At 38.7% G+C, this 72,089-nt stretch overlaps 2 long non-coding RNA genes and 1 pseudogene across 2 annotated transcripts in view; all 3 read right to left on the bottom strand.

Moving 5' to 3' along the window:
* LOC132615807 (uncharacterized) overlaps window positions 1-1,337 on the bottom strand; it is a 1,513-nt gene extending 176 nt beyond the window's left edge. Inside the window, exons 1-2 of the long non-coding RNA XR_009572850.1 lie at window positions 1,138-1,337; window positions 631-683 (exon numbers count right to left, since the gene is read on the bottom strand). This is a non-coding gene — a long non-coding RNA (uncharacterized LOC132615807). The remainder of the gene's footprint in view (window positions 1-630; window positions 684-1,137) is intronic.
* A 4,448-nt stretch (window positions 1,338-5,785) lies between these two features.
* On the bottom strand, window positions 5,786-7,301 carry LOC132616007 (uncharacterized). Its single transcript, XR_009572936.1, has 3 exons — window positions 7,099-7,301; window positions 6,592-6,644; window positions 5,786-5,939 (listed from the first exon to the last, which is right to left on the bottom strand). It is a non-coding gene; the product is annotated as an uncharacterized LOC132616007 (long non-coding RNA).
* A 42,895-nt stretch (window positions 7,302-50,196) lies between these two features.
* Window positions 50,197-71,150, bottom strand: LOC132613187 (uncharacterized; annotated as a pseudogene).
* Window positions 71,151-72,089: the final 939 nt, after the last annotated feature.

Genomic DNA, 72,089 nt, shown 5'->3' with positions numbered 1-72,089 from the left:
TACATATACATACATAATATACGTAGCATGCATGAGGGCTCAAGGAAAGTTATGTTCCTGCCGGAGTGACGTAGGGTCGAACACCTCCGATTATATTATGGATTAATCATGATCGTCATGTCTCGCCTTGAAGGGACAATCATCATAAGGCGAGAATATCAACGAAAGCTAATATAAAGAGAATAGAGGGTAGGGTCATAATTTCGTAAGAAGTCATTCTATATACTTTTGGAAATCTTAAAGGAAATATAGTAGTCATCCATGAATAAAATTGAGAAGTCAAGAAATAACTCAATATTCTTACATCGTCATTGAAATCATAACTTGGAACCTTTAAACATGAAATCGTCTCATCGTAGTCATCATAGGAAAATATTCTCATCTTTGGCATCATTGTAATCATGATAAAAAAATATGTCCATTATTGCCCTCATAAGAGCTTACAAACTCGTAAACCTTCGTTTTGGAACGATGTAGGCATTTGGAAAATATTTACGGGTTATCAAGGAAGGAATCATGCTTTGGAATCATAAACTGCTAACTTTTGAAATTAAGGAAGTCATGGAAGCATTTATGAATTCACAACTTAGGAATCATGCCTTTGAAAGAAGGGGACAAGCCTTAACATACCTTTGTCGTTTAAGCAATCTAGCGTTCGCTTATTCTTCTTCACTGTCACGCCTCTACATTCAAAAGAGGATTCATACTAACATTAGTCAACCAACCATAAGAACGCACTACTAATTCTAGAGAAAATTGGGCAGCACTTCCTTTGTTTGTACCACTTTTCCCGTATTTTATATCAACTCCCAACATCTACAATACACTCACAACATCGCAATCAACAATCATCATCTATGTGCATTTAGCAAAATCCACCATTTCTCTCCAATTTCATCACATTTATGGTTATAGGTTCGATATCGTATTTTCCCACGTATCACATTTATCTCAGGGTTTACAAGTCATTTATAACCTATTCATACTCACAACACCCTATAATCCATGATTCAATTCCACTACTAACCAAACATGACACTATTCACTCTTGAATGACCCATTTGTTATGCTTCTCTACAAGTCGAGTACCTTAACCTTCCAATATCTTAAACAACATGTAATAGTCATGAAACTTACCTTGGATGATGGTTGGACAAGCCTTGAGTGGAGTTTTCCCTTCTAGCACCAAAACCCTACTTTCCCTCTTTGGATTTCCTTGAGGAAGATGAACCTTACTTGGGTTTCATACACTTTGATTCATGGATTTGATGTTGTTAATCTTGGTTTCCCTTGATTTTTCTTGTGGATGAAAGTTTGGAGAGGGTTCCAGAGGTTTTAGGACTAAAATGGTGGAAAAACAAATGAGTTAGAAACGAAATTGGGTCTATATATAATTGTCCAGAAGATTCTGGACTGGCACAACATGCGACACCATGTGCGAGTCGCATGTTGTGTCGCAGGTCTTGCCAGTCGATCGGTTCTCACTGGCACAACATGCGACACCAAGTGCGAGTCGCATGTCGAACATGCGAGTCACATGCCGAACATGCGACACCAAGTGCGAGTCGCATGTCGAACATGCGAGTCGCATGCCGAACATGCGACACCAAGTGCGAGTCGCATGTCATGCCAGAACGTGATGAACCGTCTGTCGTAAAATGGCCATAACTTTTGATCCCGATATGATGTAAGGGCTCACGACCTATGGTTGGAAAGATCTTTCAATTATCTACAACTGTCATAATGTGGTGTTTTTCCCAAATTCCGACTTAAAAATGGAGTTTTGACCCCTACAAACCAGATCCTCCGAAGGTGTTTCCTTAATTCGCCCTTTTTGGATGGCTTATGCCCATATTTGGCTTATGGGTCCTTCTTGAAACTTACTTGGCACTTCATTACCAACATAAGGGGAATTATAATTCTTCTCCTAAATATCATTAAGACATCACTAGTTCGATACTCGAAATTGTCCTTCGCCAGTCGATCCACTGTGCGCGAACGAAAATTTTCCGGGGTGTAACATTCTCCCCCCTTTGGGAACATTCGTCCTCGAATGTTAAACACTCGGGAATTCTACGAAAATTTCGCCAGAGTTTCCCATGTAATATGGAACTACCATCCTGTCACAACAACCCATAATACATAAATGCCTCACAGGGCCATAACAATGACAACAATAAGGGCCACACACGGCCGCATCATCATAAAGATAAAGCATCACATACCTCAAAATGTTGATATCTCATGTTGAATCTCTCCCGGGGATTAAAATAAAAGCGGGTACATGGATTTCACTTTCTCCTCTTCTTCCCAGGTCATTCATTCCCAGTGGTTGCCTCGCTACAAGATCTTGACTGAGGCTGCTTCCTTATTGCATTCGTAGGTTGTCATATCCCAGGCTAATATAGTAAGCGTATGGCATGCACTTATGTCATATTCGAAGTAATTATCCTATTTATCCCTAACACTAATCCCAACCCCACAAGTTATAACTACGATAGTTCGTGTGGGAGGTCTTAACATACTCACCTTGCAGCTTCGTAATCGAGTGATGCAATTGGCATAACAATCCGAACAATAATGTATCTTACTTAGCTCCTTCGGTAGTTATCACTCAATGTCTAAATTCGCTCCAATTACAAATTTCGTCCCATAGGGGTGCTCACAACAGTAGTAAGTCTAGTCATCCACACTATCCATATAATATCACTTGCCCTCTTTTTCAGTGGTCATAGTTCGCTTGCAACATCATCTTTGTTCTCGAGGGTCTAAGTCTCATGCGTAACTAATACCCCACATGCCTTATGCTCTTTTACTCTTGATTATACCAATCGCAACTACTACGACTTTGCCATATCATTTTTCTCTAGTTTTTTTTTTTTTTTTTTTTTTTTTTTTTTTTTTTTTTTTTTGTCATTGCAGAACCTCTATGCTAGACTTTCCTTTAACAAGGTTTTATAATCTTCCTCATCTACTACCCCATGGATCGCCTGTTGGATTCATACTTGCATTTACCCCTTGTTCATATGGAGCATGTCATGTCTTTGGTCGTTTTCTTGCTATACTTTACTTACTGTGTATCCCAGTTATCGCTATGTCCTCATTATATCCTGATCATAATCAACTCTATAGAGTGACACTTCTTGGTATCATTTGCAAATCTTGCTCATAAAATAGATTAAACCTTGCGAAGTGAGCACACTTAAGCTATTACTCTTTCTGATTATCCCTATTTCACTTATCACATAAGTCACTTCACCAACGTATTTACATTTATTATAGCCCTTCATATCCATATCTCTGTCTCCGTGATGCCGTTACCTTATTTTCCTAATAAACTTATCGTATCTTCCTCGTGCTTATCCCTCCAATCAATACTTCAGTATCACCCTCTATTGGAGTTACCCTTTTTCTCCTATGACATGGTTTAGTACTACCTTATAACTACTGTTACTATCCATCCAATAGTATTTAACTTGCCTCGTGCAGTTGTTAATGATACTCCTAACTTAATCTCGTCCTGCCATTACCTTGTTGAGCAACATCTCTTCTCGCTAGAATATGTCACAAGCTTATATCTTATCTCCTTTAGATTCTAGGAAAATTTCGGCAGAGTTTCTCTTGTAGACACAACAATCCCGAACCTGCACATGGCCCAGAAAACACGTCCGATGTCTCAATGGGACATATATCGGAACACACATAATACATAAACAAACAACATAAGATCACTTACCATTAAAGGGAATAAATAATAGTGCCTGTCTTACAAGTTGTGCCTACACACTCGGTCTAGGATTCCAATATCCATATACATACACATATTATTTATATTCACTCGCTGTCAATCAACTTACTCGTAAATCACAATTTTGGCTATCACTGGTTCACTAACAAATATAGACATCTCATTTTACTTGATTGGCCCAGCCTTTTACTCTAACACAGTCAATAACATCTGAAGTAATATATGACGGCATAAGGCCCAAATCAATCGATGCATACATATCGTAAAAGGATACTGACAATATACCTGGAGCGATATCAGGGGAAAACTCAAGATCTTGTCGCTCAGTTAATGCATGGACATGACGCCAGGATTTACTCGGACTAGGCGTCCCTCCTTGGTCTCTACCAGCACCTACTAACACCTGTGGCCCTGGCCTTGCAGGGCGTACCGATGACGAAGAGTCAACTACCACTCTCGTAGTCCGAACCTTATATTTACCACGTAGCGATGGGCAGTCGCGCTTTAAGTGGCCTGGCCGAGCACAGGCATAACAAACATCCGAGCCAAAACGACAGGGTCCCCTATGTAACCTGCGACACTGAGTACACCGTGGTACCGAGAATCTCGTCTGACTAGAACCACTTCGAATTCTAGAATTGGAAACTCTGAGACTCTGGGGTGACCTAGAATAAGTAGATCCATCAAATCTGGGTCTCGAAAACTGCGGAGGAGCACCACTTGTCGAACGAACTGAGTGCCTAGAGAATTGTTGCCTCGAATCACCCCTAAACTCATGATCAACCACTGAATAATTATCTCCTTTTCTCCAACCCTTGTTACCGTGGCCCATATCCTGCCGCTGAGCTTGAGCGGCAACTAATTGAGTCAGTAAAAGAATAGCTTGTCTCATCTCTTGGCCCGAGGCATCTGGGGGAGGAACGGGGAATGCTGGAGCTAAAGTTGAGGCTCCCCTTTGATCCTCTAAAGTGGGTGAAGTATGGGAAAACCGAGGTGGGGCCTTACTCTGGGGTTCTCCCTCCTCCATATATATAGAAGGCTCTCGATCGGGCCCTTCTTCAACCACCATCTTGCCCTTCTGGGCTGCTGTAGCTTTCCCCTTCATTAGCTTCGATGAAATTACAACGCACCGTTAGGGAGGGGATAATCTTATAATACAGCTCTATCGCACGATTTCTTATGATGAAAGATGGTCATTTTTCCTAAATGCCCTGTAGCCTCCTGTTTATTAATGTGGCGCGCAACACACCATAAACAAGACTCTACTAGACACGACTCGTAGACACTTCCTAAGACCGAACTGCTCTGATACCACTTTTGTCACGACCCGACTAGGGGCCGCGACGGGTACCCGGGGCTAACTACCGAGCACCAATCGTTCTATGTCTCATCATACTCATTTAATGCTCTTTTATCACTTTTATAGTCAAATCGTAGGAAAATTATATTCCATATAAAACATAAATACTTATATATATGCCTTTTGGCCATTAAAATAACATTTATACTAAATAGCATCTCGTGAGACCATCTAACCCACACTGTACATCTACGAGCCTCTACTGGAGTGGTAGACATATGGACGGGACAAGACCCCGTCATGCCCAAAATACATATACATATATATATATATAGACAAAAGTATAACCCGATTAGCACCTCCGGAATAATGGAGTGCTCCTGAAAATCTGCTGATAGCTCCTATAGGTCTGCGTCGTCTCCCTGTCTACCTGTGGGCATGAACACAACGTCCAAAGAAAACGGACGTCAGTACGAATATTGTACTGAGTATGTAAGGCATAACAATGAAAATACGTCAATGAGATAAAGGAAGCATCAATAAGGAGCAACTGTATATGACTGTCACTTATAAAAGGAATAGCACATGCTGACTTACTTCATATCCATCATCATATCATATATTGCTGCGGAACGTGCAGCCCGGTCCATACATCATTATATATATAAATATATTGCCGCGGAACGAACGGCCTGATCCATATATCATCATATATAAATATATTGTCGTGGAACGTACGGCCCGATCCATATATCATCATATATAAATATATTGCCGTGGAACGTACGGCCCGATCCATCACCCATATATCCCGCGTCCGGGATGGAATCATGATATGCCAGCTGTACAGGTGGCTATGCGTCTATAGCGCCTCACCTTTCCCCACTTCCCCTGAAAACATTTTCATATCATATACATATACATACATAATATACGTAGCATGCATGAGGGCTCAAGGAAAGTTATGTTCCTGCCGGAGTGACGTAGGGTCGAACACCTCCGATTATATTATGGATTAATCATGATCGTCATGTATCGCCTTGAAGGGACAATCATCATAAGGCGAGAATATCAACGAAAGCTAATATAAAGAGAATAGAGGGTAGGGTCATAATTTCGTAAGAAGTCATTCTATATACTTTTGGAAATCTTAAAGGAAATATAGTAGTCATCCATGAATAAAATTGAGAAGTCAAGAAATAACTCAATATTCTTACATCGTCATTGAAATCATAACTTGGAACCTTTAAACATGAAATCGTCTCATCGTAGTCATCATAGGAAAATATTCTCATCTTTGGCATCATTGTAATCATGATAAAAAAATATGTCCATTATTGCCCTCATAAGAGCTTACAAACTCGTAAACCTTCGTTTTGGAACGATGTAGGCATTTGGAAAATATTTACGGGTTATCAAGGAAGGAATCATGCTTTGGAATCATAAACTGCTAACTTTTGAAATTAAGGAAGTCATGGAAGCATTTATGAATTCACAACTTAGGAATCATGCCTTTGAAAGAAGGGGACAAGCCTTAACATACCTTTGTCGTTTAAGCAATCTAGCGTTCGCTTATTCTTCTTCACTGTCACGCCTCTACATTCAAAAGAGGATTCATACTAACATTAGTCAACCAACCATAAGAACGCACTACTAATTCTAGAGAAAATTGGGCAGCACTTCCTTTGTTTGTACCACTTTTCCCGTATTTTATATCAACTCCCAACATCTACAATACACTCACAACATCGCAATCAACAATCATCATCTATGTGCATTTAGCAAAATCCACCATTTCTCTCCAATTTCATCACATTTATGGTTATAGGTTCGATATCGTATTTTCCCACGTATCACATTTATCTCAGGGTTTACAAGTCATTTATAACCTATTCATACTCACAACACCCTATAATCCATGATTCAATTCCACTACTAACCAAACATGACACTATTCACTCTTGAATGACCCATTTGTTATGCTTCTCTACAAGTCGAGTACCTTAACCTTCCAATATCTTAAACAACATGTAATAGTCATGAAACTTACCTTGGATGATGGTTGGACAAGCCTTGAGTGGAGTTTTCCCTTCTAGCACCAAAACCCTACTTTCCCTCTTTGGATTTCCTTGAGGAAGATGAACCTTACTTGGGTTTCATACACTTTGATTCATGGATTTGATGTTGTTAATCTTGGTTTCCCTTGATTTTTCTTGTGGATGAAAGTTTGGAGAGGGTTCCAGAGGTTTTAGGACTAAAATGGTGGAAAAAAAAATGAGTTAGAAACGAAATTGGGTCTATATATAATTGTCCAGAAGATTCTGGACTGGCACAACATGCGACACCATGTGCGAGTCGCATGTTGTGTCGCAGGTCTTGCCAGTCGATCGGTTCTCACTGGCACAACATGCGACACCAAGTGCGAGTCGCATGTCGAACATGCGAGTCGCATGCCGAACATGCGACACCAAGTGCGAGTCGCATGTCGAACATGCGAGTCGCATGCCGAACATGCGACACCAAGTGCGAGTCGCATGTCATGCCAGAACGTGATGAACTGTCTGTCGTAAAATGGCCATAACTTTTGATCCCGATATGATGTAAGGGCTCACGACCTATGGTTGGAAAGATCTTTCAATTATCTACAACTGTCATACTGTGGTGTTTTTCCCAAATTCCGACTTAAAAATGGAGTTTTGACCCCTACAAACCAGATCCTCCGAAGGTGTTTCCTTAACTCGCCCTTTTTGGATGGCTTATGCCCATATTTGGCTTATGGGTCCTTCTTGAAACTTACTTGGCACTTCATTACCAACATAAGGGGAATTATAATTCTTCTCCTAAATATCATTAAGACATCACTAGTTCGATACTCGAAATTGTCCTTCGCCAGTCGATCCACTGTGCGCGAACGAAAATTTTCCGGGGTGTAACATTAGGAAAGATTAATTAACAAGGATTTGGGGCTTTAAACCTCATCTAATAAATTGAGATAGGAATATAAAAGTGACTTGAGGTTATATTGATTTTACAAGATATCACACTACAAGATATCACACTCCAAGGCTTGGGAAAGCTTCGAGTGAAATTCGTTGATTCTATCGGAAGACTTTCAATGAGATTTTAGAAATCATTATCTAATTAACGTAAACACGCTCTTAGTTGTAAAATCGTGAAGTACATTGGATCGTTACTTGAGCGTAATTCCCACTGTTTCCATGCTTGTGGTCATTGATCATTTTACTTGCTTTCTAGATTAGTTTATATTTTCGCATTAGTTATAATTTCTCAAAACCAAAATATTATCAAGTGTTTGGCTTAGCGTAGAAACCGATAATTCCTTACTTGTTTAAATCTCCTAGTATATTGTTCTTTGTGGGATTGATCCTGACTCATAGTTGGGTAAATTATATTGCGACGATCGTGTATATTTTCTCACTTGAGGAGTGGATTTGGACGTTATCAATAAACAAACGTACACAAAGGCTAATGAAGGAAGAAGATATGGAGGGGAAGGGGTAAAACTAGGTTTGGTTAGTGAGGTGGCATGCCACATGACGTGTAACTCATTTAAATATCAGTGCTATGTGGGATAGGCTCCACCTTGTACAACTTTAACAATTGAGGGGTATATTTGAGACAATTGTATAACCGGGTTATATTTGTACGGAAGGTATAAAGGAGGTTAACGTGATCATTTTTTCATAGCAGAGGGACAAACTTGACCCTTTTGCCTTTAAACTAAGCTTGTCAAATGGGCCGGGCCAGCCCGAACCTGGCCCGGTAAACCCAGCCTACCACTGGCCCGGCCCAGACCCACTAAGAGGTGTAAGGGGATGGGCTAGGTGGGATTTATTAGGGGGCTGGGCCGGACAAGGTGGACAGCCCACCAGCTCGGGTGATGGCCCACCGGGCCGGCCCAGCCCATCCCACTTCAAATAAAAAAAAAGAGATAAGTACTACATTTATTACTAATAATAAGTATTTAAAAACATTTTATCCCAATAAATTAGGAGTCTCTTTTTACGGAGCACTTTAATTTTCTTTAAAATTGTATTTTAAAGCTAAACAATCTTGTTTTCTCAACAAATATACCTTTGATACATTTTCCGTATATAGTATATATTAGATTGCGATAGTTTTATATAAAAGTAAAATTTCATTAGCATGTCATATATACTGTGAATACGTAGATTATATCAAATATAATACTCCCTCCGTTTCAATTTACGTGAACCTATTTCTTTATTAGTCTGTGATAAAAAGAATGACCCCTTTTTATATTTGGAAACAATTTACCTTTACGCAATGATTTATAGCTACACAAAATATATGTGACTCATTGAACACCACAAGTTTGAAAGTCTTATCTTCTTTCTTAAACTTTGTGTCCAGTCAAATAGACATATCAACATCTACATAAATAATTTAAAATAAAACTTAAAACTTAAATTGATAACATTACAAATTCAAAACATACAAACTTGAACAGCGAAATATTGCAAATCAAAAGTTCAAAACATACAAATTAAACGGCTAACATCGATGGACAAATTTAAAGTAGAGATAAACTTCAAAGTTCAATTTCGTGCCTTTTCACAAGTGTATACACAACACACCGGTACCCCCTCCACCCTCACCCCCTAATAGGCTAATACTCAACGCTCCGGACTTGTGGTATATATATGTCACCACAATGTTGACATTTAACATGTTCCTCATTTACTCGCTCAAAATGCATCCACACCGCACTTGAAGTTGATCTTCGAACTCGAGGAGAAGGTGGAGGTGAAGTAATGCACACTAGTTGAATAGCAAATTTAGATAAAGAGAAAATTGTGGAAGAATTGTGTGAAAATGAAGAAGAATGGAGGGGTATTTATAGTTTGAAAATATGACCAAAGTGCAGTTATTTATAAATTTAGGGGTTCAAATAAAATTAGCAACGACTAGTTTTTTAAATTTACAACATCTAGCTTTTTGAATTTGACGACGACTAAACTTTTTTTTAATTTAGCAATTTTATCATTAGTTGTAAATGTTAATTTTATTATTAGTAGTAAATGTAAATTTCTATTTTTGTATTAGAACTTAAAAAAAAAAAAGAGGCTCGACCCACTAACTATAACCCGGCCCGGCCCGGTTAGCTCGAGGTGTAGCCCCTATCCGGGTAGGGCAGGGCCGGACACCCTTTTCTCTCTCCCAGCCCGGCCCATTAACTTACGGCCCGACCCGGCCCCGACCCAGCCCCTTGTGGCCCACGTTTAAATGGCCCGACCCGGCCTCGACCTGGCCCACTTGATAGCCTTACTTTAAACAGACAAATTCTAGTTGGTTTTAATAACTATCTTTTTCTCTCTCTTTCTTCTACCCCCAGCTATACCAATATCTTTTCTCTTGAAGTATTTTTATCACACTCTAATTTACTGAAAATAGAAAATCAGTTAAAAGTTGGTTTCTCTAGTCTGTTTTATTGTGTTATCAGCATATATATTTTGTACAAAATTTTATATGTAAAATGCCTAACTTGGTTATCTTCTCCTATTTTTGAATTGTTTTACCACATCCATTTTTTTTAATTTAAATTCTTCAAAATGCTATTGTTATTCTTCTACCATGAACTCTAGTAGACGTCTTGGTGTTGTCTAATATGGTCAAACGCTAATTAAATTCTTAGCTCCTTTTAGGATGCTATGCATTCAAGAAAACCTGATACAAAATCTAATGTCTTGCGTAATCTAATTATTTGGATCTTTATATCAAACAAAATCTGATCACTTAACACATATGGCTATTTATGAGAAACTACACAAAGTAAACCTCTAGTCGAGTGACCTACCTAGGATATTATGTCAGCTAAGGGCCCATGTGGCCATGATTTCAAATCATGATTTAGCAGGCATTTGGTCATAGGATTTGAAGCTCAAATTAGAAATTAAAATTTAAAATCAGTGTATGTTTATGAAATGTGAACAAAACTTCAACTTCATTTCAAATTATGATTTGAAATCTCAAATTTTCCAAAAAGTAGGATTTCAAATTTCAAGTTGTGATTTCAATTTTTCTTTAAATTTAAAACTTGATTCATAAGTTTATATTTTGCAAATAAAGACTCATCATTTTATTGGAAAAATATTATTTTTTTTATCTCAAAAAGAATTATTATGTCTGCTATTACAATTGTAAGACAATTGATTCCGCTCCTTGAATAGCCACTGATTGGCTCCTCAATATCACTCTTTTAATATCCTTGATCGACCATTTCTTCTACATTTGATAAGGCTTAATGGCCTTCGTTACGAACAAAAATTGATTTGTTAAAACCGTTATTTTTTTTGGCAATTAAAATTGATTCTTCAATGCCATTTAATCATTAGTCTCTTTACTGCCATACTATCGGATGTTTACCCGTAAAACGATTCAGTTGAATTTATAGACGTGGTCAGGGACACGTAGATCAGAGTGACCATTAAGATTAGACTATTTGTATAGAAATAATGTAAATATGCGTAAATAAGCAAGAAATAAGGAAAAAGCCTGTGCCGTAAGCGATTGTCCCGGACGTAGTTTCCTTCGTTCCGATCTAGTCGTGGCACCGGAGCTTGATATGAACGCAATAAAGTTAAAAAGCTATGCAAAGAATTTGTATTGGAACTGAGTATATTATCTGGTATTTCGTGTCCTTACAATGGGAATGATCACCTCTATTTATACTAAGAGCTAGGGGTGCATATTCCATGTATTATGCCCCAGCCCATAATGAGCATTGAATACAGGGTAATGATGAATAATGTAGAGGGCCATAAAGTCTCATTGCACCGAATCTATAACGTCTGGCTTGACTTATAACAGAAGACCGTTGGAGTCTCTTCTGGAGCTATTATACTTCACCACCGGGCATGGTACTTCTCCGGTACCACGGTGCTACCACAGGTGGTAACAATGCTTACTCGCCTTATGACTTGTCCTCTATGCCACATGTACTACCCGTATTGGTACAACTGTATACTCTGCATTTGGCCCAATACAGATAGTCCCCCCACTTCTCGGGATTCGAACAGATTTTCTCGGGATATGGAAGAGATTTCAAATTTATTCAAGACCCGCCAGATCCTGAAACATCCTAGGACCTCAATCGTCATGCCAATCAACCGAAGCACCAAGAGGCAATGAAGGCGACTATTGACGTTTTGCCATCTCTGATGAATCCTCGACTCTTGGGATTTCAGAAATTTACTTCCTTATATAAACCTCAAATCTTTTTGTAACGACCCTTTCGGTCGTTATGGGAAATCAGGACTCCGTTGGGAATTCCGAGGTCGCGGTTGGATTTGTAGGGCGTCTTTTTGTATATGTGTATGTTTGTTTTGTGGTTTTGAGGCCTTGGATGAAATGTGGGGTGATTGGGGGAAAACTGGACAAAAGTCGAGCTCATTGCCCAAAATGGACCGCTGCAGCGGGGGGTGTACCGCTACGGCGGTACCGCTATATCGGCGGCTTGACCGCTGCCAGCGGCCATCCATGTCCTTGGTGGCCGCTGTGGCGGACGGTGGACCGCTATAGCGGTGGGGAGACCGCCATAGCGTTAAAGCAGTTTCCTTTGGGACCGCTATAGCGGGACCGCTGTAGCAGCGTTTTGACAGGCGCAGCGGTCAACGGAAAACAGTGGCCCGGGATTTTTATACTTAGTCTCATATTCTCTATTCACAAAACACCAACACACTTCCCAACAAGCACCTAGAGAGAATTTTCAAGCTAGGGCAAAATAACCTTGAGAGGTAAGTTCCATTGCTTTTCATTCTCTCATACCCTCCCCCTTCATTATTGTAATTATCTTCATGGGTCTCTAATGGTGAAAGTGAAGTAGAAACCCTAGAATGTCAATACACCTTCTAAACTTGATGGGCTATGTTTATTATCGCTAGTTATCATTTAAATGTGTTGGTTAGTTGCTATGTGTCATAAATTGAACATTTAGAATCATAAACTAAGTGATTTGAGACCTAGGGTTCTATAAAAATGGTGTCTTTGCCATAGAAAATTGTTTGTAACGGGAATATTTGATAAAATGTTGTATAAACTGATGGTAAATGAATACTAGGGGCCTTGATAGGTTGTTTATCACCTAGAAAATCATCTACCCTTAGAATGGGGGAAGGGAACGGTATTCTTGCTTTGGTGTTTGTGAATTGAGAAATATGACTCATTGAGCTTTCTATTTTTAGATTGTGAACGTATTGAGGCTTTGAGGAAAGTAAAGGCTGTGGCAGAGTAACCTGCGTGTTCCACCTCTACTTTGAGGTAGGTTATAGTTTACTTAAGTTAGGCTTTAGTTAGTTGATTGTATGTTTTGTGATATCCTTAGGAGAAAGCATGTTTAGTTTTCATGCATGGTATTGTGTGGCTAAATTCATACGTGAATGTGATTGAGTGATTGTGTAGGCTCCGTGCCATTATTCCTGTGTGATTGAATCTACAGTGGATGCGTTGTGATGAGAAGCTAATATAATCTTCTCAAGGGTATTGTGACATGAAATGACGAGTTGATTGTTGATATTGGAAAGGTAAGAAACACTGTTCTATCAGAGGTATGGAAAGACACTCATGTGACTTAGATTACGAGCTCGTGGTCCGAGGATCGTTCCGAAAACGAGAGGTACTTTGATATGTCCCGCAGTTGAGGTTCGTTCCGGGGTGGAGGTTTGTGCTCGGGTCCGAGGAGTGGATCCGAAACGGGTGGTACGTGGATACCATGGGTCCCCTGCAGGTCATGGCTACTGAGCTAAGACATCAGCTAGCATGTATGTACGACGAGTAAGGTTATTACGGTAAATTTATATTCTGTGTGACTTACGTGATTGCAATGCTTGACAGCTTGGTGATTTGATTGTGATTGTTCTTGTTTGACTTGCTGTGATTTATTGATATTCATGACTGCTGACTGGCTTGTTTTATTCTATTGATTTTACGAAATATGCATGATACTAATCTTAGTCGGCCTATGATATCTACCGGTACATAGGTTTTGTACTGATACTACCTTGTTGCATTCTTTGAGTGCAGATCGTGATATAGAGACCGTTGCTCGTCCTCACATCTAGCATGGAGGATATTTGTTGACAGATTTTGGATGAGCTTCTTCCCATGCCAGGACGCCCGAAGATCTTCTTGCTATGATGTCTTTTCGTACTCTGGACATTATGGATTACTTCCTTGTTAGACTTCAGATTCTTAGACATGTTTTTAGCTTAGAGTCCTGTACGATGACTTTCAGATTTTAGGGATTGTAATAGTTAGAACTTCCGCACTTATTTCAGTATTTATGGCATGACTTATTTTGTTCCTTGATGTTTGAATGAGTAATACTATTTAGCTTGGTTAATATAAAATCGAATTGAACAAATAAGTGTCTTGTGTGTTGTTTCGCCCACTAGGTTGTAGATGGGTGCCAGTCATGGCGGGTTGGGTCGTGACACTTTTCCCAATCTTTCCATTCAAATAAGGTATTTTTTTCCTTGCATGAAGTTTAGATTTTCTCTACATAGACTCAAACCTTCTTTTCCAGAATACTAACTTCAATTTCTACTATGGCCTTGTTTGCCTAAAACCCTGCAAATTCAGCCCCTTCTTCCTCTCGTTCTTCTGATAATTCCCCGACTTCGGGGCAGGAGAACAGCCTTGAAACAACCATGACCAGAGGAATTTGACTTGGCATCAATAGAAATTTTGCCCCTTGATTGTGTGTTTAGGGGGGATTTCCGTATAGACACCCACCATGAATATGTAGGCGAGATTAACTCCCTGATAACCGATGAGGATCTACCCCAAGTTTATGCTGACTGCAACTGGGGTTCGGAGGTCGTGGACTTCGTCATCGGTTTTGAGGGCAGAATGACTAACCATGTAGAGGGGTATTCCAGGGTTCATACTTACCCCTTCGCTATCGGGTTCACCTTACCGATCCCATGTTTGATCGAACCTTCTGCCATAGGTACCGAGTTGGCTTACGCAACTCGCCCTTCAGCTATGGAGGACCGTGTACTGCATTCAGGATCTTACTGACTGCGCCAGACTTGCCTTCTCTATTGATCACCTGATGCAACTTTACTCTCTGCGCTTGTTCCGGGGGGTGGGGGAGGAATGGTCCATTTGTTCCCTCGCGGCTTCCACGAAGTAATTACCAGTGATGAAGATGACTTTGACTGGGGCTGATACAACCGGTTTGTGATGATTCAAACAGATCTTCTCCACCATGCCCCCTCAGAGCCCTTTCCAGAGACGTGGAACAACACTCATAAATTCTAGAACTTTCCATTCATCGATTCGAATTTACCTTTATCACCGTAAAACTTTCTCTAAACCTGCAGCTGCCCCTGTGGCCCCGACTTTCGTATCGGGAATTTTTGATTAGGTACTGGACCTGCTGAGAGCCAGTGCAGTGGTAACCAGGACTTGGAAGAGTTTGACCGCGGAGTGGTGGATATAAAATGTTATACCCCGTATTTTTGTACGTTGGATTATTCGTAAGCTTATTGACATGAATTCAAGGACAAGATTACCTTGGATATAAGACAGGGTTTTAATTCTCGATTTTTAATAAGTGCACGATTGCTTGTAAAATTCAAATGGTGTAGAAATATTAGTGGAGATTCGGGGTTAATTAACCACGATTAGATTATTAAGTGGGGATTTGTAATTAATTAAGATTAATTAAGTGTATTAAATGGACCCCACTATGACGTGGCCAAATCTGATTGGTCCACGCCATAATGGGACATGTGTCAACATGGTGGGACACATTTCATTGTGAGGGACACGTGTCCATCATTGGGGCATCATATAAAAGGCCCAAAATGACTCACAAAACACATTTTCATCTTCATAATTTGACAAGCAAAATTCACCACAAGACATGGCAACTCACGGCCATGGCTTTCCTTGACCGAGCTTAAGGTTTTGTTGTTAGAAAAAATAAATTTCCAAGAGGTTCTAGATATTCAACTGGTTAGCAACATGAATTAATCCATTGGGGGTAGCGAGAACGTTTGTTATTTGAAGCTACAAATTTCAGCAACGTTAAGGAGCCAAGCTTGTTAAGGTAAGATTTAATTCTCTCTTGCATGTTTTAGAAGTGGTTTGAACTTTGTATAAATTGGTAGATGTGGAATTGGATGTAAGAAATGGTATGTTGATGTTGAGGTTTTGTTTGGGCCGTGGGGGGGCTGTTTTAATTTAGAAATGATGGGTTAATTTTAATTAGTGTTGTTGTTATTGTTGTCATTGATTATATAATGAAAATGGAAGAATTTGATATTTTAAGTGGAAGTTGTATTTGTTTTAAGGGTTGTTTAGGACGTGTTGTTGTTGGGGTTGAATTGGAGGATTAAGTGTAATTAAGATTATGTGTTGGGTTATGGTAATTGTTGAACTATCATAAAGCCATTTCGATGAAGTATGGTGGCTGTAAATTATTAGGAGTAACTTGAATATGTCGTAGCCGTTACGTTAGCGATTATTGAATGTTGTAACATGTGGACTGTTCGGAGTATTCATGAATCATGTCTTAGCTAGCCTTAATATAGTATTGAACGTGTGGGTGTTGATGTTGACTTGGTCGTGTTATAGTCGACTTGAAAGAGAGGGAAGTGAACAATATAGGGGAAGTGCCGCCCAATTGTTTAGAAATAAGCTACTAACGTTGAAGTACGTTTTATGCCTTTCCGTAGCTTAACCATAGTATTGACGTCTTAATATAGGTTGAGACACTTCGGGCAGCGTATACGTATCGTATCACGGATAAGCGTTAAAGGTATGTAAAGCTAACCCTTCCTTCTTTTTGGCATGATCTTTATGAAACAAACAGACGACGTATATATATATAACTCCAAAGAAGCTCCTATTCTTAGAGCCACTAGGATGGCTAATGTTCTTGATTTCCAGAAGCTATTTCATTGTGTCTTGATACGTGTTTATGAATCCAGAAGTTCTATTTTGATATAATCCATTGTGACATTCGAAGGGTACTTGATATGATTATTGTCTTGATTTTCAAGTAATAGTTCATCTTGATTATTCTATCGAGTCTCAGATATGACTTAGTTTGCATATGGTTTCTCACTACTCTGCTCATGCATGCCTCAATATATCTTTCACCGAGTCCCGGGCCGGGTATGTTTTCGTGCACAGTTTCACTGCATTGTTCACCGAGTCCCTCACTAGAGGGTCGGGTATGGTATATATATATATATATATATATATATATATATGATGATGTGATGATATGATGATGTGATTATGGCGCCAAGGATGACTTATTTCACCGAGTCCCATAATGTGCCGGGTATGATATATGATATTGATATGTATGATTTACATTTCATAAGGCAAGTGTATTGGTATTATGATTGTCATACTTGTTTCCTGTAATCTCTACTTTAGTCACGATCCTCTTTATTGTATCTCGTACTGACCCCCTTTCTTCGGGGGGCTGCGTTTCATACCCGCAGGTATAGATACTCGATTTGGTGATCCTCCAGCTTAGGGTTTCCACTCAGCTGTCTTGGAGAGCACCATTGTTCCGGAGCCTAGACTTTTGGTACAGATCTTTTGATGTATACGTATATATATGTTTATCCAGGGGTACGGCGGGGCCCTGTCCCGTCATATTTCACTATCGATACTTTTAGAGGTCTGTAGACATCTGTGTGGGTTGTGTATAAGTTTGTTCAGCTGTGTCTATACGATGTGCTATGGATATGTTCGTCTGTTGTGGCAGCCTTGTCGGCTTGTGTATCATAATGACATGTAGTGGCAGCCTTGTCGGCTTGCGTACCACATTATGTTTTGATTAGTTGTGACTCCTCAGGAGACAGGGTATCTGGATATATATATATATATATATGATGACGTTATGAACCTTTGGAGTCCTTTTGCAAGTTTCCATATTGTTCATAGATTCAGATTGGCTATATCTAACAGGTACGTGTATGAGTGTCCAGCTCGGGTACTAGTCATGGCCCATGGGGTTGGGTCGTGACATAAAAAAACCACGGTGAGACTTTGATCCTTGTTCTTAAGTATTTCCCCGCATTTTTCCTTTGTTTTACCTTCACGGCTATACTCAGGAATCCCTACTCGAAAATTATCGGCCCGGAGGATCGCCTCAACTGCTACCGCCCTTTCCAACATTATGTCCGCCACCACCCGAAATTCTGGAGGTTGGAAACGCAGCATTCGGAGTCCTTTGCAAATTGCCGGACCGTCGACCGACGGGATTAGCTCCCGAATGCGTTCCCGGTGCTGCCTTGTTGAGGCGTGGAAAGATGTGCAAGAAAATAAGGGCGTGATCAACCTTCATAGTGGGGAGGAAATCCTCTGACCCCTAGAGTGGCAAGAGCGGAAGCCCCCTCGGACCAGGAAGGGCCGACAGACCCTTTGGAGCATGCAGGCCCTGAGCCCTTGCTATTGCACTTCAACACTAATGAAACCGGTGACCCTTCCATTCGCCCAGGGCCTTCCGTTTCGAACCGGAAGGTCATGTTGTATCGGCTTGCCAACTAGATCCTCTCATGCCATACCTCTACCACCTCTATAATCACCAAGACGGGGAAGATGCAAGTGCCGGACTCCGTCACCACTAAAAATCGCCAACTGCGTCCGGAAGCTGAAACGCTCCGAATAAGATTCCGCGAATATGAATCACTGAAGCATTCCCTGCGAATGAGTTATGATAAAGCTAAGCAGCAGCTGGATGAAGAAAAGAGGTCCTTGCAGGAAAAGAGGTTCGAACTCCAAAGTCGGTAGGTGCGTGTCTGCCGCTTGGTAAGCGAGCTGGAAGTCAGTCGAGGCTAGCTGAGATGTTTGGAGGCTTCCCGAGCCCGTCTCCTAGCAAGGTGAGAGAGCTTGCAGCGGCTCAAGGCTCGCCTGATACGTGATCTTGCCGTTCTGAAGTCTCTTCGGGATGCCTTTTAAGAGGCCTTGGATAAGAAGCTGGACCTGCCAGAGGCTTTGCTATATGCTGGCGTAGATTTAGTGGCTGTGCGGAGTCTGCTATGGCGAACCTGCGATCATTGGAGGACAAAAACTCTGAGAGTGAAGGTCCAGAGGCTTCTCTTGTTGAGGGTGGTCCGTCCTGCCCTTAAATTTTGAATCCAGATAACTCTAATGGGACTGTGTGCCCATGCTTTATTTATTTCAGGGCTTGCATGCCCTTGTTTTAATTTGTTTTAAAAAATTGTGTTGGTCGTTTTGGTTTTCTATCAAGGTTTCCGTGAAGTCTTGTTTTTACAACTTGTCTTGCGGGCCTTGCAGTAATCATTTGCCCTCGAGTCTTACGAGCCCGAAAAGACTTTATAATAGATGTTCCAGTGTTCTGAAGACTTCTGACTTCTGCTATACTTCTTGTGTTCCTTTTATCTGTTTTAAAGAACAAAAAGTATAAGTTTGCAGCTCTTACAACTCTGAAGGCCGGGTTTGCCTGTAGCTCTTTCACCCAGAGCCTTCGGATGTGAAGTACCCAATTTTTTGATCTCAGTCCCCTGAAAGGCTTGGACTTCGATAATTCCTATTAGCTTATCGGGATGTACGAACCGTACTTGGTACCGATTTCTGGACTTTCAACCTTCTTTGTTAGAAGTTCTTTCTTAACAAGAGAGGGCCCTTATTTTTCGGTGCTTAGAAAAGGACGTCTCCTATTCGCTTTGGCACGAAGTTTTTTGGTATGACATTAGTTGCATCCGTTTAAAGTATCTTGTTTAACATGACAAAGGTACTTGCTTATCATGGCAAAATCATTCGCTTAACATGGTAAAGATAGTTAATAAAGGAAAAAATTGTTTATTTCCTTAACTCTAACTTGAGTTTTTAAACTCCGACTGCCATCTAATGTAGTCAGTTCGGTTACAAGCATACAATTATTCCATCCGGGCAATCCCTGATAATTATATTTAAAACTTCAAACTTCCACAACATCCATAGCCACAATCGCCTTTTCTTTAGACTTCAGTGTTTATATATGTATAGCCCCCCAGTGTTTGGAAGTAAAGAATGATGTTTTAAACATTGTATAATGCCTCAGAGAAAACCTGGTAACGGCCTAATAGTGCTGGCTCATTAAAAACCTTGCCAGAAGAATCCAATTGGGACAAAAACCGATCGAAGGGAAAAAGAGTACAATGCCACCGGCCGTAGTTTTCCCGCTAAGCGTAATACCTTTTGAGGAAACTAACATTCTAATTGCTAGGGACCTGATTACCATCTCCATCCTCTAGTGTATACGATCCTTTACCAGCAATGTCGATCACCTTGTATGGGCCTTCCCAAGTTGGACCTAATTTTCCCACATTTGCGTCTCGGGTACTTTGCATTACCTTCCGTAGCACCAAGTCCCCAATTTTGAAATGCCGGAGTTGGTGCGATGATTGTATTAACGCTCCCTTTGTTGTTTTTTTGCAACCATCCGGACATACGTGAGGTCTCTGTTCTCCTCCAGCAACTGTACTAGCATTGCTTCATCATTGGATTATTCTTGCGCCTAGTTGTACCTAGGACTAGGAGCTCCGACTTCTATCGAAATCAATGCCTCCGTCCCATATACAAGGGAGAAAGGTGTTTCACAGATACTGGATTTTCCATGGTTCTGTAAGCCCACAGCACTTCCGGTAGCTCTGATGGCCATGCCCCTTTGGCATCCTCGAGCTTCTTCTTCAAATTTTGGATGACCATCTGGTTAGTTGACTCCGCCTGACCATTACCGCTGGGATGGTAAGGAGAAGAAGTGATTCTTTTGATGTTCAATACTTCGAGGAAATTTGTGATCTTAGCTCCAATAAACTGAGGGCTGTTGTCACAAGTGATTTCTTTCGGGATCCCGAACCGAAAGATGATATGGTTCCAAATGAAGTCGATTACTTTCTTTTCTCGGACCTTTTTATATGCAGCCGCTGTAACGGTTTGCTTTTTACGCGGGTTTAAAGCATAAAAGCTACTACGAACTCGTTGGTGCTCTTTCAAACTTATTTTTTTAGAATAGTCGCCACCTAATTTTTAGGAAATTAGGAAAACCGGGGGTGAAGGATTTATTCAAATTCAGCGAAAAATCCTTCGTAATCCAGAGTTCTAGGTAAGGATTTTGATGATCCCCTGGGGAAAGTGTTAGACACCCCTGTATTAAGGATCCGTACTATGCGATTGACCTTCGAATTCCAATGTATGAGTATTTGCATGGACTATCTATTTAGTGTTTATTTCTCGCAAAAAATCTTGTCATTTGCATATCATTTTGAGAAAAAATAATTTGAATATGTTCCCTTTATATATATAAGGTATGTAGATTCGGATTTATGATAACCGGGTAAAATAATTCCCCTTTTTTGTATGTAAGGGTGATGTATTTCGTTTGGAAAATAAGTATAAATTTGTCGTCTTTATACATGTTGTTTTGAGAAATATAAACTTATTATATTTTGAAATGTCTCATTTTGTCCATGCTTAACTCATACTTTATTTGGTTCGATCCATATAACACATTTGGAACACCTTATCTGGGAACTCATATATACGAATGTGTTTATTTTAGGAAATACATTGTTTAAGACAAGTCATGTAATTTGGTTTTGTTGTTGGGACTTTTATAGCCAACATTTGATTTTTTGAAAAAGATCTGCCTATATTTGAGCCCAAATGAGTTTGTTTAAGGCTTTATGAGTGTTTATATCATCTCTTTTTTGTTTTTGTAAATGGGATTTGGCCTGAAAATCCTTTTTGTTTTGGCCAATTCTGGCCTTGTCCATTTTTTGCTAAAATCAGTGGGGTTTGGCCCCAAGTTACACCAAGTTAGTCATAAAAACACTTACCTATTTTTATCCCTTATTTCTAGAAAACAAAACTCTGTTTTGGCTTCGGAAAATCACTCTGTTTAACACATTTTGCAATACTTACTATACTAAAAAAAAAAAAAAGGGCAATACACATCAAACATATACATATTCGTCAAAACAGACTCAACTATCACGATTATACTAAGAAAAATGCCATACACATCAAACATATACATGTATATCAACATATATTCTACAGGTCAAAGAAGCAAGGCAGCTGTGCCAAGGCTTATGTGTGAATGCCACCAGGCCTGTTGGCTAGTCCTTGGCAATGAGGAGGAAGGGTAATCGTTGCTCCCGTATTCGCGATACCGCACAAGTTCCAAAGCGTTTCACGAACCCGAGGCATGGCTGGTCAATGGGGAAGGCTAAGACTAGACCTCACCCCAAATTACCTTGTCCCATACCTATTCAGCCACAAAAAACATAAGCAGATCCCCGGATAAGACACTACACAGCTTCCCAGATTCACCACACGATGTATTTCAACAAAGCAAATAAATTCATAGACTTGCAGTAGCAAAACATGACCATACACACACTTATGAGATAGGCCTAAAACAGTCTGAATGAATCAAAGAAATAAAAACCAAGCCCACAGTCATAGGGTGACACAACTGCAGCCTATAAATTTATAAACGGGACAAGGGCAAAACAACATAGTCATAGAGAGAAAAATAACATAGCTGCAATATCAAATATGGAATGACCCTGGAAGATAAATCAAAGACACATAGTCATGAAAAGGCACGCAAGCTGTGACATACAAGGGGGCAAATTAGTATAAACATTCTACCATGAAATGAACTAGAGCATATTTGCCTCTTGCCAATAAGAAGAGCATACATAACCTAAACAAAGGATGTGGCCATAGCAGGAAAGGGGAGCAAAACTGGGGTCCTCCCAGGTTTGAGCTTTATGCATAAGCCTGAAGTTAACTAGGGGCAACTAGTGTACAAGTAAACAGGACCAAGTCAAGGCAAATGAGCAAACCAACTTTGCAATTCTGCCTAACCTTCCATATTTGTGTCTAACTTGAATTTATGTGCACAATTATTCTTCATTTGGTCAAAGCTAAAATTAATTTTACTAGGACAAACTAACTTCAAGTTGGGAGGGAGGTCTCACTGAGCCTAGGAGGCAGAATTTATGTGGTTTCCAGAATTCTTGGCAATAAGCATCAGCCCCACAAACCACAGAAGTGCCATAGGACCTCTTATCTGAAAGAGAATGTTGTGAACCAGGCTGGTCTGGCTTTCCTCTTCTCCTTTCCCCAAGGCCCCTTTAAAAGGCCTTTCTTAGGTCATGTGGCTTCAGTTCATTTCTAGCCTTCTCTATGATCACATGGAGGCTTGCATCTTTCAAGGTCATCTAGCCTAGAATTTAATATAAGAGGGTTCCAAATGCATATGCTCAAACCAAACATACCTATCCATTTATACTAAGGCCAGGGCCACTTCTTATACAACCAGGGCAGCTAAACTAATTCAGGTGATGGCAGGGTCAGGTTCAACCAATACAAACTATTCAGCTTCCTGGGCTTCCGGCCTCATCCCAGATAGGTCTACATTTTCAAATCATGACATAAGTCTCATCCAAACTAACCCCAAGAGCATACATAACCAAATAAGTACCTAAGCAGACATAGCATTCTCATAGGGGCCTGATGCCTAAGACAAGAAAGGAATGACACCAATCACCTAGGTAAAACACTAGGACCCCAGATCAACAGGTGCAAAAGGCCTAGGGAAGACACCACAAGCAATCCAGACTTTAGACAGTATTACTTATTTCTAAAGGGAGGTTGGACAGAGTTTATGACCTTAGAGCACACATTTAAAACTGCCAGCTTTTAAACTTACCTCTCTTTTATCACCCAAGCATGTAATAGTCATGTTAACTAATCAGGATTACTATTAACAAATGAATGAACTCTGAAGACCTTTGTTAAAGAAAAGAGATTTCAAACAGGCAAGTTATATGGGCACTTAGTCAAAACAACCTTAAAACAATTTTGGCCCTTAGTAATGACCTTTCAAATACTTAGTCCAATCAGACTCTTTTCTCAAGGAACAAAAAGGAAAAGCAAGAGATATGTTTATGGCATGATCATAGTTTTGGTAAATAAGAGGATTCAATCATCACACAGGAAGCAGGCTACAATCAACAAACCAAAGGGGCAAATTCTTAGATACCAGTCATGGATAAACAAGCTAAGGGAAGGTGGATAAAAGACACATGATCACAAACAGGAGCAAGTAGTAAGCAACAAAGTTTATAGTACTCATACCAGCACAATACACTTATCAGTCCCACTTCCTTGCATAAAACCAGTTTAAATAATAAGACTCAAATAGGCAAACTCCCAAGATAAAGAAAAACAAACTTTTAGAAGACATGGTGAAAATCATACAACACTTAGACTTTCTAAATGACAGCAATTCATTTAATTCTAGGTGCACCCTTTCCTAGATATGGTTAAGTCTGTCTAATCCATCTGAGATTCTTGTGTGTCCCACGACCATGAAGGGAAGTTCTAAAAGAAAAGGATGGAGTCTCAGGGTCAAGAAAGGGAAGCATGATAGGGTGGGGTCATCACCTCCCCATCTCCTTTTCCTGAATCTCCTTTCAACAAAAGGGATCCTGGGTTCCACTGGTCAAAACCTCCAGTTCATGCCAAGGATCACCTTTCACTCTCCCAAGACTTCTTTTCTTTCCCTTATGAACTCATCCTCATACTCCAGTGACAACACTAAGGGCCAGGGAATGGTTAGAGCATCTTAACTCTATCACATAACTACCACAGTTGACTCATGAAACTATGCTTTACCTTTAAAAGACTTTTGTTGTCAAGTTTCAAACATGAGCCCTAGGAACAGACCCACCATAAATATTTTAACAATAATAACAAACTAATGTTCATAAGCAGCTTCAAACCAAGGTTATAATTCTGAAAGGATCTTTTCTCTTAACCACAGTGCATTTCAAAAGAAACACACATTTTCCTTCTATTGGGATCAATTCACACAGAGAGAACTAGCAACAGACTCAAATCACAATTACTCTAGCCTTAGACAAATTTTGAGGTATTACCCTCAAACCTTTCTTAGCTTTATTTAATCCTTTGAAGAACTCAATTCACCATAACAAAAGGGAAAACAAAGCATCTAAGACAGCCACGCAAAGATAAGACAAGCATACTTATATCAAGGTTCCCATTACCCCTCCTCCTTTTGTCTCTTACCTTTATAATTATCATAATTAGGTGATCAGTCCCAAAGACAAGATTTTTATACACACAACACATTCATGGACATTTCCACACCTGGTGGACCAAAACAGACTTACACATACACACATATTTCTTGTCAAGTTACCACTCCTTAAGCTCTTTTCTTTTAATGCCATTTTTCAGAGTAAATACATCTCATTACTAGGTTAAAGCAAACATGACAATTATACCCTTAACCAGCCTATTCAGCTAATTGATTGACCCTTTTGGACCAAACAAAGACCATCTCAAGACTGCCCTGAATTCAGTTCATCATAGCAATATCAAAGACCTTGTAAACTCATCCCAAGCACATACATATTTTACATGTTCTACTCAGAGGTGGGTTCAACAAGTTCCAATGGTTACCACAAGCAAAACAAGCAGACAAATGCAAGCCAAGTGAATACTTTTGATCAAGTTCAAATCCCTCTCCCCCAGAACCATTATTTAAAGACTCTATCTCAACATATTACCCAGGTGATATAAAATACCGAGTTTTAAAACCTTAGACCAACCTTTCAACCAAATATATTACTAAATGGAACAAACAAGAACCATACCAACGTTTTACTTAGTACACCTGTAGCCATTAAACACCTTTAAAGCCAAACACATTACTCAGTAGGACAAATAGAATCAGACAGAGCACACAACAGACCCTCAATCTTCAAACCAAAAACATGATTAATTAGGACAAACAGGATTAGACGAGGTCCAATACATATCAAACCTTTGCATTTTCCAACCAAACACATGATCAAGTAGGACAAGTAGAATCAGATTAAGTCCCTACATAACAAATCTTCAACCTTTAAATAATCTCCAAACCAAACACACTATCACATAGATTACTCAGAACCAAATCAAACACCTCACTTTAACAGACCATTAAATCCCTTTTGAATTAGCCTCAAGCCAAACATATTTGTAAATGGACATAGCCAAGAATTTAAGCCAAATAAATCACTTCAAGGTCTTGTAACCTTAAGCCAACCTCTAAACCAAGCACTGTTACATGGAACACACATGATTTAAGCCAAGCATGATACATAGTAAACCTCTTAATACTAATTCAAACACAAGAATCATTTTTCACACATCAAACAAGCATATTGGCTTAAAGTACATCCTAAACCACACATAAGACACCTAATCGCATTAAACTACACTACTATAGACAGAAATTAAAAAGGAAAGCAATAAACTAGTAAATATTTACCTTTTGCAAGTGAAACCGGGGCAAGAAATGGACTTGGATGCTTTCTATGCTTCCAATGCCAAACTCAGCCACCAACACCACAGCCAAATAAAATATAGAAACTTTTAGAACTAAAGAAAAACTGAAACCTTTCGGCTAAAGCTTAAAAATTTGACTGATGGAACTTTAAATTTTGAAAATATCATAATTTCAAGCCTTTCTCAGTTCCAATCTCTTTTTGTTTTTTGAACAAATGGGGTTCTATTTTATAGAACCCCAAACTCATCTTAAAACTCAAAAACCCCGATGTGGGACTTGTAGATTTACACAAGTCTTCACTCAAAACTTCAACACATGGCCCAGATTTAAGATAAAAATGAAATCAATGGCTCAAATCACTTCACCACTAATGTAAATGACGGAAAATATAAAGAAAGGGGAGAGTTTGTACCTTTAGGGACTGTTTGGCTAGATTTTGTGGAAGAGGAGGCGTGAATGAGGACGAGAGCAATAAATTTTCCGTCCTTTCCTCCACGCCAAGCCTTGTTTACGCTCAGGTGGCGATGGGACAACCGAGTAGTGGGGAGGGGTAGGGTGGCGGCTAGGGTTTTGAACCTTAGCCTTGAGAGAAAGGAATGACCCCTTAGGGGTCGTTTGATATGAGGCGGGGAGTATTATTAGCCGCCTTGGGCCAGGTTTGGTTGATTGGGCCTGGGCTCGGTCCCTTTTCTCTTTTTTAAAACGATGGGCCATATATATATATATATATATATTTGTGTATACATGGTGTGTATATATATGTATGGAGGGCCGGGGATAAAAATCCCAAATAAAAACCAATCATTAGCCTATTCGGACTTAGAGCCTATTTGGATTCGCTTATTAGGTGCTTATAAGCTGTTTTCGGCTTTTTTGAGTGTTTGGCTGGCCAGCTTAAAGCAATTTTGTGCTTAAAATAAGCCCAAAAAATTAATTGGGACCCTTTGGCTTAGCTTATCTGAAGCAGCTAATAAGTTGAAAACAGCTTATAAGCTGCTTTTTTTTTAAGCCCATCCAAACAGGCTCTTAATTAATTGTAAAACATGACTTGTAAAAAATTATTTTGCAGATAATGGTCCCAATAATTAATCAAATTAATTACGAAGATAATTTATTAATTAAACAACTATGCAAACACACAGAATCAGAGTTTGAGGGGTAAAATGGTCAATTCTTTTAATTACTCAAATTGCCTTGGACAATAAAACTAGAATAAATTTCTCCTTAATCTAATTTTCCTTGATTTAATCAATTAAGTAAATAATTATTCAAAAAATGGTTTTTTCCTTTGATTAATTTCAATAAAAATATTCCCTGAATGTCATAAAAACCCCAATTAATTTCCACAAAATTTAAAATATCCTGAAAATCCCTTTATTAATTACAGGGGTGAAATGTTACCCCAAATAATTTTCATGAAAACTTACCTAGACCCTTTAGGGTGCGCAGCTGATTTTATTTATTGTCCAAGGACTCCAAGCACTTAAAATTAATTATGGGAGATAAAAAATTAGGTTTCAATAGCCACCTCGACCCATTTAGTTTGTTACCATTAACAAGAACCACCCCTAATCCGGTCCCGCCAGTAATGGTCCTACTATATCCATCCTTCATTTCTTGAACGGCCACGGAGAGGTAACCGGGTGCAACTCTTCACCTGGTTGATTTAACAATTGTGTATACCGCTGACATTTATCGCATTTTCACACGAACGCCTTGGCGTCATCCTCCATTCGAGGCCAATAATACCCATCCCGGAGCAACTTATAGGACGGGTTTGCTTGGACTATCCACAGCTACGGGTTCTTCTATAGCGAACATTTCCTTCTATGGAGAACATATCCCTTGAAGTAGGCAGTCCCTCCCGAATCTTTCTAATCCCATCCGGGGTAAGGAAATTTGAGCAATAGATGAAGTATACAGGGGATGGCTTTTATATCGTGGAGCCAGGGCCTCCATAAAATAGCGGTTTACTGCATGTCACCGCCAAATACATAAACTTTTATCGACTTTGTGCCCCGCCGATCTCCACAGGAAAATTAGTCTCGCCCTTAGTGGTCTCCCTGGACATGTTGAACCCTGAAAGCATCCTTGCAGCCGGTATCATTTTCTCAAGATTTCCCATTTCTTCCACCACCTTCCATCATAGGATATTAGAAGAACTCCCTGGATCTATCATGACCCGTTTGAATTGACAGTTTCCAATGAGTACGGTGATGACCAGAGCATCGTTGTGTGGTAAGATGATGCCCACCGCATCTTCGTCAAAGAAAGTAATACGTCCTCATCTGGAAGTTCTCGAGTCCTCTTTTCTCGTGTTATCGAGATCTTCATTTTTGGCGATGTAGTGAAGTTGGTTTCGACGATCATGGATTCGTCAAAAATCATATTGATGATGTGTTGAGGAGCATTGGCCTCGTCCTTCTCTTCGGTAAGGTTGGCTCTACCATAATTATTCCTCCCTCTTTCGCTTAGGTACTCCCTAAGATGTCCCCAGCAAGCATGTTAACTACCTCCTCACGGAGATGTCTACAGTCGATGGTTTTGTGCCCGGGGGTTCCATGGTACTCTCCCCACAACGTGTGGTCCCTCTTGCTAGGGTCAGACTGCAAAGGCCTAGGAGGGCGGGATGCCGGATGAGTTTTCAGCACATCCACCATCTAGGATTCGCCAATAGTGAAGCTGTAATCTGCGAGTTTGGGGTACTCTATCCCTTCGGAGGAAGTCCAGCCTGGTTGTTCTTGGACTGCAACCCCCATCCATTCTTCCTGGAACTGTCTTTCTTACTTCCACTGGGTCTGTCCAATGAACGATGGTGGGACCTACCACTAGTAGCTTCTGGCGGTGGATAGGGTTGAAAGAGATTCTTCGGAGAGTGCCGATCTAGTCCGATACCTCTGTCCGTCTTTGCTGCAGGATCTGCAGAGGGAGCCCCCAGCAAGTCGTCTTCCACCCGGATCTTGGATTCGTAATGATTGCGCACATCCTCCCAAGTTGTAGCTTGAAACTCTAGGAGGCTTTCCTTGAGCATTCGGGAAGCATCCGAACTGAAAGGGTTCAAACCCTTAGTAAACGCCTCTGCTGCCCACTCGTTCAACATGGCAGGTAGCAGCCCTTCTGAAAGTGGGTGACAAAATTTCTGAGACGTTCCGACTCTCCTTGAGCGACGCGGAAGATGTCCGCCTTTTTGGTTTTTACCTTTCTCGCGCTGGCATGAGGTTTGATGAAGGTATCAGCCAGCATGGAAAATGAAGTGATTGAGTGTTTCGAAAGCTGGGAATACCATGTCAAGGACCCTTGGGTGAGAGTCTCGCCAAATTTTCTAATCAGCACTGACTGATCTCGTTTTCTTGCAAATCATTGCCCTTGACCGTCACAGTGTAGGCCGTAATTTGCTCCTGCGGGTTTGTGGTCCCGTCGTATTTAAAACCATATTGAATCTCTGTGGGATTATTTCTGGAGCCGACTTTGGGGTATATGCCCGCTGACTGTACTTTTTAGAGTCGAGTCCTTCTATGAGCGGGGGTGCCTCAGGAATTTGACTGAGGTGCTTCTGAAACTCCTTTTCATTCTTCTCAGCCTCGTTGGCGGTTCAGTCGATCTTCCCTGTGATCTACCTCATGACTCCCTTGACTTCGGCTTGGAAGGGATCATCGGGAGCGGACTCGCTTTCGGAAGCATCTCCATTCCTTCCCATAGTTTTCCTGCTTCCATTGGCGGTGTTTACTGTTACGGTTCACTTTTATGCGGGTGCATAAAAACTACTAAGAGGTTGTTGGTGCTCTAATTTGATTTTATTATTTTAGAGTTGCCACCAAATTTATTAAGGGAAATTAGGAAAACCGGGTAAAAGGGTTTATTAAACAAGAGAAAAATCCTTTTTTGGATCAGAGTTCGAGGTAAGGGTTCTAGTGATCCCCTAGGAAAGGTATAAACATCCTAGTATTAAGGATCCGTAGAATACGATTGACCGACGGGTTTTAATGTGTGATTATTGTGATTATTTACTTAAGGTGCTTACTTTCTTGCAAAAAAAGTTTTGTCATACTAATCATAAAACTCAGAATTTCGGCAAAATATCCCCTTAGAAAAAGGGGTTTAAAAAAAGGCAAACTTACTCAAATGACTACCTTATTGTAGCTTCCTACCATTTGTAGCTACCCTTTTAAATATTACCATTTGTAGCTACATTTTGGCAAAATAGTGTGTGTTTTCACGTGTATTTGTTGCCAACAAATACATAAGATCAAGGTTTAAAAAAAAACATGATCCTTGATTTTAGCCTTTAATGGTGGAGCTATTAAATTAGATATTAATATATATGTTTTTGATGTATTTTAGTGATTTTTTTTTTGATGTATTTCAGTGATTTTTTTTTGTGCCATAATGTATTTCCGTGACTTTTTTTTTTATGTATTTCAGTGATTTTTTTTTATGTATTTTATTGATTTTTTTGATGTATTTCAGTGGCTTTTTTTGATGTATTTCAAATGCATTGTGTACATTCCAACTACTACGAAGTCAAATATATTCAAATTTTTGTGTATTTGAATGGATTTCAACATATACATTCAGATACAAGACCAAAAAATTCAAATACATGACAAATACATTAAAAAATATAATGTGTTTGGCTATTAACACAATACACTAAAAAATGCACTCAAAAATACAAAGACAAATACATTCAAAAACAGTGTATTTGTGAGATGTAGATTTTTTAATGTATTTAGCTTTTAACAAATACACATGGCCAGATCTAAGACAATACCACCACCAAAAAATCCTAATCTCTCCAACACCACAAAAATCCTATTCTGAGACACCACCACCACCAAAAACCCAAATCTGAGACACCACCACGACCAAAAAACCCTAATCTTTCCATCACCAACAAAACCCCAATCTCTCCACCTTTACGTCATCTTCTCCGCCGCCATCTCAAAATCTGTCCATCACCGCCGCCACCAACAATGCACACGGCCAGATCTGCAGAGTGAAAAGAGAGAGAGAGAGAGAGGGAGAAGAGAGAGGGGGCAGTGCGGCCATGGTGGTGGTGGTTGAGAGAAGGGGAGAGAGTTTTTTTAGGTTTTGAGAAATGAAAAATCTAAAATGGGTAGTGATTGAGAAAAAAGAAAGATATATGTGTTTGGGTATGTATTGTTTGATATAGCTAGCATTTGTAATTTAGAAAAGTTAATTAGCTACTAAATATAATTAAATAAAGGATAGTTAACATTAATAATTAGGTCTTAAAAGAAGCTACAATGAGTAAAAATTCCTTAAAAAAATCCGTATAAGTGTTCAACTCATTCCATTTCCGGACCAAAACACACTCGAGATTTCTCCCGAGTAGAATCGCTTCTATTTTTGTCCTAATGGGATGAATTTAGTTCTTATAGGTTTTATTACTTATATATAGAAAACTAAGTGGAGTATGTCTCCATTTTTTATAATATAGATATATAAGAAGATTTTACTAAGTTCATTTTTTTTATTTTCATTGAACTCAATTAAGCCAAACCGTACTCATACCAAAGCCATCTCATCTTAAAATGGTCCCAAGTGTAATTCCTCCTATTTTTGTCCCTTAAGTTTTGGGCTTTAGGCCCAAAATGTAAAATGCTTCAAGTTATTTTGAGCAAAACAAGGTCTAATTTAGTTTCATAAAAGTTTATTTAAGTTTGGCGAAAAATTCGATTTTTAAAGTTGCACAAAATGGTCTAAGTTTACAAGATATATCCATATTATTTCAAGTCCATATTTTGTCCCAATTTTAAGGAAAGACAGCTTGTTTTGGTTTTTTTTTTTTTTTTTTTTGGTAAAGAAAAAGGTTTTTTTTTTGGGTTTTGTGTGTGTGTGTGTGGGGGGGGGGGGGGGGGGGTTGGTGGCTTATGTGGCCTTAGGCCCAAAACTAATCCTACACCTTATCCATCCTGTTTTCAGTTTTCTCAAATGGGCATAAGGCCCAAAAATAAAACTTAGTTTAATTTTTTTTTTTTAAAAAACAACCCATTTGAAGACTTTCCATATTATTGCAATAGTTTATACTTGAAAAGGTTTCACAATAAAATTGTATACACCAATTTCATGCTTGTGTTAAGGATTAAGTGAGTTTGAAAATCATTTTAGGCGACTTCCAAAACATACGAAGCATTTCCCAAGTCCTAGCATCCATAGGGTTTCAACATTTGTTTACATATATGCATACATGATATACATATAAAATAAAAGGAGAGAAAGGGAGAATTGGACTGGTGGGCCTACCTAAGCCCACCAGTGACTATTTTCACCCATGGTTGGGCCTTCAATATAAATTAGCTTTCCTTATTTCCGTCGGACTCGATCAATGAATAAGAGTTGGGCCTCAAGCCCAACAGGTTTGAATAAAAGGGAACGGGCCATGTGGCCCGTGATATTTCACATGCAAACACAAAAGGGGAAAAAATAAATTTGAGGTTAGAAAGTACCTAGGCCTTAAATACTAAACAAGAATATCAAGAGAAATATAAAGAAGAAGTTCAGGCATGTTTCAAATGCATTTCCACACTTAGTGAAGTAATCAGACAAGAAGAAAATAAAGCAGGCCCAAGTATAGCATGGCAGCGACAAATAAGAAGGTTGGCCCAAACATAAAGAGGCGAAGCCCAAATATGGCAAACAAAATTGAGAATAATCCCAAATGAATATCATTTTTTATGATACACAACTAGCAGATTCTGAACCTAATACAAGTAATATACCATATTTATACTGAATATACAAGTTCTTATATACCAAAGGTATATAGGGACTTTGTATACATGGTATACTTTAGGTATGTCCCCAGTATATCCTTGGTATATTTCAACACAGAAAACTAACACTTAAACTCAGAAAAAGGGTGCCTTGTTCTACTTAGTATTTTTAACACTTCTTTTAAATGATATAGGGCTAGATTTCAAAAGAAACAAGAAGAAGATATAGTGAATATGACAACCAGTGTAAGAAATTCGAAAGACCAACAAATGCAGTGAGGTGCCATCTCAAGGAAAATCAAAACATTTTAGTGCCATTTTATGAACTTCAAAGCTGTTTCAACATGGATTTTACCCATAATCCTACTTGTTTTAAAATTTAAAGGGTCCCATAAGGTGTAATTTTTGCATAGGGGAACCCCAGCAGCATGACATAAGGAAGACTACGCTAAGTTTGACTAGAAACTCCAAGCCCCGTCAACTCTCTTCCTGGCCCCGAGTAAGTCACACCTATAGGCCAATCACACCCTAAGTAAAAACCTTCCCATTTAAATACCACATATACTCACACAAGGTCTTAAGCTAGTCCATTTTAATACAATCAAAATGTTTCAAAGAAAGCAGATAGACACTAGCACAATATCCAGTTGCCAAAAAACAAAAGGGTAGCATGACATAGATAGTTTAAACTTGGAGACAGTAAACATCTAAGTGTATATAATCAGGAAAAGGGATGCATCTCAAGCCATCTTGTAACAATTGAACACTTGAATCAAATAGTTTAAGAGTCAACAAAAGATAAGAGTAGACATGGCTTCATATAAGGATTCTAACAAACATACTAAGCATTGTTATGGTTTTCTATGACTAATCAACTCTTCATAACACTGTTAACAAACTAAACAAAGCTATACTTAACAGATTTTTTAAATCCAGTCTCAAATCAGGTTAGCACTTGACCATGTTTTATATCTATATCAAGTTAAACAATCAGACCTTATAAGGGTTATAGAGGACTTCTGGTTCACTTAACTATCCTTAATGAAACTAAACATGTTGCTATGAACACTAATCAACTGATACATCAATGTATTTTAAAACACAGACCTACATCGAGACTGTGCTAGTTTGTTCCAGGCTTAAACAGGACAAACAGTGCTTAACATGATTCTAAATTGGATCAACAATAAAGTAAAACTAATCTAACATGGTAAAGATTAAATTAACCACTAAACATCAATCAAAGACAAACCATAAAACTAAAACAAACAATTAACACATATACACATAAATGGACAGGAATTAAGGAAACTACCTAAAACTATCTAACTATCTAAACTAAACAACTAATAATTAAATAGAAGCAGCAATCAACACATAAATAATGACTAAACTAATAATCATACACAAGCAATAAAACGAAAAAATAAAAAATAACTAAAGGAAAGAAAATTACCTCTTGTGAGTGCAACCGCTTGCCGAGATTTGAACTTGGAAGATTTTTGGTTCCTCAACCCCGGATGCTCAAGCCACACACGAACAAGAACAAAGAAAAAATATTTAAAATTTAAACTTAACTCGAGAAATCAAAGTTTCAAAGCAAAATGTGTCAAAACTTAAGTATTTCGAGTTTTTAGTGAATATATCTGATATTTCGATCTGTCAAAGTGAAGGATTGGGAGTTCTTTGTATAATTGTACACTGCCATTTTGCCGTTTCAGGAAATTTGATGAGGAGAGAGGATTTTCCCCTCTTGGCGGCTAGGGTTTGGCGAGTCCAACCCTGGCTTTGAGAAAAATGAAGAAATAAAGGGGTGTTTGGTATGTCTGTTATGCTTATAAGCGTATATGGGCCGGGTCAGGTCTTATCGGGACTGGTCCCGACTAAAAAATAAAGGAATAAAGGGTTACATATATATGCACTCATATACACGTGATATACATGTATATCCGTGTATATATTTGCATATACGTGCAAGGACTTGACCCTAGTTAAATAAATGGACACAATTATGCGATTCAAATAATTTAAATCCCCTAATTATGGTCAGACATGAGTAATTAACCAATTAAACAAACTAAACAAACACGACTAGTTATGCAAATGGGCTTAAGTTGCAAATGTGACCTTAATTGATTTTAACCTATGGAATTGGTTATTCCAATTATGGTCATATCCAGCCCAATTAACCAATTAAAGCTAATTTGCAACAATGGCCTTAATTGATTTGAACCAATGAATTTCGTTATTTCAATTAAGGCCAGAATTAAACTAATCAAACAATTTAAAGGCTAATTTGCAATAATGACCTTAATTGATTTGAACCAATGAATTTGGCTATTTCAATTAAGGCCAGAATTAAACAAATGATTATTTCAATTGTAGCCACTATTAGCCATGTAGCAAAGAATTTGTGGGATTCAACACTTAATTAACTATGATTAATTCTAATAAATTGTATAAATGCACATGGAATATGAAAAATTAAGAATTGAGGAGGTAAAAATGATTAATTTATTTAATTAATTATATTCTTTGAATTAGACAGAGTAAAATGCCTGCTAATTATTTTTTAGCAATTAAAAAAATAATTGTTTCAAATTATCTTCTTGATTGAATTTAAAAAATATTCCATATTAATTGTAAAAATATGTAAATTAATTTCTAAATGATTTCAAATACTATAGAATTTATTTGCCAAATAAAATGGCAGAATATCATCTAAATAATTTATAAAATCATTTTGACGTGTTAAAAAAATACATATGTTACACCTCGAAAATATTTCGCATCGTTTGCGTCGTAAGTAAATCAAAGTAAGCTCGGAGAGGTCATGGAACCCTTATAAGATTAATGAATACTCTTAACAAGTGTAAATCAAGTGCCTAAAGGTTCCGGGACCAAGCAAATCGAAGAAAATAAATTTGTCGAAAAAATTGGAAAACAAAGTTGGCAGAATTTTGGGCAGATTTTTAGTCAACTTTGGAGGGGTATATATCCTAGTATATTAGGAGTTTTAAGGTGTTTTAAAAGCCTAAAGTGAATTTCGTCGAGTCTAGTTTCCAACGCAACAAACCTCTCGTCAATACGACATTGGAATAGAGATTTATGGACATTACAAGTTAGGCTGACAAAGTAGAAAACAGTGCCACAAACTTTAGCATACTATATAAGGGTTAAAACCCCTCTTTTTTGTCATAATAATTTCCCAAATATTCCAGAAAATTCAGCAAGCATAAGAGAGCATATATACATCATAAAAGTGAGGATTTTGAGTAATTTCAAGTAACGGAGTACTAGTCGCGGTCCCGGTAATGTGTAGTCGCGATTATAATTTTGTTTTACGTTGGAAAGGGCTTGGGTACAAATTAAATATTGAAGATCTTGCTACTTTAGTAAAGATAAGGTATGAATCATTGAATCTCTCTCTTTATTAACGTTGATTTAGGAATATTTACGAGAATAAAAGTTATAGTTTGTTGTGTTGATGTTGTTGGCTTACAGATTGAGGTTTGAAGAAAGTTTGGATGGAATTGTGCATATTTATCTTGTAGAATCTCGATGATATTGTTGTTGATGTTGTTGGTATTTTTTTGGAGTTGTTTTGGTATTTGGAGGAGTTAAAGAATATAGGGGAAATGCTGCCCAAATTTTCGTAACCCAAATTAGTCTTCAATAATTAGTGCTTATAAGTTGATGGAAATATGATAAAAGTATGATTAAAGATGTATTTCTCGATATATAGGTTCGGGTGAAGGGCAAACACCGAAGTAACGGATCCTTTAAGTGGTGACTGGACAGATAAGGCTCTGACAGGGTTATTGAGGAGCGATCGCAGTAGGATTTTCTAGCTCAGCGGTGTCAGCAAGTGCCACTACTCCGGACTTGCTACTTTTGGTACTTTTCCGCTTATGTAATATATGTTCATATGTACACTCTTAGAGGCTCATAGACATAGTGGGGTATGTACATATTATGTATGGCCCTGTCGCCCTTGTTTTGAGATCTTGATATTTTTCTGATAGCCTTGCCGGATTTATGATACTCGTGAGGTTGTAGCGACTTTGTCGATTCCTATTTGTACATATATGTTTGGATTATCAGACATTTTTATGTTGGGCCTTTTCTGCGTGCAGGTGTTCTTTGAGTTACGGTATATGATGCTTAGAGTAACCGCTAAGTCAGGTGGTTCTCGGCCTATGGGTCGGATCCCGTCATACTCCTCGTTGGGGTGTGACAAAATATTTCACTCTGTTTGATATCCAAGGACTCTGGGTAATTAAAATAAATTGTGGGAGGTCAAAAATTAGGTGTCAACATTTATGTTAGCAGTAGTCGCAGGCGGGCCGGTGGGAGACACGACCCTGCCCTTCGATACACCCCTGAGGGCCTCGACGATCCGCTTCAGCCACTCTACTTGTGCCATCTTCTCGTGATTTTCCCCCCTTAAAATCTGGATGGTTTCCGGCATCGATTCGTCGGTAAAGACGTCGTCTGATTCAATGTTGAGATTATGTTCTCCTTCTATTGTTTCATTATCTGCGTTAGGTGGTTGCAAGGGGTTGTCCATCAGGTCCCAGTAGGAGATTGCCCTGTCGGTTTGCAACGTTTGCATTAGCTCCTATCATACCTGAAATTGATGCTTCGGTAGAACAAGAAACTTAAGAGAGATTAGTAAAACAAACAAAGGTCATAATGATAACCACAATTGTCCCGGCCCCAATGTTGGCGCCAAAATGTTTACCCGTAAAATTGGTCAGTTGTATTATCGCAAAAATAAAAACAAAACAAGTTATTCACTTTTGACTTTATGATTTTCTTTTATCGTATGAATTCTAATCTGGGCCACGCTAGAGTATGGCCCTGTCGCCCTTGTTTTGAGATCTTGATATTTTTCTGATAGCCTTGCCGGATTTATGATACTCGTGAGGTTGTAGCGACCTTGTCGATTCCTATTTGTACATATATGTTTGGATTATCAGACATTTTTATGTTGGGCCTTTTCTGCGTGCAGGTGTTCTTTGAGTTACGGTATATGATGCTTAGAGTAACCGCTAAGTCAGGTGGTTCTCGGCCTATGGGTCGGATCCCGTCATACTCCTCGTTGGGGTGTGACAAAATATTTCACTCTGTTTGATATCCAAGGACTCTGGGTAATTAAAATAAATTGTGGGAGGTCAAAAATTAGGTGTCAACATTTATGTTAGCAGTAGTCGCAGGCGGGCCGGTGGGAGACACGACCCTGCCCTTCGATACACCCCTGAGGGCCTCGACGATCCGCTTCAGCCACTCTACTTGTGCCATCTTCTCGTGATTTTCCCCCCTTAAAATCTGGATGGTTTCCGGCATCGATTCGTCGGTAAAGACGTCGTCTGATTCAATGTTGAGATTATGTTCTCCTTCTATTGTTTCATTATCTGCGTTAGGTGGTTGCAAGGGGTTGTCCATCAGGTCCCAGTAGGAGATTGCCCTGTCGGTTTGCAACGTTTGCATTAGCTCCTATCATACCTGAAATTGATGCTTCGGTAGAACAAGAAACTTAAGAGAGATTAGTAAAACAAACAAAGGTCATAATGATAACCACAATTGTCCCGGCCCCAATGTTGGCGCCAAACTGTTTACCCGTAAAATTGGTCAGTTGTATTATCGCAAAAATACAAACAAAACAAGTTATTCACTTTTGACTTTATGATTTTCTTTTATCGTATGAATTCTAATCTGGGCCACGCTAGAGTATGGCCCTGTCGCCCTTGTTTTGAGATCTTGATATTTTTCTGATAGCCTTGCCGGATTTATGATACTCGTGAGGTTGTAGCGACCTTGTCGATTCCTATTTGTACATATATGTTTGGATTATCAGACATTTTTATGTTGGGCCTTTTCTGCGTGCAGGTGTTCTTTGAGTTACGGTATATGATGCTTAGAGTAACCGCTAAGTCAGGTGGTTCTCGGCCTATGGGTCGGATCCCGTCATACTCCTCGTTGGGGTGTGACAAAATATTTCACTCTGTTTGATATCCAAGGACTCTGGGTAATTAAAATAAATTGTGGGAGGTCAAAAATTAGGTGTCAACATTTATGTTAGCAGTAGTCGCAGGCGGGCCGGTGGGAGACACGACCCTGCCCTTCGATACACCCCTGAGGGCCTCGACGATCCGCTTCAGCCACTCTACTTGTGCCATCTTCTCGTGATTTTCCCCCCTTAAAATCTGGATGGTTTCCGGCATCGATTCGTCGGTAAAGACGTCGTCTGATTCAATGTTGAGATTATGTTCTCCTTCTATTGTTTCATTATCTGCGTTAGGTGGTTGCAAGGGGTTGTCCATCAGGTCCCAGTAGGAGATTGCCCTGTCGGTTTGCAACGTTTGCATTAGCTCCTATCATACCTGAAATTGATGCTTCGGTAGAACAAGAAACTTAAGAGAGATTAGTAAAACAAACAAAGGTCATAATGATAACCACAATTGTCCCGGCCCCAATGTTGGCGCCAAACTGTTTACCCGTAAAATTGGTCAGTTGTATTATCGCAAAAATACAAACAAAACAAGTTATTCACTTTTGACTTTATGATTTTCTTTTATCGTATGAATTCTAATCTGGGCCACGCTAGAGTAATTGGACAGCAAAAGAATATCATAACCTTCTTCCATAGTCTTCAAAGACCACTGGCAATTGAATTAATCTAGGGCTTAAGTATACTCGAGATTGAATTAAAGCGACATAGATAATAAATTTCACAAGAATAATACAATAATTGTAGATAAAGTAAGAGATGGATTTCTTATTGATGAATCCTTGATTGAGCCTAACAATTTCAGTACAAGAGTAGTTTGAGTAACAAAACCTGAAAAGGGTACAATTAGGGGAAAATGGAGTATTTTTAATATAACCCTACTATAATTTCCCCATAATATCACGCCTACCCATCATGGACATTATCAATATGTTTTGTACGTTACACTTGTGAATTTGTAGTCAATGTGGAGTTAATACGAAATCTCAAATATTTCAAAGTCCGTTGGCTTGAGAGAGCTTATTTTATATGGTCGCTGATGACCAAGCAGATGATTTACACTCTCCATCTAGTTCCGGTGTGGTGAATGAAAATGAGTTTATCTAATGGTTCTTTGGCCTTTGATCTAGGTAGACCTTGCTGGCTTGGTGTTGACTAGGTGATAATTACCACATGTCGACTTTGGCATTAGCCATGTTTAATAGCTGCATAACGGTCGCCTCCTAATATATTTCCTACCCATCATGGGCATTATCGACATGTTTTATATGTTATGTCTGTGTATTTATAACAGGTCAAATATTTCAGAGTGTGTTGACTTGAGAGAACTTAAATCTGATCATTGATGACTAATTGATAGTATACTCTCGAATGAATTCATCTAGCTTTGATGTAGTGAATCTGGAATGAGCTTCACTTATAATTTACCGGCCTTCGATTTAAGTGGATTAGGTTGGCTTGGTGCTGACTAGATGATATTTTCCACATATCGCCGTATTAACTATACGTAATTTTAACGACCCATTAGGTCATTTTGATAACTTTGACTATTTTACCCTTGCTGACCCTTCCCTAGCTTCATTAAACGATATTTTACTTACGAGGATGGGTGGCAAGGTTTCCAAGACAATCGACCAGGTCTTGGTTAGTTTTGAGGACTTTAGAGATTTCTAGGTTGCATAAGTGAAAAAGAGTTGATTAATAGTTGACTTTTGGGAGATTGAGTCCGGAGTCGAATTCTAATAGTCTCGTTAGGTCCTGAAGGGGATTTTTGACTTGGTTGAGCTTTTGGTTCGGGTCTAGAAACGTCTGTTCATGTTTTGGGCCATTAGTTAGGAATGTTGGTTTTTGGGTTGGAGTTGACTTGGGTCAACACCGAGTCAAGGCAGCCTATTTTGGGAAAATTGAGTGTGCAAGCGAGTTCATAGAGTGTTTCATGATAGAAATGCATGTCTAGTTTGTGTCCAGGAGGTCTCAAATGGGTTTCGGGTGTTGGATCAAAATTTGCAAGTTGCATGGTTTTATCTGGTTTCTGGTGAGTTGCACCAGCTTGCGTGGGGCCGCACTTGATGATCTGTACCTACGCATGCTGGGCCACAGGTGCAAGGTTGGCTGTTTGGGTTGGAGCCCACATCTACAAGAAGAGGCTCGTAGGTGCGAGGCCATATCTGCGTGTAATGGGCTGCACTTGCGGCCTTAGGCGAGAATAAGTGAATCTCACACCTGCGAGATTTGCGCCCCCGAAGCAGGCCTGCATGTGCGAGTATTTAGGCACAGAAGCGCTAATCTCTGGTCAGAAAGATATTAAATTCCCCAATTTGAACCTATTATTTCATTCACCCATGTAGAAGTTCTAGAGCTTGCTTTAGAGAGATTTTATGCACCAAATTCAAGTTTCTTCTTGAGGGTAAGATTGGAAGCTCAACCTTAGTAATTACTAATGGTTTATTTTATTATTTTATCTTTCTTTCCATGAATTGAAGGTAGAAAACTTAGGGTTTAAACCTACCGTTTTAAGAGTATGTGTTACACGAGACTAATGCTAAGATTTAGGCCTTTTGAATCTATCTTGTGGATTTATACTTACTAATCATTGTGTAAGCTATTCCTAAGCTTGAATTTCATATTCAATCCAAAATTCTTGATATGAGATTTAGGGTTTCTCTATAATTTGGGATTTGTGATAATTAATGAAATTGGAGGCTTATTTGGGGTTAGATTTCCATGAAACTTATGATTATGACCATTTAGATTATGGGAAGCATGTTTCTAATTTAAAATTCCAATTTTGTCCTTGTGGTCCCTAGGTCACCTTTTTGGATTTCGTGTAGAAGCATAGCAATATCGCTGTCCATAGCTTCGTTTTCTAACATAGAATGTGTATTAGTAGACTTTGATTGTTCTGAGGCTCTCCGAAAGGGAAAGCGTTGGCTTACCTATTCGGCTTCAAGGTAGGTTACATATTACCTTTTTAAACTCTAATTAGAGAATCGTATGTAGTTTGTAGAGATTGACAGGGAAAGCTTGACAGTCTTTCGGGCATGGTTGTGGTGATGAATCCATTGGTTTGGTATGGATGTTGTTACGTGAGCTTACCGCCATGTTTGCTATTATTAGTGATTATTGATTGAATCTCTCTTTGTCACTTGACATCTCACTTATCTATTGGAAAAGGTAAGGATGATATTAGCATGTGTGTACGAGAGTGGAGAGTTGGCCAGTGCATTGCATTGCATTAGATTCATGCATTTACTCATGACTGCTTAGTTGGTGATTTACATACTCATTTTGAACTTTTACTTGAACTGTGATTTCGTAACTGTACTTCATTGCCTTATCTGCTTTACTTGTTGATTTGTTAATATTATATGTGTTATCGAATTGTTGTCGGTCTATGATGCCTACGAGTACAAGTGTTGTACTCATATTACTCTTGCTGCACTTTTTATTGAGTGCAGAGTTTCATCCAAGTTCCTGTTCGAGACCTCGTAACAGATCTTGAGGCTATTCGTTAGAGATCTTAGGGTGAGATACTAGCCGGACTGTCACGACCCGACTCGGGGCCGCGACGAGCGCCCGGTGCTAGCCCACCCGAGCACCCTCTTAACTTACTCTTATACTTACATCTAGGTGAGCTGCATAGTTATACATACATTTCCATTCATTCGTCAACTAGTCCTAATTGGAAAACAGTACATTTATATCACCATAGGCATCTAGGCCACATCAATGTACGTGGGCCAACGTGGCCGACAAATGATATACAAAACATAGGCCGACAAGGCCGGACATGTCTAACCATATACACATGACTACGAGCCTCTAGGGAGAGTATAACATATCACATGAGCGGGACAGGACCCCGCTATGCCCATAATTATATACACAAAAGAATAAGTACCCAAAAGCTATGGCTCCGAAGGAAATGGAGCTCCGCTATGTAATCTCTGAATAAGCAGCTATGGATCAAGTCTGTCTCCCTGTGCACCTGCGGGCATGACGCAGCGTCCACAAAAAAAAGGACGTTAGTACGAAGAATGTACTGAGTATGTAAAGCATGATTAACATCAATGTAGAAGCATCATAGACAATATATGAAGTGGCATAGGAGGGAAGACAAATAATATCATCATCATGGCACTTACCTGCCTTTCATAGGAACTTTCCATTTCTCATGCGTATTTCATAATAGGGCTCGTATTCGTATACATAGTCTTTTCACATTCATATTCATATTATACATAGCCATACACTTATATACATACATAGCGTACCTGACCATAAGGTTCGGTGTTTCATACATACTTGGCCAACCAAGGCTCAATGTTATTTCTACCTGGCCCTACCAAGGCTTCAGGGTTATTCGTACCATCTGCAGATGTGTGCGCGCGTTTCGTAATCGTATACATACTTTATACATATTCATATACATATATCCTACCCGGCCTTATAAGCTCGGGGTGTCATTATAGCCCGTCATAGGCACATGTAAATATAATAGCCCGTAGGCACCTTTAGCATCATTATTATTATCATCATTTTCGCTACATCTCTATCTTATGCTTACTCGTCAAATGGGGTGCGTAATACAATCGTAGCACGCATCGAGGATCGTGAGCTTATGAGCTCGGAGTGTCAATCACTTGAATACAACATACTCATATAGAGGATTTAAGAGTTTGGCCAAGGAACCATGCCTTATGAAAGGAGGGTTAGCCTTACATACCTTTTCGTCAGACTATTATACACTTGCACGCTTCCTTCCAATGCTAGCGTCTATACCTTCATTAATATCATAACAATGGCCATTAGTCATTCACATTATTCACATTATTTAGATTCCTTAATTTGCCTCTAATTCACCCATATTCATGGTCATAACATCCAACTTCGTCCATTCGTCTAAAGTGTCTAGTTCATGATCTTAGTAACATTTATAATGCATTCATATCACAACACAACAACATTCATGATTCAATTCAAACTATTCCTCAAAATGCCACTATTCATCATTCATGACCTACTTGACCATATTTTCTACAATCCATGTATTTCAACTCTTCAATACCTTAAACATCATGTAAAAATCATGAATCTTACCTTAGAAGTTGTAGGAACAAGCTTTGGTTAATAATACTCCACTTTGAGCAAAACCCTAGTTTTTCTCCATTTGTATTTCTTGACTTGAATGGTATTTAATGGCTTGCTTACACTTGCTTCACTTGTTTATGTTGTTGGTGACTTATAATCCTTGAAAACTTATGAAATAAATGTAGAGAGATGATTCTAGAGAGAAGTGGTGTAATGTAGAGATGAAATAAAGCAAGTCTTGGTCCTCATATTTAATGAATTGAAAATCTGTGCTGAGGTGTACAGTGGTCGTCCATGGAGGTTTACGGTCCGTATTCCAGTTTACGGACCGTCCCTTGTGGTCGTCTTTAACCTTTAAGTAGAACCAGAAACTCTGGCTGCATGCATGGTGATTTACGACCATGGTTTACGGGCCGTAAATCACTTTACGGTCCGTCCACCAGGTCGTATTTTACCACTTCTCAACTGGGCAGAAAGTTGAAACCTTGCATGGCAATTTACGACTGCCAGTTTACGGACCGTATTCCATTTTACGGTTCGTATTTTGCACTTTACGACCACTGGGCAGTTTTGCCAACTTTCAACTTTTCACATTTCTCGACTTTTCATTCTAATCATTCTCGTCCATATACGCACATTGCTCATGAAACATTATACACTCGCAGTCCTCGCACACATCACTAGTTCATTTACTTGCGTACCAACGGGAAATTTTCTGAGGTGTAACACGGACTTGCAGCCTTGAGTCTCTTCTTATGTTGTTCTGTCTATTTCCTATTCTACATACAATATTTTATTTCTGTACTTTGAGACTTGTATTTTTAGTATTCAAATAATGTGTTTCATTTCAAAAGCTCTTGTACAAGTTAAGACAAGGTTTTGGAGTTGTAACTATTTAAGTACTTCCGCACATATTTTATATATATCTGTCAAGACTTTTTAGTAAAATTTTCGGATTTACTTCTGCATGTCTATCTTTTACATGATGTGATTAAGGGGATAGTTCTCCCACCGGGGGGGGGGGGGGGGGGGGAGGGGATAGCGTGAGTGCCATCATGACTCGCGAAATGGGTCGTCACAAGTTAGTATCAGAGACCTAGGTTCACCCGTCTCACGAGTACAAGAGCAATGTCTTGCAGAGTCTTGCGGATCGGTACAATGAGCTCTGTTCCTAGCTTGAGAGGCTAGGGGACATTTAGGAAAACTTTCATTCCTTATTGTGCGTGATCGATTCAGTTAAGGTCTAAACTTTATTATTCTAATCTCTCACTGGTGGTGGGGGCACGTTCCGAATTCGCGCATGAGTGGCTAGAGGTGATGTCGTGTGGTATGGTACGAGGTGTGTCACTGTGATAGGAACATGTGACCAACTTCAGATTTCAGCTATGATGTGGAGATTCTATTAAGTGGAGTTATGATTCAGACTCTCTAGTTCAGCAATATCCGTAGGGAATGGGAGTGATGGTGCAAATGACTGCATGGTAGCCAAGTTTCAGCGGTTAGTGACTTGGAAGTCAAGGAAGTACAGCTAAGGAATGATAATGGATGGGAAGATATTGTTGATTCTAAAAAGTACTGTTAGTGGGATAACCATGTGATAAGCGTTGTGGATTTGAAGACTACGTTCGAGGGGTTTCAACACAACATAAAGGTTTCTTGAGATGCAATAAGATGGGACGTGTACAAGTATTCTGAAGAGAAAGGAACTTGGACGAAGCAGTGGAATCGGGAAAGAAGGATAGTTAATGAGCCTTTAAAGAGAAGCTTGGAAAGCATATAAACATGAAACATGACCCTTTATGATAATGTACGAGAAAGAAGGACCTAGTATCGGGGTGCATGCTGAGAGTCTTCAACTACTCGACAGAGCAGGGATGTAATGAAAGGAATTTGAATGGATCATTCTCAGTATAAGACTAGCACAAGTGGTGGATGTGCTCGTTTGGCAAAGAATTATTATGAATTTTTGACACTTATGTGAATAGTCGGTTGTAATATTTTAGTAAAAAGTCGTGTTTGCAGGTTTGATTGATATGTAAAAAGGTCGTGTTTGCAGGTTTGATTGATATCTCAGGGATATGGTGACAAGAAGGAGTCATTTTGAGCTATGATCAATTTAGTGGGACTACTCTGATTATGAACTGATGCTAGAAGATCGTGAGTTGATAGGTAAGTTTGACTACGTCATAGGCTTCTAGGGGAATCAGTGATCAGTTAATAGAGATGAATCTGGAGATGGATGAGTGTGAAGATTTAACCACTTAAAGAGTTATCGATTGTTGCACCTAACTTGGAGAAGAAGTGTGGATTTTGTAAATGTGGTTTGGCTCAACAAATTCTACGATTAATAGTGGATGTTAACTAATTCAAATCGCGAAGTACATTTAAGAGGATTATTTGAGGATCAGAGAAATCGGTTAAAACAAGAGCAGTAAATTCGCCAAGGGACTTGGGTATCTATAATGGGTCAGTAGACTTATGAATGAAGATGGAAGAACGATTGTCTATTTAGGGATTTTGACAAGGAAACTGGTATGAGCTATATGAGGACATTGGTAGGATTTTATGTGTAGTAGTCAGGGATCACCCTACATATTCTGGACCATTTCAATGGTGATTTCAGGTTTTACGTCGGCAATGATTAATTTGTTGGGATAACCGGGGTTGGTCAAGTACTTTCTGGAAGAAAGGCTTCATAAATAATGGTATATGTGATGCGTTCAACTTAGAAGAAAACTCATATAAGGTATAAGTGAGGCAAGGGAGCTTTAGGATGCTCTAGATCAGGTCTTACTACTATATCCATGATTGTCTTAGCTATTTTGCAAGATTTATGATATTTCGATCCACCTCCAAGTGGGTTTGAGTAATTTTCGATTGATGATGATAATAGTGATCTCAAACGGAATATAGAAACTGAAGATTTGAGATAAAGGGATCTTACTATCGGCTTCAAAGGATTATGGTTCATAAGATTTGGATTTGAATCAGCGTGACTACTCGAATCATGTACGGGTTGTGGTTTCATTATAATATATCTTCCATATAGGGTGTAAAGGTGATAGGTATGATTGATGAAGTCTATGGACAATTTGACTTAATGTATGTGTCACGACCCAATTAGCGAGTCGTGGTGGCACCTACACTATCCCTCCGAGTAGGCGAACCACATTACTAATAACAAGTTAAATAAGAGAAAAATTAAATAAAAATAAGTTATCAAGTCTTAAATACTTATCAAAACTAGAAATGTCACGACAACCCCAAAATCTGGTCAAAGGGTACAAGAGCGCTAACATAGTACGGAATATAAGTCTGAAAATACCCGAAGGCTACATATTGTCTGTCGAATACAAAAACAGAAATAAATAGAGGAGGTCCTTCAAGGGCCACGGATGACCAAGTAGCTCACCCTGAATGACTGAAAGATGTCACCCTCGCGTATCAGCCACGGGGTGTAGAACTGGAACTTGGATCGTAGTCTGCACTCAACAAAAGTGCAGCAAGAGTAGTATCAGTACAACACGTACCGGTAAGCATCATAGGCCGACAATGATTAGATAACGCATGAAGAAGTTGAAACCAACAAGTAGCATATAGAGCAAACAGGTATGGTCACGTATCATATACAAGTAAAGTGTAAAGGAATCATGAAATCAACCAAGACAGATATAATTCACCAAATGATCAGTCAAATATATGAGTGGATGAATGCAATGCAATACAACAGTCACCTCTCTCACTCCACTCTCGTACACACATGCTAAGGGCAGTGCCTCAAAGCCATGACCCATGGGGGACCCGCAAAGTCCATGTACCACTCGTGATCTCCGGCAGAGACCTCGGAGGCTATTAATCACTCTCAATCTCCGGCAATGACCTCGGATTCTCTCTGTCACTCTCCATCTCCGGCAAAACCTCGGAGTCTCTCTGTCACTCTCCATCTCCGGCAAAAACCTCAGAGTCTCTCAATCACTCACCTCACCAATCATCGCAACAATAATATGGAAAGTATGCCATGCATGATATCAGTCTCAACAATATCACCAATATAAATCAAAAAATACAAGTCATATTACTGTCCACTGTCCAATTATCAATATTACCATTCCTTTTCATTTGATGAGTGAACTAGTATGTGACAGAGATACAAACAAGTGATAATCACAAAAATAACACATTTGGCGACAAGCCCACATAACAGCTGACAAAACCAACCCAATTGGAATTCACCTCCACTTCATGCCCGAAGGCCTATCATGCTATCCCCGTCACTTTCTACAACTACATACGATTCTCTAATCAGAGTCTAACTAAAGTAGACCGTAACCTACCTCAATGCCGAGCGGGTGCCACAAACAATCAAACTAATGCCTTCCCTTTGTGTAGATCTTCTGAACGATCAAAATCTATAAAAATATGCAATCTACGTTAGAATACGAATCTAAGGACACCCATATTGCTATATTTATATTCGAAACCCAAAAACGCACCCCAAAAAGTGGCCTTGGGCCCACAATGGCAAGATTGGAATTTTATTGAAAAATAATTTTACCCATTATCTAATGATCATATATTTTTAAAATTGGTCAATTTCATCCATAAATGGACTCTCAAATCATTAATTCTCTTTTCTTAGGACTAGGACTCGAAACCTTTAATTACCCCAATATCTTAACTTCGGACAAAAATCCAACTTTCACAATTCAAATACAATGAATTTGAAGGTATTCATATATCCCAATACAGCTAATATTCAATCATATAGATTCAATAAATAAAAATTGAAATTTTTAACGTGATGACATACTAGAATTTCACAACCAAAAGGAAAAAAGAAAAGAATACGGACACAGTGCCTCCATTCTTAATAACGAAACGTACATAGACCAATATATTGATCCCATATCTGCCCATCAACTCAGCTCCCTAATTTTGTTAGATAAGCAAAAGTTCAACATCATTATACATCACAAAATGCACAACAAGCCAAACAAGTGCTTTATACTAAGCAACTACACGCTAGCACAATGTTCCATTTCAAAAAAAATATTTCTGGACCTTTTCTTTTGTCACACAATGTTCCTTTGTTTACAATACATCTCTCCTTTGTATCTTTAAATTTTGAGAAATCATAATAGGTAATATTATCCCAAATTAAATGATTACAGCACGCATATGTACAAATGGCCGAAACCAACGTCTTTTAAAAGCTAAACATAACCTGCAACTTATTTTCTAAAGGGACAAGCAAGTGCATGGTTACCCTAATAATTACTTCAATCATTAGGTTCCCTAATTATTACCCTCATCATCGACTAATTATACCCTAATCATATCTAACTTCACAAATCAATTCCTAATAACCAATAAACGGTGCTATGGATTAAGAAAGAAATTACTACCTGAAGCTAGAATTTGATGGAGACGTACTGCCTATTCTCCTCACGGTGGGCACCCCTTTTGTTTTGTTCAGAAAATTGATCAATTTGAAAAGCCAACAATTCTTTCAATCCCTAATAACCTCTCAAAACGTGGCCTGCAATAGGGGATGACTTGGCCCACTCCTTTCCTTCTAAAAAAAATATTTAAGTCCTTAATTATTAGTCTATGTAAAATAATACTGGCCCATTATCCAATAATTAACTGACTACCCCAAACTATATATATTTATATATATTACTACTACTACTACTACTACTACTACTACTACTACTACTACTACTAATAATAATAATACATTCACACACATTAAATAAATATATTCAAAATAAAAAATAAAAAATTCTATCAATTATATAATCGTGCCACCTATCCCCGCAAGTTAAGAATACCATTTAAAGCTACGAAAAAGGTATTTTAATGAAAAAGAGTCCAAAAGTGCTAAACGACCAAACGGGTCGTTACATCAGATACCAATCAAACAATCACTCTTCCTCGAGCGATAAGGGAAAAGATGGAGAAAAGGGTACCTGAACTGTCAAACAACTGAGGATATCTACTTCGCATATCCGCCTCGGTCTCCCAAGTGGCCTCCTCAACCGGACGGTGCTTCCACTGCACCTTGACCGAAGCAATATCCTTGGACCTTAACTTTCTCACTTGCCTATCTAGGATTGCTACTGGCTCTTCCTCGAAGGATAAATTCTGATCTAGTAGTACCGAATCCCACTGAATGATATAAGACCCGTCTGAATGGTACTTCTTCAGCATGGAAACATGGAATACCGGATGAACACCTGCCAAACCTAGTGGCAAAGCCAACTCATAAGCCACCTCGCCAACACGACGAAGAACCTCAAAAGGGCCAATAAACCTCGGGCTCAACTTGCCCTTCCTCCCAAATCGCATCACACCCTTCATGGGTGAAACCTTCAATAGGACCTGCTCACCAACCATGAACTCCATGTCGCGAACCTTCCGGTCAGCATACTCCTTCTGCCTACTCTGAGCTGCCAGAAGCTTTTCCTGAATAAGCTTCACCTTGTCCAAAGACTCCCTCAGCAAATCTGTACCCCAAGATCGAACCTCAAAAGCATCAAACCACCCAATAGGAGAACGACGCCTCCTACCATATAAAGCCTCGAAAGGCGCCATATCAATACTGGAGTGATAGCTATTATTGTACGGGAACTCTGCCAAGGGTAAGAACTGGTCCCAATGACCACAAAAATCAATAACACAAGCCCTCAACATATCCTCAAGCACTTGAATAGTCCTCTCGGACTGACCGTCTGTTTGCGGGTGGAACGCGGTACTAAGATCTAGCTGAGTTCCCAATTCCTTCTGCAAGGTCCTCCAGAAATGGGAAGTAAACTGAGTGCCTCTATCTGAAATGATGGAAATAGGCACCCCATGTAATCGCACTATCTCTCGAATGTAGATCCGAGCCAACTTCTCCGCGTTACAAGTAGTCTGAACCGGAATAAAGTGCGCAGATTTAGTCAACCTATCCACAATAAACCAAATCGAATCAAACTTGCCCAAAGTCTTCGGAAGACCAACCACGAAATCCATAGCAATCCTTTCCCATTTCTATTCGGGAATGGGCATCCTCTGAAGCACACCACCTGGTCTCTGGTGCTCATACTTAACCTGCTGGCAATTCGAACACTGAGCAACAAACTCCACAATGTCTCTTTTCATTTGACCCCACCAATAGTGTTGCCTCAAGTCACGATACATCTTTGTCGCTCCTGGATGAATGGAGTATCTGGAACTATGAGCCTCTTTCAAGATCGACGGAATCAAATCACCAACTCTAGGAACGCAAATGCGCCCTTTAATCCTCAAAACACCCTCATCATCAAGAATAGCCTCTTTGGCTTCTCCACTTAGCACTTTATCCCAAATCTTGCACAATTTAACATCCTCAAACTGCTGGGCCCTAATTTCCTCCAAAAGAGATGACCTCGCCTCCACACAAGCTAGAACCTTACCAGGTTCTGAAATATCAAGTCTCACCATACTATTAGCCAAACTCTGCACCTCCATGGCTAAAGGACGCTCTCCCACAATCAAGCGCGCCAAGCTACCCATACTCACTGCCTTTCGGCTCAACGCATCAGCTACCACATTTGCCTTTGCCGGATGATAAAGAATGGTGATATCATAGTCCTTAAGCAACTCCATCCATCTACGCTGCCTCGAATTTAGGTCCTGCTGATTAAACACATGCTGAAGACTACGATGATCCGTGAACACCTCACAATGGACTCCATACAAGTAATGTCTCCAAATCTTCAAAGTGAAGACTACTGCAGCCAACTCTAAGTCATGAGTGGGGTAGTTTTTCTCGTGAACCTTCAACTGTCTCGAAGCATACGCGATCACCCTACCCTCTTGCATCAGCACACAACCCAAGCCAATCCGAGAAGCATCACAATAAACAGTAAAGTCCTTTCCCTCCACAGGTAAAGCCAAAATCGGGGCTGAAGTCAATAAAGCCTTTAGCTTCTGAAAGCTCTCTTCACACTCATCGGACCACTGGAAAGGCACATTCTTCTGAGTCAACCTAGTCAAATGGGAAGCAATAGATGAAAACCCCTTCACAAATCGGCGATAATAACTCGCAAGGCCCACGAAGCTCCGAATCTCAGTCACCGAAGTAGGCCTGGCCCAGTCTCTAACCGCCTCGATCTTCTTGGGATCAACCATAATCCCGTCCTTAGAGACAACATGTCCCAAAAATGCCACGGAACTGAGCCAGAACTCACACTTGGAAAACTTGGCATACAATTTCTTCTCCTTCAACAGGCTAAGCACGATCCTTAGATGCTTCTCATGATCTTCCTTACTCCGAGAGTACACCAAGATGTCATCAATAAATACGATCACGAACGAATCTAAGTAAGGCTTGAAGATCCCATTCATCAAATCCATGAACGCTGCGGGGGCATTAGTAAGCCCGAAAGACATCACCAAGAACTCATAATGACCATAACGGGTCCTAAAAGTGGTCTTCGGAATATCCTCCGCTCGAATCTTCAACTGATGATAGCCTGACCTCAAATCAATCTTAGAAAAAATCGATGCGCCCTGAAGCTGGTTAAATAAGTCATCAATGCGGGGTATTGGATACTTATTTCTGATTGTAACCTTGTTCAATTGCCGGTAATCGATACACATCCGCATGGTACCATCTTTCTTCTTCACGAACAGAACGGGGGCACCCCAAGGAGAAATACTGGGTCTAATAAATCCTTTGCTCAGCAAGTCTTGCAACTGCTCCTTCAACTCTCTCAACTCTGCTGGAGCCATCCGATAGGGTGGAATAGAAATAGGTCGGGTGCCTGGCTCCAAGTCAATGCAAAAGTCAATATCTCGATCAGGCGGCATACCAGGCAAATCTGTAGGGAAAACCTCTGAGAACTCACAAACAACTGGCACTGACTCTACGGAAGGAGTATCCACACTAGTATCCCGAATATGAGCTAAATATGCTAAACATCCCTTATCCACTAACTTCTTCGCCTGAAGAAATGATATGATATTCTTAGGTGCTGGACTAGGAGTACCCTTCCACTCTAACCGTGGAATACCTGGCATGACCAACGTGACTGTCTTGGCATGACAGTCTAAAATAGCATGATAAGGAGATAACCAGTCTATGCCCAAAATAATATCAAAGTCCACCATATTCAAAATAACCAAGTCTACCCACGTATCATACCCCATAAACGTGACCACACAAGACCTATAGACCCGATCTACTATCACAGAATCTCCGACAAGAGTAGAGACACGAATAGGTACATCAAGCATATCACAAAACATATCCAGACCCGTAAAGAAATAGGTGGACACATAAGAGAAAGTAGAACCCGGATCAAATAAGACAGAAGCTGATCGGTGACAAACCGAAATAATACCTGTGATAACCGCATCAGAGGCCTCGGCCTCTGGTCTACTCGGAAAAGCATAAAAATGGGCACGTCCACCCTCGGACTGTGTGCCTCCATGACCACCACGGACTGCCTGAGATCGTCCTCTCACTGACTGAGCGCTGCCTCTACCAGACTGATGACCACCTCTGCTAGGCTGATGGCCACCCCTGCCCGACTGCGAACCCCCTCTACTAGAATATCCTCCTCCTCTAGCTGGCAGTGCTGGAGGCCTAGATGTCGGAACTCTGGAACCCTGCCTGGATCTAGGACACTCTCTCGCGTAATGCCCTGTCTCGCCACACTCAAAACATGCTCCTCTGGCCATAGGCTGCTGAACTGTCATAGAAGAACCAGAATACCTTCCGCGGTCTAACGATCGAGAGTAAGAACCTCGAGAAATCTGCTCAGAACTGTGCCCACTATAACCTGAAGAACCACCTGCCAAAGCCTGTAGTGATGACTGGATGGGGCGGCTATAGGAATGATGACGAACCCTGTCATGGTGTCCCTCACCTCTAACAGGACCTCTAAAACTGTCAAATCTACGAGCTTTCTTGTCGCCACCCCCACTATGTGCCCGGCCCATATCTGACGCAACCCTCCCGGCATGCTCTACTACTGACTGAAACGAGGCCCTAGAAGCCTCCAACTGTAAGGTCGCTAGCCGAAGCGGAAGGTCCAACCCCTTCACAAATCTCCTTACTCTCTCAGCCTCTGTGGGAAGTAAAACCGTCGCGTAATGGGACAAAGCAAGAAATCTGGTCTCATACTCCGCAACAGACCTACCCCGCTGCTCCAATGTCGAAAACGCATCCTTCCTATTGTCTCTCAGAGTACGAGGGACATACTTCTCCAAGAAGACCTGGTAGAACTGGGTCCAGGTCAAAGGTGGCGAGCCAACTGGTCGACACTCCATGTACGATCTCCACCACTGCTTTGCATCCCCAACTAACTGGAAAGAAACATAATCGACCCCGTGAGACTCCACTACACCCAACTTATGAAGCATCTCGTGGCAGCTAACAATAAACGCATACGCATCTTCCCTGGGAGTACCATAGAACCAAGCATGAGACATTTTGGTAAACCCCTCGAACAATTTTCGCTTCTCACTGGTCAACACTGGCCCATCCATAGACCTTAGAGCAAAATCAGGTGCTGGAGTAGTATCAATACGGGGAGCCACTGCTGCTGCCGGCAATACCCTCGATGTCCGAAATCCTGGAGCAACCGTAGCATCGGGAGTATGACCTCCCACTCTAGTCTGCGAGCCATCTGGAGCAACTGGAATCATGCCCGCCTGAGCCAAACTGTCAAAGTACCCCAACACTCGGAACATGGCCTCCTGAAAATCAGGAGTAGCAGCAACCCCAGGCTGTGTCTCAGCAGGCCTAATCTCCTCCTCCGGAATATCGTCAAGCTCCGGAGTCAACTCTATGTCAGGGTCCTGAGCAGGTGCTGGTGCTTGGTTCCTATCTGGAATAGCTGCACGGCCTCTGCCCCTGCCACGTCCCCTGCCGCGTCCCCTGCCTCGCCCACGGACAGCTGCTCGGGCCACGGGTATGGATGCGGGTGCGGGTGCAGGTGCAGGCTCCTGGCCTCCAGTAGCAGTCGATCGCGTCCTCACCATCTGTGAGAGAACATAGAAATGAGGTTAAGATACCAATCTGAACAATCTCGCATGAAAGGAATAAACCAGATACCAATCGGATTGAACTAGCACGAAAGAGAAAAAGAAGTGGAGTGTTTCCTAGATGTCCTATAGCCTCTCGGGGATGGGTACGGACATCTACGTACCAATCCGCGAGACTCTACTAGACATTGCTCTTGTACTCATTAGACCAATTAACCTAGAAGCTCTGATACCAACTTTGTCACGACCCAATTAGCGAGTCGTGGTGGCACCTACACTATCTCTCCGAGTAGGTGAACCACATTACTAATAACAAGTTAAAATAGAGGAGGTCCTTCAAGGGCTAGAATATAAGTCTGAAAATACCCGAAGGCTACATATTGTCTGTCGAATACAAAAACAGAAATAAATAGAGGAGGTCCTTCAAGGGCCACGGATGACCAAGTAGCTCACCATGAATGACTGAAAGATGTCACCCTCGCGTATCAGCCACGGGGTGTAGAACTGGAACTTGGATCGTAGTCTGCACTCAACAAAAGTGCAGCAAGAGTAGTATCAGTACAACACGTACCGGTAAGCATCATAGGCCGACAATGATTAGATAACGCATGAAGAAGTTGAAACCAACAAGTAGCATAAAGAGCAAACAGGTATGGTCACGTATCATATACAAGTAAAGTGTAAAGGAATCATGAAATCAACCAAGATAGATATAATTCACCAAATGATCAATCAAATATATGAGTGGATGAATGCAATGCAATGCAACAGTCACCTCTCTCACTCCACTCTCGTACACACATGCTAAGGGTAGTGCCTCAAAACCATGACCCATGGGGGACCCGCGAAGTCCATGTACCACTCGTGATCTCCGGGAGAAACCTCGGAGGCTATTAATCACTCTCAATCTCCGGCAATGACCTCGGAGTCTCTCTGTCACTCTCCATCTCCGGCAAAAACCTCGGAGTCTCTCAGTCACTCATCTCACCAATCATCACAACAATAATATGGAAAGTATGCCATGCATGATATCAGTCTCAACAATATCACCAATATAAATCAACAAATACAAGTCATATTACTGTCCACTGTCCAATTATCAATATTACCATTCCTTTTCATGTGATGAGTGAACTAGTATGTGACGGAGATACAAACAAGTGATAATCACAGAAATAACACATTTGGCGACAAGCCCACATAACAGCTGACAAAACCAACCCAATTGGAATTTACCTCCACTTCATGCCCGAAGGCCTATCATGCTATCCCCGTCACTTTCTACAACTACATACGATTCTCTAATCAGAGTCTAACTAAACTAGACCGTAACCTACCTCAATGCCGAGCGGGTGCCACAAACAATCAAACTAATGCCTTCCCTTTGCGTAGATCTTCTGAACGATCAAAATCTATAAAATATGCAATCTACGTTAGAATATGAATCTAAGGACACCCATATTGCTATATTTATATTCGAAACCCAAAAACGCACCCAAAAAGTGGCCTTGGGCCCACAAGGGCTAGATTGGAATTTTATTGAAAAATAATTTTACCCATTATCTAATGATCATATATTTTTAAAATTGGTCAATTTCATCCATAAATGGACTCTCAAATCATTAATTCTCCTTTCTTAGGACTAGGACTCGAAACCTTTAATTACCCCAATATCTTAACTTCGGACAAAAATCCAACTTTCACAATTCAAATACAATGAATTTGAAGGTATTCATATATCCCAATACACCTAATATTTAATCATATAGATCCAATAAATAAAAATTGAAATTTCTAACGTGATGACATACTAGAATTTCACAACAAAAAGGAAAAAAGAAAAGAATACGGACACAGTGCCTCCATTCTTAATAACGAAACGTACATAGACCAATATATTGATCCCATATCTGCCCATCAACTCAACTCCTTAATTTTGTTAGATAAGCAAAAGTTCAACATCATTATACATCACAAAATGCACAACACGCCAAACAAGTGCTTTATACTAAGCAACTACACGCTAGCACAATGTTCCATTTCAAAAAAAATATTTCTGGACCTTTTCTTTTGTCACACAATGTTCCTTTGTTTACAATACATCTCTCCTTTGTATCTTTAAATTTTGAGAAATCATAATAGGTAATATTATCCCAAATTAAATGATTACAACACGCATATGTACAAATGGCCGAAACCAATGTCTTTTAAAAGCTAAACATTAACCTGCAACTTATTTTCTAAAGGGACAAGCAAGTGCATGGTTACCCTAATAATTACTTCAATCATTAGGTTCCCTAATTATTACCCTCATCATCGACTAATTATACCCTAATCGTATCTAACTTCACAAATCAATTCCTAATAACCAATAAACGGTGTTATGGATTAAGAAAGAAATTACTACCTGAAGTTAGAATTTGATGGAGACGTACTGCCTATTCTCCTCACGGTGGGCACCCCTTTTGTTTTGTTTAGAAAATTTATCAATTTGAAAAGCCAACAATTCTTTCAATCCCTAATAACCTCTCAAAACGTGGCCTGCAATAGGGGATGACTTGGCCCACTCCTTTCCTTCTAAAAAAAATATTTAAGTCCTTAATTATTCAGTCTATGTAAAATGATACTGGCCCATTATCCAATAATTAACTGACTACCCCAAACTATATATATTTATATATATTACTACTACTACTACTACTACTACTACTACTACTACTACTACTACTAATAATAATAATACATTCACACACATTAAATAAATATATTCCAAAAAAAAAAATCCATCAATTATATAATCGTGCCACCTATCCCCGCAAGTTAAGAATACCATTTAAAGCTACGAAAAAGGTATTTTAATGAAAAAGAGTCCAAAAGTGCTAAACGACCAAACGGGTCGTTACAGTATGGCAAGTGCTAACGGGGCTTGGTGGTTAAAGGTTGATGAGGAGGTAACTTGTGTCGTACCAAGATGGGTAATTTCATGGCATCCTTGAATAGATGAGCTAGAATTGATTGATATGAAGAAATCTCTAAAATTGAAAGTTGAAGTCATAATTTTGAGGTAAGACCTTATTTGTGGTAGTAGATTGTATTGAAGTGTGGATGGTTAGATAGTATGGTTGAGTGTTACAAATAAGAATGACTTGGGAGTATTTATGCGTGGTAAGGCTCAAGGATGGGAAGATTAGATACTTTTGGATCGCTAAAGGTGTAATAAGGTACTGCACTCAGAGATTTGATGGTTGTGAAGTATAGGACCATAGGCCTTATGTTGGATCGTTCGAGTTGATGAACGAGTTTAGTGAAAGTACAAAGAAGAGAGTTCAATATGATTAGATTCCATGAAGTTTATCGTATTGGGGTGACTAGTGCGAGTTGACGATCATGATGATTCAAAGTCTTATGGTATAGTTCATCGGTACTCGATTGAACGACTTGGTAAAATTTTAGTTTTTGAGGTTAGGAACGACAGTACGAGGTTGAGTAATCAAGAACAACAGATTAGAATGGGTCACCACAAACTTATGGAAGGCTTACTGTTCACTTTATAAAGATTTGAAGACAGTTCGGGTGATTATTGGTGACATTCTGGGTATTGTGCATTTTAACTGGGTCATATCTATTCATGTAAAGTCGAAGGGCTTATGGTTATATTACCAGGAAGATTTATGGCTATTCAAGTAACCTATATTTGAATATTTGATGGAATTCTATTCGGAATAGAGGTATGGCAGGTTTACCGGGCGTTGCTAGAGTTCACGAGGAGATTTGAGGATATTTTGTGATGGCAGCGACATGGACAAATTCCAATGGTCTACGAAGATATTTGGCGATGTCTTGAGGGAGGTACAAATGATTATGGAAGTCTTTGGAGTGATCAGTTAACTCTTAAAGAATTAGCATGGCAAGATAATCACAGGGATGACGTGCATAGTAGGTTATTCGAAAGATTGAGAGGACTTGGACAGCGAGTGTTGACTCAGTAGTTTCAGCTCATCGAAACGAAACTAAGAAATTTGGAAATTGTGCGATCAGCCTCAGGTAAGGTTAGTTTTGACAGGAATGCTTAGAAGCGGTTCGTTCAAGCATAAATTCTGTTCTGGTCAGATGGAGTCATAATTTGACTTGTGGCATATGAAAACATGATTTCTTTCTGATTCTTGGTACTAAGGATGACTTTGAGAGGTGTGGAAGAAAGATAGTGGAATTGGAATACTTTACGGGTACAATTTGACAATAGGCGACGGTTTCAGTTGAAAGATTCTTACAACTATGATGATAATTGTGAAATCAACCAATTGTGTTTAGAGTTTTTATAATAAAAATCAGGTGTTTCAAGTGGAATCGGTCATATGTGTGAGATAGATTATTGAGCTAAGTTTAAGGAGGAGTTGGTAGATTAAGTGAACAAGCAAATTTCTACGGAATTTGTAGTAGGGTTACCATAGACTTTGGGAAAATTTGGTGCGGTTTGGGTCATTATGGACCGTTCGATTAGGTTGGCTCTTTCCGTACCGGATAGGACTACTTACAACTCAGGGGGAGTTTTCACGTCATTTCACCCTTAGGCAGATGGTTAGTCCGAGCGGACTATTCAGGTCTTTAAGGTCATGTTTCGGGCTTGTACGATTGACCTAGGTGATGGCACCATTCGAGGCATTTTATGGTAGGAGGTGTCGACCTCCGGTTGGTTGGTTTGGTGCATTTGAGGTTAGACCGTGAGGTATAGACTTGTTGCGGGATTCTAGGATAAGGTTAAGTTTATTCAGGAGAGACTTCTCTCAACTCAGAGCATGCAAAGAGTTTTGCGGATCGAAATATTTTTGACTTAGAGTTCATGGTTGGTGAGCGGGTATTGTTGAAGGTATTACCCATAAAGGGTGTGATGAGGTTTTGAAAGAAAGGTAAATTGAGCCCTACATATATTGGTACGATTAAGATTTTTTAGCGTATTGGTGAGGTAGTCTATGAGTTGGATTTTCCTCTTGGGTTGTCGGGTGTTCCCCCCGTGTTTCATATTTCTGTGCTCAAGCAGTATCATTCTGATGGTTCTCATATGAGTCAGTAGGATTCAGTGTTACTTGATCAGGATTCAATTTTCGAGGAGGAGTCAGTTGTTATTTTAGATAAACAGATCCGGAAGTTGAGGTCCAAGGAGGTTGCGTCAGTAAAAATTCAGTGGAGGCATCATCCAATTGAGAAGGCTACTTGCAATACCGAGTCAGATATGTGGATCAGATATCCCCAACTTTCCAGCGATTCAGGTATTTCTCTTCTCTTTCATGTTCGAGGACGAGCATGTGTTTAAGTAGTGGATGATGTAACGATCCGTTAGGTCATTTTGACTACTTTGACTATTTTACCCCTGTTAACCCTTCTTCTAGCTTCATTAGAGGATATTTGACTTGCGGGGATAGGTGGCGCGGTTCCTGAGGCAATCAGGCTGGTCTTGGTTAGTTTTTAGGATTTTAGAGATTTCTAAGTTGAATAAGTGAAAAAGAGTTGACCAATAGCTGAATTTTGGGAATTATGTCTGGAATCAAATTCTGATAGTCCTGTTAAGTCCGGAAGGGGATTTTTTTTACTTAGTTGAGCTTTTGGTTCGGTTCCTGAAGCGTCCGTTTATGATTTAGGTCATTAGTTAGGAATGTTGGTTTCTGGGTTGGAGTTGACTTGGGTTAACACCGAGTCAAAGTGGCCTCTTTTGGGAAAATCGAGTGCGCGAACGAGTTCGTACCGTCTTTTATGATAGAAATGCTTGTTTGGTTTGTGTCCAGGAGGTCTCGGATGGGTTGGGAGTGTTGGATCGGAATTCAGAAGTTGCATGGTTTTCTCTAATTTCTGGTATGGCGCACTTATATGCGTGGGGCCGCACCTGAGTAGACAGACCTGCGCATGGTGGGCAGTAGGCATGAGGTTGGCTTTTTGGGCTAGAGCTCGCATCTGCAAGAAGAGGCTCGCAGGTGCGAGCCATATCTGCGTGCAATGGGCCGCACCTGCGGCCTTAGGCGAGAATAAGTAAATTTCACAGCTGCGAGATTTGGGCCATCATAGCGGGCCCGCATGTGCGAGTATCTGGGTGCAGAAGCTCTAATCGCTGGTCAGAAAGATATTATATTCCCCAATTCGAGGCTATTATTTCATTCACCCATTTAGATGTTCTAGAGCTCATTTTAGAGAGATTTCAAGCACCAAGTTCAAGTTTCTTCTTGGGGTTAAAATTCTAAGCTCAACTTTAGTAATTACTTTGGTTTTTTTCATCGTTTTATCTTTCTTTCTATGAATTGAAGGTAGAACACTTAGGGTTTAAACCCAACTTCTTTAGAGTATGTATTACATGAGACTAATGCTAAAATTTAGGCCTCTTAAATCTATCTTGTGGATTTAGACTTACTAATCAATGGGTAAACTATTCTTAAGCTTGAATTTCCTATTCAATCCAAAATTCTTGATATGAGATTTAGGGTTTCTCCTTGGGTTTTTCTATAATTAATGAAATTGGTAGCTCAATTGGGGTTTGATTTCCATGAAACTTAGGCTTATGACTATTTAGATTATGGGAAGCATGTTTCTAATTTGAAATTCTAATTTTTTCCTTATGGGCCCGGGGTCCTTTTCGGGATGTGTTTTTGGGTTCCGTGTAGAAGTATAGCAATATGAGTGTCCATAGAATGTGTATTTGGTAGACTTTGATCATTCTGAGGCTCTCCGAAAGGGAAAGACGTTGGGTTGAGGTTCATGGCACCTGTTCGGCTTCGATGTAGGTTACGGCTTACCTTTTTAGACTCCGATTACAGAATCGTATGTAATTTGTAGAGATTGATAGGGAAATCATGATAGGCCTTAGGGTATGTTTGTGGTGATGAATCCACTGATTTGGTAGGGATGTTGTTACGTGGGCTTGCCTCCATGTTTGCTAATATTTGTGATTATTGATTGAATCTACCTTTGTCACTAGATATCTCACTTATCTCTTGGAAAAAGGAAGGATAATATTATTGACTTGAGTTGTGATTTGCATTCATGACATGCATCTATTGATTATATGATTTACGATGTTGTTGAAATTGATTCCATGCATGACATGCAATCTATTTTCATATGTGACTGCATGATGGTGCGAGAGTGATTGATAGCCTCTAAGGTCTTTGCTGGAGAGCGAGATATATTGATAGCTTCCGAGGTCTTTGGCCGAGATCGAGATATCTTAATAGTTTCCAAGGTTTTTGTGGGAGAGCGAGATATATTGATAGCTTGCAAGGCTTTGCCTGAGAGCGAGACTGATCGATAGCCTCCGAGGTCTTTGCGGGAGAGCAAGATATATTGATAGCCTCCGAGGTCTTGAGAGCGATGTGGTACATGGACTTCGCGAGTCCCCCATCAGTCATGGCTTTGATGCCTAGCCCTTAGCATTTATGTATGGGAGTGGAGAGTTGGCCAGTGCATTGCATTGCATTCATTCATTTACTCATGACTACTTATTTGGTGATTTACACATTCATTCTGAACTTTACTTGAACTATGATTTCGTGAATATACTTGATTGCCTTATCTGCTTTACTTGTTGATTTCTTCATCTTATATGCGTTATCTAATCATGGTCGGTATATGATGCCTACGAGTACTAGTGTGTTCTACTCATAATACTCTTTATTACACTTTTTATTGAGTGCAGAGTTTCATCCAGGTTCCTGTTCGAGACCTCGTGACTGATCCCGAGGCTATTCTTTAGAGATCTTAGGGTGAGCTACTAGTCGGACTTGCCGCCCTGAATCCCTTCTTATGTTGTTATGTCTATTTCCTATTCTACAGACAGTAATCTATTCTTGTACTTTGAGACTTGTATTTTCAGTATACAGATAATGTGTTTCATTTCAGAAGCTCTTGTACAAGTTAATACCAGATTTTGGGGTTGTAACCGTTTAAGTACTTCCGTACATATTTTATATATATATGTCAAGACTTTTTAGTATAATTTTCGTATTTACTTCTGCATGATTATCTTTTAAATGATGTGATTAAGGGAATGGTTCGCCCACCAAAGGGATAGTGTGGGTGCCATCATGAATCGCGAAATGGGTCCTGACAGTAATACCCGTATTTTACCAAATACAGAAATGATGATACACATACCCTTAATATATGTTAATATGCTAAATGTAATGCTCAAAACGTAATTATATAATAAGTAACAATCATGTTATTTAGTCTTTTTTGCTCTTCCAAATAGACCTTAACGATATCTAACCAAACTAATTGTCCAATTTTGATGGTTTAGACAATTCTAAAATTTTGAATTCAAATACCAAATCATTTAAAATACCACGGTTGCTCGTCATATATTCTAACTTAAAATATTTAATAGTAATTACTTAATTCTTAATTACTACTTTATTTTTATAACTAAAACAGAACCTTTTAAAATATGTATACAATTAGAATTTTATTTTTATATCACTTTTTTTCGTAACTTACACGACATATGCACGTGGCAAGCACGTGTCCAGAAATAAAAAAGACAATATGCATATATATAATTAACATCGATAATATTCGAAAATAATACAAACTATTTACTGTAAGGTAAGTCTTAAAATCATAACGATTTTAGACTCAAATTTTCTTGCAAAGAGAAAGTGACAAGAGGAAAAACTTATTTAAGTGTACCCATTCACATTTAATTACAGCATGAGTGAAAAACAAAAAACATATCTTATTTCATTAGATAATGGTGTTCAATGAACAATGAGTATAAGATTAGGACAAAAAAATTGTCAAAATAATTGTTGTCACACCATCGGATAGTTAGATATTTCAAAACTATTAAGTCGTGTGGTTTAGTATTTGTAATGTATAGCCTATTTTGGTTAATTGATTTTAAATAGTTGACAAGCTTTATGTGTAGAAAAGCAATTTTGAGTGTCGAAACAAATTTTATAGATAAACAGTTACATATTTGAATAGAAGTGTTAAAATTGTTATTAAGCAGTTTATGTGTTTGATAAAAAGAAGTGTTCATTAAGTTGTTCTTTTTTACAATGACTAAAAAAATTAAATTTAAAGGTATCCTTGCGAAGAAATAAAAAAAGAAGAGAAAAGGCAATAAAGAGGAGGAAGTTTTTTTGAGACAGTTACTTTGAGAATTAGAAAAAATTATTAAGGATAAATACTTGTTCAAACCAAAAGTACTTGTAAGTTGAAAAACAATAAGTTGGGAATGACCAGAATTTTTGGCTGATTTTGACTTATTAGTACTTTGGTTTTTACCAAAGACGTAGATAAGCTAAAAATGCTTATAAGCCAATTTGACCAGCTTATAAGCTTAGCCCTGTTTGGACGAGCTTATGACTTATGGCTTATGCTTATAAGCCATAAGTTAGGAATCCTAACTTATGGCTTTGCCTATTTCTATTATTTTGACTTTAAAATAAATGCTTAAAAGCATTTTTTTAATTTTATCCAAATACTACAAAAGTACTTAAAAGCTATTTTGACTTAAATACAACTAATTAAGTCAATCCGAACATGACATTTATCTATTAATGATGTCATATTTGTATTAACATGACTTGAATATGTACTAGAATTGGAGAAGTTAGATTTAGTAATAAGGGTTTGCAAAGCTTGTCCAATATATATTACATATTTGGAAACATTCATATTAAAAAGTATTTTAATTTGATAAGAAATGCGCAATGACTTGTCAATTAAAAATCAATAACTTGTGACAGGCAAAGTAGGGAATAGAAGAGGAAAAATTAATACTAAAAATATGATTTTGGGATGTGGATGTATTTATTTGTAGATTAAGTTAAACTTAATGATTTTTCCCACCGGAAATATAATAGATAGAAGAAAGAACTTGACAAAGTGGTGGTTGGATGACTCGGACGTTTTTTATTTATAAATAAATATATGTTTGTTGATTTTGATTTTGTGACATATAATCTCAACAAGATTTATATTACAAATATGCACTAGAATTGCCAAACTCAAATTCAATTAAAAAAAAAAAAACGCTTGTATAATGTTATATATTAGAAATATTTGTATAAAAAACATCTTAATTTAAGAAGAGATGGCATACGTAATGATTCTTCTATCGAGAATCGGTGACTTATGACTGGCAAACTAGGAAATAGAGGAGGAAAATTCACACTACAAGTGTGTTTTTAGGGTGTGAGTGTATTTATATGTAGATAAAACTAGATATAATGATTTTTTCATTTTGGATTTAATTAATATACTAATAATTACAGAGAAAGAACTAGACAAAATGGTGGATAGATGAATCAAACAGAACACACATGTTACTTGTTTTTTAGTTTCGTGACGCATAATCTCTTCCAGATTTACAATAATTTGATAAGATGAAAACCTATTTTAGTGTTCCACTCCTTGCCTTTTATTACAACAAGAGTGGAAATACAAAATACTTTTCTTGTATCATTTTATATGGCTATGTTTAATTGACATAAAATTAAAATAGGGCGAATTAGAATGAGCTTCTCTCATGTTTCTTTGGCCTTCAATCTAGATGGAACTTGCTAAATTGGTACTGACTAGATGACGCTTGCCACGTGTTGACTTTCGTATTAGCTACGTGTAATCTCTATGTAACCTTCACACCCTAGTATAACGTCTATCCATCATAGGCATTATCAGCGTGTTTTGTACGTTACGACTGTAGATATATAACCAATATGGAGTTAAAATGAAATTCCAGATATTTTAGAATTTGAAAGAGCTTATATCTGATCGTTTATAACTAGTGAAATAGTTTACTCCCGGATGGAGCTATCTAGCTTTGTTGTCACTAATTCAGAATGAGCTTCTATGATGTTTTTTCAGCCTGCGATTTAGGTGGACCTGATTGGAGCAACAGTAGTCTATGGTTCTAAGCGCCGTATTTCATCCGGTACGAATTCTCTCCATAACTAGTATAGTGGAGGTCTTACTTGTATTGCAATAATGAAAAATTGTACGAACACAAATAATGAGCAGACCAACCCACTTTTATATGTGGGTTCATTTCAGTTTTTTTTTTTTTTTTTTTTTTTTGTGCTGATACTTGCCACATATCAACTTTCGTATTGGCCACATGTAATATCTGTATCTTACAACATACAGAAATAATGATAAGTATCTTACAACATACAGAAATAATGATACACATTAATACCCTTAAAATGTGTTATTCTAATAAAAGTAATGCTCAAAATGTACCAATATTTATAATAAGTAACAATCATGTCATTGAGTCTTTTATACTCTTCCAGATACGCCTTAATAATATCTAACCAATTTAATTGTCCAATTTTGCTGGTTTAGACAATTCTAACATTTTGAATCAAATACTAAATCGTTTTAAATAGCACGGATGTTCATCATATATCCTAAATATATAAATAATTAATAGTAATTTTCAAATACTTAATTACCACTATTATTTTATAACTAATACAAATACTTTTAAAATATGTATACAATTAGAGTTTTATTTTTCATATTACTTTTTACATAACTTACTTGAGATATGCATGTGCAAAGCACGTGTCTAGAAATAAAAAAAGACTATGCATATATAATTGACATCGATAGTATCATAAAATGATACAAACTTTTTACAGTAAGTAAAGTCTTAAAATCATAATGATTTCAGATTTAAATTTACTTACAAAGAGAAAATGAAAATAAATCAACACTGCTAACAAAATATCCTTCATAGGCCACTAGGGCTCGAGATCAACTTTGTGTAGTTTCTCGTATTTAACCATACCAGTGATCAGAATTTGTTTTATAAAGAGCCAAAGAATTAGATTACGCAGAGATTTGTATCAGGTGGTGTTGAATGCATAGCATCCCAAACACAGCTGTATGGGAATTTGCGGCTCACCACTTGGAGTTTTCTTGCTTTATGACATTATAGAGCTTCAAACCACAATGTAATGAATTTTCTTGTTTATTGACATTGTAGTTGTTGTATCTTTGCCTATAACTTCTAATTTAAATTGTACAAAGTGACACATTAATTCGCTTAAAAATGGCTTATAATGTGCTTACGTGATGCCCTAAATTGGTGAGAAAATTCACTATAATTAATCAAACTATTTCATAAATGGAACTTCACAAGTTTTGTTGGAATTGTAATTAGGAACTAAATTGGACCAAATATGCCCTTAAAGTGTGTGTATAGGTCCAAATATGCCCTTAAAGTATGTGTATAGGTCCAAATATGCCCTTTTTAGCCTTATGTTAAGTTTCGTGTGAAATAAGGGCATTTTTGGGCTGATTAACTACGATAGAGGTGTTTTTGGACCAAACTAGTAATGGATGACATATTTAATGAATTTCACATACTTTAAGGGCATTTTTTATTTTTTTTCCGTTGAATATATTAGTTTTTCGAACAACATGTGTTATTTATACTGGAGTAGAATGTTCGATGGGCCCCACGTGGACTTAAAAAGCATCTGTAGGTCCCACATTTCGCTCTCTTGATGAGTTATATTATTTAATTAAGTAAAAAATACATCAAATTCCACATAAAAATAGGCAAAAGAAAAAGGAGAAAAAACGAATTCGAAATTATTTAAGTGACATGTCCCTTTGCTAACTATCCTCATGGACCAACGGTGCGGCTGCATTCTTTTGATTAGTACACCACCCACAAAACGTTGTCGTTCTTCTAATATTTTGACAAAAGAAAATTATAGAAAAGGGGAAAATAGGGTTTGCTTTTTGCGGTGTTGAAATTTTTTGAAAAATTGAAATTACTGCAAAAAGGAATATGCTCCAAAGATGCTATTGAAAAGCTAACTGTAACAACAACAATATACCGAGTGTAATCTCATAATTGGGGTTTGGGAAGGATAGGATATATGCAGACCTTACTTCTACCTTTATGAGTGGAGAGGTTATTTCCAATACACACTCGACTCAAAAGAAATGTATCCAACGCAGGATCGTAAGAAACTCGTGATTGTTAACTTGATTGTTATATGCTTCTTTAAAAAAATTAATTTTTATCAAAGGGAATGTAATAAAATACTTTAAACAATTATGCCTTTTAAGTAATTAATTACTACTACTATTTTTTATAACTGAAACAAATACTTTTAAAATATGTATACAATTAGAATACCATTTTTACATTACTTTATTCTTAATGTACACGAGATATGCACATGCTTTGCACGTGTTCAGATAGTAATATTTTTAAAAAGAAAATATATATAATTAAGATCGATAGTTTGAAAATGACACAAACTATTTACAGTAAGTAAAGTCTTATATTCATAATGATTTCAAACTTAAACTTATTTTTACAAGAGAAAATGACAATAAATCAACACTACTGACATAATATCTTGCATAGGTCAATAGAAGGTCATCTTTGGGTAGTTTCTCATAATTATTCATAGGGGTGTATAAAGAAGACCGACAAACCACGCCAAATCGATAATTTGAATCAAATCGGGAAAAAAATTCTAATTGTGGTTTAGTTTGATTTGATTTGGTATTAAAAAAAAAAACCGACCAAATTGGTTTAATTTTGTTTTAACTAAAAAAACAAAAAGTCAAACCAAAATCAAACCAACCTAACATTACAGGTATACAAGTTTTAAAAATATATTATACATGAAATTATTAGTGTGATGTAATTTATAAATATTTTTTAAGCATTTTCATAGTTTTTGTCTTTTAACATCTTATTTAAAGTTTGGACTTAGATTTTATGAATGGTCTAACAAGTTTTATAGCTCATAAATGTTAGTAACTCAAATAAAGTCAACCCAAAATCAAATCAATACAAATGCTAACAAAAAGAAATTCAATTCAACACCAGAAATGACAATAGTGTTGGATATCTATTTTTTAGTTTTGCATTGGTTTAGACAGTAAAAATGTAAAACTTAGTTTTATTTTTTCTTTATTCATTAGTCATTCATTATTGTTATTTATTAGTCGTACTTATTTTAGCATGACTTAGTACTTTTTTATTATGTTCATTTTCTTTTTCTTTATTACATAGGGGAGGGGATTACAAGGCGGGGAATCGAACCTTCACCAATAAGGTGAAAGTTTAGGTAGCCTACCAACTAAGCTACTAAGATTCCCATTATTATGTTCATTTTCATAATAACAATATTTGTTTTATGAGATGTTATTATCTTTATTGTTAGTACAATGTCATGACTCATCTCACAATATTCTGTTATTTTCTTGAAAAACACCTTGTAATTATATCTTAAAGGGACTACATAAGTATTTAGAGCTCAAGTTATAAGTTTTGTGCTATGAGATTTAGCTGGGGGTAAACCCAAAAAACTCAAAAAAAAATTGAGATTGAAAAAATCGATATTTGCTGGTTTGGTTTATATATCGGAAAAAAGCCAATATACCCTTAGACTGTCTCAAAAGGTCTAAATATACCCTTCATCCAGCAATTGTATTAAAATACCCTCCTCTCACCTTTTTGGCTTATTTTTACAAAAACTAGCATATCTCTTATTTAGTTATATTTTAAGTTATTTATGTATATTTTTAAATGATTTTTTAATAATTTTTAAAGGTTTTTATTTTACTCTCTTTTTCTTTGTAAAGTGACAATTGAAGCTCAGATCTGTCTTATGCTAAGGTATACATTTTTTTTAATTAATATTTAGTACATGTCATATTGTTATCGGACGAAATCAAACCTGTGCCCTTTTACTCCCCTAATCAACATACTCAGCTTTGTCATAAAACATATAAATTATTTTATTAGTTCATAACAAATTAGTTTATTCACAACAAAAAAAGCAATTTTTTTTTTTGTGAATATATTACCATAGACATCCAAATTATTACACCAAAAGGCTACACACAGGAGTTGTGCTCTTAGGCCTCCAACTATCCAACAACCAAACCAAATCCTATTACACTCTATCGTACTGTGACAAGAAAGGAAACCTAACACTTTAGCTACACAATTTCTGGAACAATATTGACTTTTCTGAGCCTTCTTTGTTGTTTGCATCACTTCTAGTCTAACTTTAACCTCTTTCTGTATATGTGCAATTGCAAAATTTGTACTTACACCTGTGCCTCTAAATATCTTCCAGTTTCTAGCTTGCCATGTGTGGTAAATCATTCCCCCCATATGGCAGATATTACTTCCTTCTTCATCTGCCTCAAATTCCTGCTTTTCAGCCATTTTAAGTACTGCTTGACTCCTCTTCTTGCCAGTTGAACCCCCAACCCATGATACAAGTCCAGCTCTGACCTCAGTGATCCAAGGACACTCAACAAAGAGGTGTTGTTGAGTTTCTGCTATTCCAGTATCACACAGGCAGCAGGTATCATCATTAACAAGTATGTTCATCTTGAGCATTCTTTCCTTATTAAGCAATCCGCCTTGATTAGCAATCCAGATGATGAATCTATGCTTTGGTTGCATTGTCCTTGTCCATACTAGATCAAATTCCGTTAACCTCACCAGTCCTGTAAGCAGTGCATTATAGCTTCATGTCACTGAATATTCTCCATTTGCAGTGAATGTGTAACTCCCATTCCTAAACCAATTGGCCATGATGCTTTTAAGGGCATTCAACTTTCTCTAGTACCACCTACTGTCTAAAGGCGGAATATGATCCCATATATCATTGTCCTTCTTTATATAAATACCATGCACCTATTTTACCCAAAGCAAGTCCTTCTTCCCACTCAATTGCCAGAGTAGCTTCCCCACTGATGCCTCATTCCATCTTTTGTATTTTTGAATATTTAGTCCTCCAAACTTTTTTGGCATACATACCCTCTCCTAAGAAACCAGATTCACCTTCCTGTGCTCTTAGAATATGCCTCATAAGTATTCTCTACATCTCTGATCCACCTCCTTAAGTATACTTTAAGGAAGGATAAAAACCGCCCCCCAAAAATTATAAATTGAGAACAAAACAACATTAATGATGTGTAATTTGCCTGCATATGAGAGGTGCTTTGAGTAAGTATTTTTTATCCTATCTGTGATCTTATCCACCAGTTGGTTACACTCCATCTTACTCCATTTTTTGGAAGTCAAAGGCAATCCAAGATACCTTATGGGAAATTGTCCTATAGAGAGCCCAGTCATACTTAGTATCCTCTCCTGTACTTCATCAGACACTCCTGCCAAGAAATATTAGACTTTTCATTGTTTGCCACTAATCTAGTAACACTGCTGAAATGTTCAAGAGCTTCCATGACCCTCTGAATTGATCTCACATCTCCCTTGCAAAAAATCATGAGATCATCTGTAAAAATCAGATGCATTAGTTTGAGGTCCTTACATATTGCATGGAATTTGAAATCAGGTAACCCACTCATTTTCTTCAAAGTTCTGCATAAATATTCCATTACTAAGACAAATAATAAAGGAGATATTGGGTCCCCTTGTCGTAGTCCTCTCCTTCCTTCAAAATATCCAAACCCTTCACCATTAACCTTCACTGAGAATTTGGTCGAAGTCATGCATTCCATAACTATCTAGGTAAATGAATTTGGAAACCCATAGCCAACCAGTGCTTCTTCAACAAAGTCCGAACTCACCATGTCATAAACCTTCTTCAAATCAATCTTCACAAGACACCTAGGTGATTTTTTCCAGCCATCCAGAATTCTTGGACAGGGTAGAGTCAGTCTAGCAAACCCATATCTGTGGCTGCCTTATGCTATAAATAACAAAGAAATTGAAGATGTTGAAGAAGAGTTGGAGGGAGCTGAATAACCAGTACTTTAGAAATATTTTGACTGAAGTAGCAGAGGAC

This window comes from Lycium barbarum, chromosome 10 (genome assembly GCF_019175385.1).
Source record: "Lycium barbarum isolate Lr01 chromosome 10, ASM1917538v2, whole genome shotgun sequence".
NCBI classification, from domain to species: Eukaryota; Viridiplantae; Streptophyta; class Magnoliopsida; order Solanales; family Solanaceae; genus Lycium; species Lycium barbarum.
Note: the sequence above shows the minus strand (reverse complement) of the source record. Positions and strands in the feature narration are given on the sequence as shown.